This window comes from Pinus tabuliformis, chromosome 6 (assembly GCF_031772625.1).
Source record: "Pinus tabuliformis cultivar Carrire ecotype Pingquan chromosome 6, CPIR1, whole genome shotgun sequence".
In the NCBI taxonomy this organism is placed as follows: domain Eukaryota; kingdom Viridiplantae; phylum Streptophyta; class Pinopsida; order Pinales; family Pinaceae; genus Pinus; species Pinus tabuliformis.
The window spans coordinates 1744931615-1745003703 of record NC_142292.1 but is presented as its reverse complement, the minus strand read 5'-3'; the positions used below and the strand labels follow the sequence as shown (position 1 = coordinate 1745003703).

The 72089-nt window shown below is 36.7% G+C and overlaps 1 long non-coding RNA gene and 1 pseudogene across 1 annotated transcript; one reads left to right on the top strand and one right to left on the bottom strand.

The window, feature by feature from the left end:
• Positions 1-32609: 32609 nt before the first annotated feature.
• LOC149265883 (uncharacterized) lies at positions 32610-38271 on the bottom strand. Its single transcript, XR_016252145.1, has 3 exons — positions 36762-38271; positions 36414-36599; positions 32610-32894 (listed from the first exon to the last, which is right to left on the bottom strand). It is a non-coding gene; the product is annotated as an uncharacterized LOC149265883 (long non-coding RNA).
• LOC149265884 (rac-like GTP-binding protein 5 pseudogene) lies at positions 34094-35446 on the top strand (annotated as a pseudogene).
• Positions 38272-72089: the final 33818 nt, after the last annotated feature.

Below are 72089 nucleotides of genomic sequence, written 5' to 3'. Positions count from 1 at the left end.
AGGTTTCTTTAAACTTGCCTTTGTTTAGTAGAAAATCCTTAATCTCCTCATCGTCTTGAAACACTTGCCAATATCCCTGATTGTCTGGAATGGTTGGACGATGCTTGACATGGATTTCAAATTTATTGCTAGAGTTCATGGGGATCTTCAAGCTGCTCGTTGCCTTGGCAAGAGCATCAGCAATACTATTTTGTATACGAGGCACACATGTCAAGGTGTATTCTAAAAATAACTTCAAGATGTCTAAAATTGCATTACGATAGGCCCGCATCCTAGGATGTTTTGCTTGATACTCACCTATGACCTGTTTTATTACCAACTCGAAGTCTCCATATACCGAAATCCTTTTTGCATTCAGCTTTCTAAGAACCTTTAGGCTAGCAATCAAAGCTTCATACTCAACTTCATTGTTTGAACACTCAAAGGCCAGCTTGTAAGAGTAAACCCTCACGCTGCTAGGCACTTTGTTTGGGGCGGAGAAAGGACTGCGTACCCAAATTCCAATTCCAACACCATCATTTCCTACTTCTCCATCGAAATCCATGGGCCACAAGCCTTCTTCCTCCTCTTGTAAGTGCTAGAAATCTGTTTGTCGTGCCCTGTTTGTTTGTTGTCCATTACTTTCAGCTGACTGCCCAACATTTTCTTGCTTTTCTTGTCTTTCTTTCTTCAAAATTTCTCTGAAATTTTATGTTATTTCTGGAATGTCAGCTGCTTCTACTATCTAGCTATCTATCTCATTTAAACTATCTGAAAACAAAACAAAAGACTCTAAATCTGTATGTACATAGTTAATAGGATGATTTATAGGTTTCTCCTTGCTTGTGATCATATATTTCATTTTTGGTTCCCGATATAACTTCCTCATTTGTCCAAACACCAAGATTGTTGCATAGGAGAAATCCAGCTGTAGTGTCCCTTTCAGTTTCGCTACCCAAGACCTGCAAAGAAGCATGCCAAACCTTGGATGAATATCTGCTACCACCACATCCATCAATACATTTTTCATAGGAAGTTGATCCAAACTCACAACTAAGTCTTTGATGAGTCCTATACATCTTACTCTACTGGAATCGAATGAATAGAGATCATGATATTGTCGGGTGATGTCTAGACCAAGCTTATCCATGATAGCCTTAGGCATGAGATTGTGAGAAGCTCTGGAATCGAACATGGCATTGTGTAACACAAAATCATGCAATCGTAAACTGATATAGAAGGGTGGCACATCGCTATCATGAGACTCACCATTCGATGCTGGTCCAAAAATCATTTCAGGCTGATCATCTTCTACATTGACCATGTTGGACATTGGGTCCAAATTCAACATTTTAGAAATCTGTCCTCTATAACTACTGTTCTTCATTATTTAAGTCAAGGGAATGGATACCTTTAACTTAGAAATCTCGTTCTCTAGGCTAAAAGCGGGAGTATTTTCTACCTCTTTGACTGGGATCTCTTTCCTTTCCTTTTATTTTGATGTGGCTAGTTGTTGTGGTTGTTCTGCTGATTTTCATTCGCTGCTCTCTGGACCAACCACCTCCTTTCCTTTTCTTTGTGTAGCTGACGAATCATTTTTTGTTGTTTCAACCTCCTTCTTTTTCTAAATTGGTTTGGCCGGTACATCTCCGTTTCTAAGTGAATATCGTTGTTGCTGTGTGGATAGAGCATTCATATACCCCCTTTGATATTCTTCTGATTCTTCTTCCAACACACTGTCGCTAGCTAGAATAAAATTAGTGTCTTGGTGTGCAGCTGAATTCACTGCACATTATTCCTCTTCGGTAATGTAAGTAGGCAGCTCATCTGGAGTAAAGAGGTGGTTTTCTTCACCTATTACATTGTTGTCCTCATCTGACTCCGGTCCATGCACAAAATTCTGTTGCAAAGGTGTTTGTATGGCTATTGTGATGTCTGCTCTTGAGTTCGCTGATCTCTTTGTCTTATTCTATACTGTGGCTGCTGCTGGCCACGAAAGTTAGGATTCCTAACTTGTGGCTCTGGCTTGTCAAGTTTTATCCTTTCAAGCATCTGCTCTACCTTTTTGAGAAGTTGATCCATTAAGGAAGATTCTTCTTTCACAGTGGTTTTCTTCCATTTTCTAGTCTTTTAAATAAAAAAATTATTTATTAACTGCAATTTAATAAAAAAAAATAAATAATAATATTAAGATTAATATTAAATAATTAAATAAAAGGAATATAATAAATAAAAGAAATATAAATAAATTAACAATATAAATAAAAATGAAAGTATATTAATTCATTATTTTAATCCATATCTTTTGTTAGTTTAAATTTCTTTAATTGCAATTATTTTAAAACAAATAACATTAGTAGGTATAACATAATTCTCAAGCTAATCCACTTCAACCTTATGACTACATTTGACAATTCATAATTTTATTTAATCAATTATATAAGTTAATGTAGACAATATTCTCTTCTTCTTAAATCAATTCTAAGTAAAGATCTCTCTTACACAACATTTCACATAATTTTAAACATAACATATAATAGAAAATATTGATGAAATGAATTAATTTATTAAATTAATCCAATTTTTATTAACGTAATTGTTCTCCAAGTAAATTTAGTTCAAAACATTCTCAGTTATATTTTAGCTCACATAATATGAATAAACAAAATAAATAATAAAAAACATTCTCAGTTATATTTTAGCTCACATAATATGAATAAACAAAATAAATAATAAAAAACATTAAATTAAATTAGATACACATTGTCTTTTAAATAAAAAATTATATATTAACTAAAATTTAATAAAATAAAATAAATAATAATATTAATAATAATAATAAATAAATAAATAAATGAAATATAATAAATAAAAGAAAAATAAACAAATTTAACAATATAAATAAAAATTAAATTAAATTAACTTATTAACTTAATCCATATATTAGGTTTGTTTAATTTCTTCATTTGCAATTATTGCAAAGTAAATAACATTATTAGGTATAACATAAAAATATTTACATATGAGGCTTTTAAATAAACTTAATTATTAACTTTTTTCAATTTTGAAATTTAAAATAAAATAAATATATAAATATATGTAAACAAATAAAAATAAAATTAAGAAAAAAATAAATAAAAAAAAAATTATTAAAATTAATTAAATTATTGAAATTAAATTGAGTTAATTAATTTATAAATGAAAATCTTCCAGCCGACAGTACAAGCTAAGAGATATCTCTCGATTCTTCTATTAATATCTTAATGTCTTGACTCTCTCTTCTCATAATTCTAATCTCATTGCCCTGATGATGGACTCACCTAGCTAGTCCGAAACGTCGGTTTCCTAAATTGCTCACAGGTTTTCCATTAGCAATAAAAAGACCTAGATTTTGCCAAAATCTCTTTCCCGGACACCAGTAGTCATAATTTTCCATGTTGAATCCAAATCTGCAAGCCATTACTCATTTGGAGCCCTAGAATTTTAGCGTCATGCCAGTGGCGCAGTGCACAGGGAGAAAATCCCTGTTTTTTACCCAAAAAATTACCAAGTGACCAAAATTTCCCCAAAATTTTTGAAATTTTGGCTGGAGGATCTCTATGGGGTGCTATGATGGGCCAAGGAAGCCTCAGCCAAGATTCGAAGCCGATCTTTCTCTTTTGCCCTCTTTGCCCTTCTTGTTGCTTTCCTCAATTTTGCCTTCAAGTTCCTTATCTGGGCCTGTGCACTCATGTTTCGCACCCTGTAACGGAAAGCCATATGTCTCAATAGAGAAAGGTCCTGGTCGGATTTTTCCAGTAGCCTCTCCAAATGCATGTTGACCCTCTCAAGGTTGGCCTCCCAATCCTCATTAATTGCTTGCTCCAAAGATGTGAGCGCAACCCTTCTTCTTTGAGCAGCTTGGCGATGCTCACGAATATTTTGCAGCTCCATGATCGTCTGTTGGTCCTCAAGCTGTTTGTTTCTCTGCTCCAGGTATTTCATGTTCCACTTGGCCCTCTCCAAGTCAAGGGACAAGGACTCAATCACTGACTGCTGCTCCTGGATGATCTTTGTAAGCTCCTCATTTGTTGGTTCTGCATCTGTCTCATCATCCTGGAGGAGAACAAACTCGGTCTCTCGCTCACCCAATGGCCCTTCCTCTTGCACTGGCTCCTCACCCTTACCCTACTCCTATGATGCTGATGTCAGAAGCGAGGCCCCTTCCACCTCGGGTGGAGATAACACTCGCTTTGCTGCTGCAAATAAGGGTCTACTGCCTTTTTGATAGGTGATGTATACTGGTATAGTGGCAGTCTCATGTCGCTCATACTGATGAGATGGGCCCCCTATCTCATGCTCTGCCTCTAAAACCACCTGTGGAGAGCTGAATAAGTCACGGGAGATGTAGTCCTCCCAAGCAATACCCTGCAATCCCAACTGATGGTCCACCAAAATCCGGATAAGGGCAAAGTGATACACACTGTTGAGCTACTGTCGGGGGGTCTTGTGCTTCATGAAATTTCTCATTCTCTCTTTGTTCCCGCAGATGAAAAATGGGAAGTTCATTATCTACACCCTGGTAAAGTGCATGAGCAACCTGATGTGGTATGCATAAAGGCGAGAAAACCTCCCCTCACAACTGAAGTATTTCATGATCAATTTCATGAGCGGGGCATACTCATCTTTCAGAAATCTAAATGGAAAAATTCTCATGAGGTGGCTCAAACAGCTGTCTTTGATGTAAGGCTCATAATGATGCCTCTCTACCTTCTTCTTCTTGTGCCACTGCTCTCCAATGTTTGGTATTCCTGTTGCCACTGATATGGTTTTGGGTGTCAATGTGAAAGTGACCCTAGCCAAGATAGACTGTCCCTCATGTAGGTGAAGTGCAAAAGGACGGGCCAACTCATGATGAACTCTGACATTTGCCACCCTTTGACAAAATTAAAAAAATGCTAAGTGCTGGAAACAAGACATAGCAAGAGGGCATGCCTGCAACTCGGTGAGGGTGTTTGGCTCATCTCTAAGATGTCTGCCACTCTGGTGATGTCTCCTTTGGGCCCTTTCTCTTGAAGCTGTGTCACTGTGGGTCTCCTCCTCATATCCTGATCAAAATTCGGATGCCATTACTGCTATTTGTACCCTCAGTTTTATGCTACCCTTGAATTCCAATGAAGTTGGTAGTTGCTTTGAAAATCTGCCACTAAGGGGACAATAAAAACAAGGAGTATTAGGAGGGGAATGATGAAATGGGAATAGGGGTTAAAGGGAGAGATTTGTCAGGGATTTGGGAGTAGTTTGGGTATAGTGTTGATGGGGTAGGGTTTGAAACACCTTGACAACACTGTCACTGTAGCATAAACCCTAGGATCATGATTTCTTTGTGTCTTCTTTTGTTTGCTTTATAAAAAAATTTGCATTTGATTTATACTCCTAAAACCATGCTACTCCTTTCAAGTTTGATGCAAGAGTGGAGGTAGGTTGCCTACCTTTCAAATTTGATGAGCATCCAAAAATTTTTAGGCAAATTAATTGTTTTCTGGGCTTTATATCTCTGTGCACCGCGCGCAATGCCCAGTGTGTTGCGCACTCTGAGTGCGCCGCACCAGTGGCAGATTTACACAGTGGACGGGCTCTGTGCACTGCGCCCAATGAGTGCGCCGCGCTCCTTGGTGTGTGCGCCGCGCGCTCTGAAATCACCCAAATTTTCTCCTAATCGTTTGACTCTTCAACTCTTTCGACTATGCACCTTTCTCCCACAGCCTTGCTTGCACAATGAGCTGGTCTTATGGTGATTTTGAGTTGACCAAATAGTGGAGGAATAGGGAGAGGGTTTGGTAGTGATTTAGGGTGGGGTTTTAGGAAAAATGATCAAGGGGAGACGGGAAAAATGAGAGGTGAGGGGAAAAAGGTGAGTGGAGTGAAACCTTGGCACTAACAACACAATTTTACAACCCCAGCCATCGTTTTCTTGGTGATTTTCTTATGGTTGACCTTATGCTTTTTGGGTGACATTCAAACATCTCCACAAACACCATATCATTGATAAAATTTGATGAGCAGGTGATGTCGTAAGGCTTACCTCTCGATTTGATAGCCTTCACCAAAATTTGGGGTGGTTTGGCAATGTTTCTCGGCCCATGGTCTGTGTGCGCCGCGCACTAGGTATGCAGCGCGCCTGTGTAATCCTTCAACTATGGGCTGGCTGCGTCTGTGCCACGCCCGGTGAGTGCGCCATGCCTTCTAAAACCTACTTCGACTCACTCAAACGCTCCAATCTCACACTCACACCTTTGCAATGTCTTCTCCAAGTCTTGTAATAGCACAATGCCTTTGATTTGGGCAAAAAAAATTATATATAGCCTTGGAAGAGATGGGTTTAATTTTTTCTTCCTTGAAAACCCACTTTTCTAATGTTGTGTTTTGCACTTTTTCATTGACTTTAGAACACACTGATTTTCACTTTCCCTTTGACATTTTGGCTCAAAGGATGAAATTTTTGGCACATATTTGCAAGGACTGTATGACAGAGCATTTGGCCACGGAAATCATGACTGTATCTAAAAAAGTCAACTAGCGATTTTTGGAAAATTTTGTCATAAATGACCTTGTTTGACTTTTTCTTCAAAAGAAGAGTCGAAGTCTATCCATGTGACGATGAAGCTCTCTGAACCATAGCTGTGTAAGGGCCTCCCTCTGGCCTGCATGGCTTTACTGGACATGTTTCAAAGTCCAAATTGATGAATTCCTAGACCCAAACATAGAAAATGACTTTGTCCTGTAAAGGACTAGACCTTGACTTTCATGGACTTTGGTGATTGTTTACAAAAGACCTGAGCCAGCAGGAGCCAGACATGAAGGGAAATGATTAGCATGACTTTCTCCGTCAGATCATGGCATGCCCCTAGCGAAATGCAGCTGAGTGAATGGAGCGGGACACTTAAAATTGAAATGCACAAAGAGTTTTGATCTCTAACGGAGGGCTGACCAAACCGACTCTAACATACCCCATGATCATTTTTGTAAGATGTATGTCCTATGTGGAAATAAATAAGCATTTAGTTATTAGCTCCTAAACTAAAGCACCTTTTTTTTATTAGGTTCCATGTAACATCCTCTACAAATTGAGGACGAATGGGACGTAATATCCTATCCATCCCCATAGGCTATAGTCCTCCATAAAGGGGGAAAAACTCCAAAATACCCATTGTTGGGAAATTTTTGGGGAAATTGGGCTTAAAAAACCCAAATTTGGGGTTTGGAGTAGGTTTACTCAATCCCTTAAGAATATGAAACCCCTTTGGAAAAATCTATAAATAAAGAAGGATTGAATTCATTTTGGATCACCAAGTGTGGATTAATTCATTTGTTCTTGAGCATTAGGTCTGATATTTTTTTACCCCTTCTATCTCTTGTCAATTTTGGTGGTAAAAGGTTCCAGCCTAGTTGACATTCCCTTATTATCTCTCTGTTTGGGCACAAGGGTCTCTGGCTAGTTAACGAATTCTGTTGGATAATGGTCTCCTGTATTTTTTAGGGCATAAGATTTCTATTAAAGGTGAATGAATCTGGAGGACAGTGCAAGATAGCTTAGCTCTGTTTGGCATACACCTCTCTTGAAGGAAGAAACAAATTTTCTGAGTCCTTAATATCTAGTTCTAGGCAAAGCACTTACCTTAGGCAATGGATTCGTTTCTGGCACCTATAGTAGTGAAACTCTTTGCTTTATTTAGTTTTCACATGCATAGTTAAAAGGAGCACTTCCCTAGTTATTAATCATTAGCCTTAGCTACGGAAGCATGTTTTCATATCTTATATCATATTCAGTAAAGGCATACTTTAATTTTCTTTTCTATTCATGCAAGGAAGGTGCATTAGGATTAGGAGTTAAGAAAGTTGAGACATTTTTGTACATGTTTCCAGTTTCATTGTACCTTCTAGACTAAAGTAAAAGTGAATACTAGTGTTTGAAATTTTTAGTTATTTCCTATTTCGAAGAGTAATAAATAATGATGTGATTTGAGTTTCAAATCTGTGTACTTGCTATTACTTTCTTTAGTGGCATGTGCTTCCCTGTTTAGAAAAAGGGGTTTTTCTACAGTATCTAGCCTCCAAAGCTTCTTCAATGCAAACTAAATATCAAATCATGCCCTCGTACTCCAAAGGATCTAAGGCATCACCCTAGAGAAGCTCCAAAGCAAACCAATGAGCTTTGATAGGCCAACTCCATCCCCATGTAACTATACGAGTGTTGACATCGCTACTACAAAAATTATTCTAAAGTGTTTCATCCTACACCAATTCCTAAGATGGATGCCCAAAGGGGTTCTAGAATGAGGCCCAGCCTTCATTACCACATTTAAGGCTTTGCAAAGGGATTAGTCCCTTTAAACCATACCAATTTTTACACTTTCACAATTTAGCCCTGTTCCTATCAATTTATATTTGGTATTGAAACGTCAATCGTATTTTACCCATTTATTAACTTTAGGAACAATCATAGGTAAGATCTAGCAAAATGTCAACAAATTTGTGGGTTAGGTTGGCATTTCTCCAAATACTATCACACATTTATATATAATAACACATTTTCCTTTTTAGATCTTGATTGGTTGAACAAAAAGGTTTGTTGCCTGTGTAATTTTGTCCCATACCTCCACATCAACACTCATATATAAAAATATTCTTAATTCTTCATTTGTGTGCATAGTAAGGTCTCTTTTGGTTGCTATTTTTGATGGAAAAACCTCTAATAATACACCTTTTACCACAGAGATGTTGTTTTTGGATAGAAATCTCCAGAGTAGTCTTACACCGGACATATAAATAGCTATTTTATATCACAATAATAGGCACTAACATATGAAGATGTGGTAGACCCTAAACTCTGTGCATTGAATCCATTACTTTTTCTTTCATGGTAGATTTCATTCTACATAGTAGATGTGTTATGGCACTTGAGTGTGTTCACATCAAAAATTCTAAGGCCAAACCCAAATTCTCATGTGTCATGGAAATTCAACATATGCCTTGTTCACCTAAGAACTACTTGTAACCCATCTTAGGGTACTCATGTACAATCTCAACTCATCCCACTTAACAAGTTACCAAGGCAAGGCTCATCACATCCAACCTTGGTCTAAAACAATTAAGCAACATAATTTACATCTTGACATGCCATAGCACCTGACATGTCTTAGAATGCCTTTTCACTATGTAGCATGCGTTAACATCCCCTACATTCCTTGGCATGCTTTGAAACTCCCTAGCAAACCATGGCGCTTCTTGGCATGCCTTGGTAGTTTAGCATACCTTGGAATTTCGCAGCATATAACCTTGTCACTCCCTCCTTAACACAACTAGAACTCATTGAAACTCCCTCTCACACACTCTTATTCATTCATTTCCATGCATTTTGACCTAGCGCTTCCTTATGTTTCCCTGACACTCCCTAACACTCCCTAGCTCACCCTAGCACCTGACACATCTTCACCTACCGCCTTAACACTCTAGCATTCCTTGGCACTACATAGTATACCTTGTCACTCTCTCCTTAGCACACCTAGAGATCACTAACACTCTTGGTCACAAACTCTTATTCATTCATTTCCATGCATTTTTACCTAGTTCTCCCTTGTGTTTCCCTAGCACTCCTTATCACTCCTTGACACAAGTTGTTACACCCTAGCACCTATGACATCTTGGCATGTTCTAGCATGCCCTAACATTTCCTAGCATACCTTGTCAATTTGTCCTTATCACACCTGGAACTCACTGGAACTTATAATCAAAAACTCATATTTGTTTATTTCGATTCATTTTGACATAGTTCTCCCTTGTTTTTCCCTGGCACTCCCAGCTAACACTTCCTTGCATGTGTTGGCACATCTTGGCTACATGTCACCCTAGAACTGTAGCATTCCTTAGCATTGTTAAGCATGCCTTGTAACTCCTCCCTAACACAATTGGAACTCACTGACACTCCATGCCACACTCTCTTATTCCTTCATTTCCGTGCATTATGACCTAGTGCTCCCTTGTGTTTCCCTAACACTCCCTAACACTCATTGGCACACCATGGAACTTGTCACATCTTAGTAGGATTTCCTAGCACTCTATCATCTATTGGCACTACTTATCTTACATTTCACTCCCTCCTTAACACACCTATAACTTGTTAACATTGCCTATCACACACGCACATTCATTCATTTACATGTAATTGAAATGAGTCCTCCCTTGTGTTTCCTTGGAAATCCCTAGCATGTGTTGGTGCCACATCCTAGAACCTAGCACACATTGGCATGCCTTAGCACTTGGCATGCCTTGACATGCCTAAAATTCCTTGTAAATTTCTAACATGTGTTAGCACTTCCTGAGATTCCCTGTATACCTTGGCACTCCCCAGTTTTCATGCCCTCATAGATAAACTTACTTTTTTTTTTACTTGGGAAGCCAACCAAGTCATTGAAAAAATAGTGTTGTGCCTAGACCAAAGTCTCCCTTTGTCTAAAATTTATTTTCCATCCTCTTATCGCAATCATAGGATTTCCTCTTACAAGTCCTAATATGAAATTCTCCTAACACACTTTGTCCATGGGACAACTATAATTCACTGACACTCCTTGCCATAATCTCTTATTCATTCATTTCCATGCACTTTGACCTAGTTCTCCCTTGTAATTCCTTGACACTCCCAAACACTCCTTGACATGAATTGAAACTATCTGAAATATGTCAGCATGCCTTTTCATTCCTTGGCATGCGATGGAATATCATGCCCTCATAACTACCCTTATTTTCTTTTAGACTTAGGAACCCAGCCAAGTCCTGCCTCGACTACACCAACTTTACCAAGTTACATTTACTACAACTACATGATGCCTTGTTCCTCTAATGGACTATAAATCATCTTAGACTTCTCATGTCCAATCTTAACTCATCCTACTTAAAAAGTTTCCAAGTCAAGGCTCACATCCAACCATGCCCATAAAACAACTAAGCAACATAGTTTACATCTTCATATGTGATAACATCTGGCACGAATAACAATGCATTGGCACTACATGGCACACATTATCATCCCCTACATTCCTTGGCATGATTTTCCACTCTGTAATAGACCCTACCACTCCCTAACATGCCCTGACCCTCTAGCATGCCTTGACATTACTTAGCATATACCCCTGTTACTCCCTCCTTAACACAATTGGAACTTGCTGACACTCCCTATCACACACTCTTATCTATTCATTTCCATGCAATTTGAACTAGTTCTCCCTTGTGTCCTCATGGCACTTCCTAACACACATTGGCACACCCTAGGACTTGCAACATCTTGCCATGCTGCCCTGGCACTCTAGCATTCCTTGGAACTACCTACCATACCTTATCACTCCCTCCTTAGCACACCTAAAATTCGTTAACAATCCCTATCACACACTCTTATTCATTCATTTCCATGCATTTGAAACTAGTGCTACCTTGTTTATCCCTGACACTCCATAACTCTCCTTGGCATGCATTGGCACACCTTAGCACCTCACACATCTTGTCATGTTTCCCTACCCTCTAGAATGCCTTAGCACTACCTAGGATACCTTGTCACTCCCTCCTTAGCACACCCTGAAATCACAGACACTTCTTGTCACAAACTCTTAATAGTTCATTTGCATGCAATATTTTCACCTAGTGCTCCCTTGTGTTTCCCTAATGCTCCCTAACATTTCCTGGCACTATTTTGCACACCTTGGAACCTAGCATATATTGGCTGCATTTTTCTTTGGTACACTAGAATGAATTAGCGTTGCCTAGAATACCATGTCACTCCCCTCATACCAAACCTGGAACTCATTGACACTCCCTGTCACACACTCTTATTCATTCATTTCGATGCATTTTGACCTAGTGCTCCCTTGTGTTTTCCTAGCACTCACTAGCACTTAGCACACACTAGCACACCTAACTGCAATGAGTTTCACTAACAGTCAATCCAAAACCCCTTCCATAGTCTATCTAGTTACCTATTCCTCACTAAGATATTAGGGTTAAGTTTATTGTATAGTGTTTAATGTGAAAATATTACTAGGTGTTTTTCTCGCATTACTTGGAAGGTGGCTAAGCCACAAGCATGACGGTAAGATTCCTGAATATTGGATTGTAAAAATAACGAACAAATATATGACTATAAGATATTTGGGAAATTGTAGTTCTTTAAAGATATTCATGGTAGTGATTTTCCCATTGCGCTAGACCCGATAACTCGATTGTTAATTAGATGAAGAGAAGTGGTATTTTGATGACATAAATGTCAATTGTACACTTCAACAACATGATGGACGGTTACCTTCTAGCATCGGAATTCAGTTTGTTTTATCTTCATGGTGCAAACCCCACGATGTCCAAGTCTGACACCCTCCTTGCAACAACACCCTTCGAGTAGTCACCCAGTGACTTCCTTGCCTTTGATTTCCCTCTCCTCATCTTGTTCACTCTTAGTTCCTTCTCCCTTACTCTCCTCTCACTGTTCTCTTTTGCTTCCTATTCTCCTTATCCCAATTTCTCTTATCTTTCTACTTCTCATTCCATCCTTCTAGCTAGTTAGGTCTTAGCTAACTAGATTTTCCTTTTCTTGCCATTTGGCCTCCCATTTTCTTCCCATCTCTCATTTTCCCTCTTCCTAGGTCTATTCTAGAATCAACAAGGTGTGAGGGAGGAGAAAAATCCATTCATGTCTAGTAATAGGTTGCAAAATATCTCCCCACCTCATTGACTACATCAAGGCCTGTAAATATTATGCCTACGAGTGTCTGTGAGTCTCTTCTTAGGTCTTCGGTCAAATTATTTTTTCTTTTTCAACTGTATGAGTCGAGCTATATGCTCTTTAACCCCCCCCGTTATTAGAGCTCCTTATACTTGTATCATGCCCCTAGTATAAAGACATATGTATAGGTTATTATGGTATATGTTGAAATTTGGTTATTACCCTCACTTTTAAGTCATTGAGGTTCCATCTAACTCTCCCTAGTTAATACAAGTTTCATTGAGTTAGAAAAATGTGTCGTAAATAATTATAAGTTGTTACCTTAAGGAAGGACCATTCGTTGAAGCGTCATCAATGGAGATTGGGTCGATGGTTAGGGTTTTGATTCAGTTAGACACTATTCACTATTATATTTGTGGGCATAGAGTAATTATGATCTTACCCATGTACACAAGGATAATTGAGAAGTGTTTCCCATAATCATGCAAATGGAACTTCAACATGTACATTAGGGTAACCACAAAAAATTTATCATATTTACAAAATGAAAGGTGATAGGAAAATATTTACATTATATACGTGAATGTACTAAGATTAGGACCATTAGCATCATATCTACATATTTACCACAAGACGAGGGTCATTACAACCCCTTAAAAATATCCATAAGGCCTTCCTCTTTTTCAGCTCCTTGACCACAAGGGTTTAATTGAAAAACCCATAGTTCCTTTAAATATTTGTAGATTGAGGCAGCCACTTCAATCCCTTTAACTTAAAGATAATAAAATATTTGCAATTTGTTACAATAATAAGTCCATTATGCACACTCCTCATCTTAGAGTTGGGTAGAGAGGGAGAATACTTGATTGATGCCAACCTTGTAAATGAAAAACTTTGCCTACTCATTGGTTGGACTCTCCACGACTAGTTGACACCACTAACGTAGACCAAAAGTCCAAGATACCCATAATATGTACCCTACACCCAAGGGCTTAGACCACACCTCCATAAAATGTACCTTCAACTTTAGATGTCCCAAAATAGTGATATCCTAACCCTAGCCTATTTGTTATATTTTTGTAACTTTCTCCTTAACTAGAATTTTTTTTTTAACTATTTAATCCACTTCCCATATACTCTCTCTTGTTTGCACCCACCTAGTATACAAGAACACTTATGTTTTTAATACAACCAAGTTAAGAGGGCATGCCTCTTTCTTACACTTAAATGTTTTCAATACAATCAAGTTAAGAGCACATGTTTCCTTTTCAAATTCCAAAAGTATAACATGTCTCTCTCTATAAAATAACTACAAAATTATTGCATAAAAAATGTAATCTTAAAATTAAATTAAAATTAGACTATTATTATTATGATAAATACACCAAATATGGAAAAACTATTTTCAAACAAAACCATATAAAAAAGTGTTAGTTTATCAAATATAACTACAAACTTATTAAGCGAGCCTAGATCCATCTTAACGCAGATCTATCAAGCGCGGAGAGGGATCCATTCTCTTGATGTGAAAACCTCTTTTTTGGCGCTTGATAGATCTAGGTTAAGATGGATCTGGGCTGGTCATATAATACTATATGAAATATATATTTGTATCTATGTGTCTCTTTCTTATTCCCTCTCTCTACCTCACCCCACAAACATACACACTCTCTCTCTCGATATATATATATATCTCTCTCCCTCCTTCTTCCTCTCTCCCTCTCTCTCTTCCCTCTATCTCTCCTCTCTCCATTTCTCCCTTATCACTCCCTCTCTCTCTACCTTTCTCCCTTTACATCCTTCTTCTTCCTTCCCTCTCTCTCCTCTCTCTTAGAACTCTCCCTTTCTCTCTCACCTCCCTCTATCCCCCCCATCACTCTCTCTCCCCCCCCATCTTCGTGCCTCCCTCTCTCTCTCTTTCCCTTCTCTCCCTATCTTTATCCCCACCTATTCTCTCTATTCCATCCTCTCTTCTCTCCCTCACTCTCTATCCATCTCTCCTTTGTCACTCCATCTCTCTCTCCACCTCCATATCCCTATGCCTTAGTTCTTTCCTCCCTCCCTCTCCCCCTCCAACTCCATATCTCTCTCTCCCGCTCTCTTGTTCTCTCTCTCCCCTCTCTCTCTTCCTGCCTCCTCTCTATCTCCTCCCATCACTCTCTCTCTCCATCTTTGTCACTATCTCCTTCCCCCTCTCTTCCCTTCACTTTGCTTGCTATCATCACTTGGATCCTTAGTTAAGATAGATCTATGTTGGTTCTTACTAATATTTGTATTATATAAATTTCACATCTTTAAATACAAAATTATTCTCATTTTTAATTTTATTAAAACCTTAATTTAATTTATATGGGAATAATTTTAGTAGTTGTGAGGATAAAGGGTTTATATATATCTCGAAACTAATTACAACCCTTTTCCTATTAGCTTAAAATAAAAAATGTTATAAAATTAAGTTAAATTAAATTAAACTATTTTTATTGGGAAATAAGTTATGGTTTTTGGGCATGTGGTATTGATAAGGCATGGTATTGGCCCATGGTATTGTAACAAATCCTATTTACAAATTAATAATATCCATGGTAAAGTGGGGTTAATAATATCCATGGTAAAGTAGGGGTGAATATTGATGGTTAAGAATCTTGTCATATCGTTATAAAATATTTAGATTGTGAAATAAGAGATGATTTCTTGGAATGTGGTATTGATAAGCCATGGTATTAGCCCATGCTATTGTAACAAAGCCTATTCACAAGTTCATAATATCAATGACAAAGCGGGCGTGAATATCCATGATTAAGAATCCTGTCATAATCTTATAAAATATTTTGATTTTGAAATAAGTTATGTTTTTTGGCCATGTGATATTGATAAGCCATGGTATTGTAACAAAGTCTATTTCAAGTTAATCATATCCATGGTAAAGTGAGAATGAATATCCATGGTTAAGAATATTTTCATATTTTTATAAAATATTTTGATTGTGAAATAAGTTATGTTTTTAGAGCATGTGGTATTGATAAGCCATATTATTGGCACATTGTATTATAACAAAACCAATTTTTTACAAGTTAATAATATCCACTGTAAATTGGGGGGTGATTATCCATGGTTAAGAATCTTGTCATATTGTTATAAAATATTTTGGTTGTGAAAAAAGTTATGTTTTTTGGGGTTGAGGTAATGATAAGCCATGGTATTGGCTCATGTTATTGTAACAAAACCTATTCACAAGTTAACAACAAAATCAAAATATAACAAATTGAATTTTATTAGTTTTATTATTAATTGAGCCAACATTTAGATTTTTTCACTCATCCCCATACTTTGACTTTTATTATTATTATTACTATTATTCTTTAACTAAGCCCATATTTAGAATTGTTTACATACTTACATTACACCTACACATCTACTCTATACTCTATAAATATTGTATTTATTGTTTTTTAGGGAGGGAAACTTTAACGTTTTTGAAAAAAATCATCCTTAATTTTGATGTAACAAAGCCCTCCCAATTCCAATCTTCATTTACGTTCTAAAACAAGTAGTATATTTTCACTTTTCATAGGGCATAGTAAAAACGAGTAGATATTTTCACTTTTCACAGGGCGAGAGGGAAAACGAGATTGAAGAGAGTTGTGAATTAAATTTTCACTTTTCATAAAGCGGAGGGAGGGAAAACGAGTAGCATATTTTCACTTTTCACAGAGCGGGAGGGAAAACAAGATTGAAGAGAGTTGTGAATTAAGTTTTTACCAGTAGCAGATTGATATCGAACCCCACCATTGGATCTTCAATCCATTAATGGCATCCAGGTATGTTTCATTACGAGATTGAAGAGAATTGTGAATTAAGGTTTTACTAGTAGAAAATTAATATCGAACCCCACCATTGGATCTTCAATCCATTAATGGTGCCCAGGTATGTTTCATTTCTAACCTCGCTAAATTTCCACCCCACTTTTAGTCTTCTTCCACACAGGGAGGAGTAAACACAACTGAGATCTCTGGTTCAAAATTCACTTTTTTTTCATCCTTGCTTTTAAGTTTACGAGTAGCATATTTTCAGTTTTCACAGGGCCAAAGGGAAAACGAGATTGAAGAGAGTTGTGAATTAAGGTTCTACCAGTGGTAGACTAATATCGAACCCCACCATTGGATCTTCAATCCATTAATGGCACCCAATTATGTTTCATTTCTAACCTCACTACATTTCCACCCCACTTTTAGTCTTCTTCCACACAAGGAGGAGTACACACACCTCATATCTATGGTTCAAAATTCACTATTTTTTTCATCCTTACTTTTAAGATTACGAGTAGCATATTTTCACTTTTCACAGGGTGGGAGAGAAAACGAGATTGAAGAGAGTTTTGAATTAAGGTTTTACCAATGGCAGACTAATATCGAACCCCACCATTGGATCTTCAATCCATTAATGGAGCATAGGTATGTTTCATTTCTAACCTCATTGCATTTCCACCCCACTTTTAGTCTTCTTCCACACAAGGAGGAGTACACACACCTCAGATCTAGTTCAAAATTCACTATCTTTTCATCCTTTCTTTTAAGTTTATGTTTTAGTCTCTGAGCTGCACTTTGTTACTGTTTGCAGGGATGGAATTGGAATTTGATAACTTTGGGAAGCCATTTATTATAATAAAGAAGCAGGTGCAGAAGACCCAAATGAAAGGCTCAGATGTTCAAAATTTCTAACATTGTGGTCACCAGGGCTATTATGAGAATATTGTGCACCTCACTGGACTCCAATGGAATAAAATGATGCTCTAGAACCCCTGTGGTGATGTCACCATCAATAATCTCCTATTCTTTTTATTCATTCTCTATTTCTAGATCAATGAAACCGCCCTTAAATTATAAAAATTAGTAGAATTTTTTTAAAACTTGTATGATTCATAACTAAAAATTACTTAAATTTTCTGTAAAGACTGAAATAAACCATTAAATTATGAAAATTAGTAGAATTTACTTTAAAACTTATATGATTCATAAATAAAAATTACTTAAATTTTCTGTAAATATTGAAATAAGCCAATACTCTGTTATCTACTCACTCTTTCTCACAAAATATAAGTTCCACCAAGCTAGATGCTCTACATATGTCGATGCCTTCCTACTAAAGCTCTTAAAATTGGTGAATGCGTTCAAATGTTGTTTGGATCATTGGATGTCTAATGTGCATTCAGGGCATTTCAGCTCCTAGATTTGTATGTTCCATATTCCATCATGTTGGTTCCATTTATAGGTGCATGTCGGTTTTCGTTGTGGGTAGTTCTCCTATTTTATAGGAGCTATATTTTTTGGACCTGCACGTCAAATAAAGCTACATGGTATTGGTCCATTCATGTAATATACCTAATAGCTTCTATGCACTTTGAGGATGTGGTACTTTAGTTTACCACCCAAATTTACACAAAAACTAAACCCAAATTCACACAAATTTATGAAGTAAATTGTTTTTGTTATTAACTATTTACGATTGACAGGCATGAAACTATAGATTTATGCAACCTAAATACACACAACCATTCCATTAATCACAAATCCATAAATCACAAATGCGGCTAACACAAGCATTTAGAGAGGAAACCTAAAAATTAATTCAACAATGAAATAAACTATATAAAATTAGTAATAATTCAGTACAATTCATATATACATTTAGGAGTACTTATCTATCTAGAATTGTTCAAAAATTAGTTGTAGAAGAGTGAAGTAAGATCACAACCATATAACCGAAGTTCAATCATAGTTCATATTTTACTCGATCACTCGCTTCATCATTGACATTAGCACTATTTCACTTGATCACAAGATCCATTATTAGTAAGATCTTTGTTTGACAATAGACCACACATAAGGGTATGCAAGCGTATTGTCTTACTGTCCATAAGCATACCTCAAATATAATCTCTTCATGAGTATAATTGATGGCCTTTACTATATTGGAGCTAAGCAATTGCTAAATTGAAGATTAATTTTTGCAAAGGATAGTGAGTAATTTCACTGCCTTTTTTTTTATAAATCTTCCTCCCAGACCTGTCCCTTAAATATAATCTCTTCATGAGTATAATTGATGGCCTTTATTATATTGGAGCTAAGAAGTTGCTAAATTGAAGATTAATTTTTGGAAAGGATAGTGAGTAATTTCACTACCTTCTTTTAATAAATATTCCTCTGTGACCTGTAGTTGTTCCTGTATGATAGGTACAGACAAAAAAACATGATGCACTTCTTGTCTTCACATTATTATTTGTCAAGTCTATGCTTCGAAAAAGACATGATAGCTATTTTGACGATTAAAAAAAAAAACACACTTAGTACTTGTTGAATAAACTGAAGAAGTGCCTTGGTGGTGCTATGCACAAACTTATGGGTAAGAACAAGAAAGTGAAAGAGAGTTGTAAAATTGGTTAGAACATATATTTTCTACTAATCACTAGATCCATAACTAATGATCCCATAGTGTTAGTAGATAATTATTCCTTCAAATAATGGTCCTCATATGTCTCGATTTATTTTTGTTTTATTCCACCTTCCATGGCACTGACCTGTAATGTGGAAGAAATTTTCTGATGAAGGCTATTAAATTAACCCACCAACTTCATAGGGCTCCAATTGACGTTCTTATGTCCAGCTTCTAATTTCTAATATTTAACCTCTCTCACAATGGTGTATATATATATATATATATATATATATATTGATGGGTCTTTTCAGACTATGTATATAAACAACGGATCTTTCACTAGATAGACAATGGAGTTAATAGTCTGAAGTTTTCTATCACTTTTTTATTTTAAAAGGGAGTCCTCTAGTTCTTCTCTCATGGTTCCTTGTTGCCCTTCATGTTCACTTCCATCATTTACTTTGGCTATAATTTTTCTCAGTTGGGCTATTTCTATGGTTTCAGTGTTGTAGTAATTGTTCTCAACATTTCCGTAATGTTTTCATTTCTTCAATACATGCTTATCCAATTCACGTACACTCCTTCACATACCATGCTTTTTCTCTTTTCACAACTGGCTTCTGGACATCATGTTACCAATTCTCATCCTAGAGTTGCTTCTCCCCACTGAATCTCCTTTGTTGTATTCGCAACAAAGGAGGGAGAAAAAAATATACTTTGTTGGATTTGCCTCACTGCAGGTTCTTCCTGCTTGAATACCAATTGATGGGTGCTAGAAAATGAAAAACCTATACAAATGCACACCAATATCTTGTAGGAATATAAAAAATAAAGTTTACTACCCATCTCAGTGGATGGTGTCAATCACAATCAATGTACTTCACTAAATAGAGTCCAAACAATTCCACATGACCATTTTATCATTAAACTTGTATTATAAAATTCAAGTAAATTAGTGAAGTAATAGTGATGCTACTCAATTACATTCACTCTATAGTAGAAATTGATCCTCGTGCATAAGAGTAAGAAAGTATAAATAAAAATAAATACATTGTTTCTCACAGAACAATGGGTTGCACTGATTCTTGTTTAGGCAGAGATTCAATGCTAGTTCTATTTCCAGGAGTTTACCCTTCTTGCTACTCGATGATTATTCCTTAACAATCTCCTTCATTTTCAATGGAGTGATCTTCCTCAATTTCCCAGTGATATGCCTCAACTGATCCAAGGATCTTCTTTCCCAATGATTGTGCTCAATTACAATTGTGGAGAATACAAAAGCCCTCTATAGTAACATAATCAGACATGAGTACCAAATACACGACATTTCCATTCCCATGAAGAGCTTTGGAAGAAATTTCCCCTTCCACTAGAGCTATAATTTGGCTCCGCTTCAGAGATATGCTGAGGGAATAACCAACATCCAACTTTTGCTTTCCTAGCCTTGTATTTTCCATGGCGATGGCCTTGTTGGACTAACCACGATATCTCTGAGTGGTTTTCCACCAGCTGTACAAAGATGGCTTTAGGGTCTCGCTGGCTTCTAAGGACTAAACAAAATATGCCACAATGGAATGCTGAGCAGGGCTGAATCTTCCATACCAAATCAGATGAACATCCACAATAGGACTACTAGTGAGCAGGGGACCATTGTGATAAGTTAAAACAAGGGGTTTCTATTTAATTAATATGGAGGAACACAGATCAATCAGAAGAAGAAGACATATAATAAACTTAAACCCTCCCATTCCAAAAATTAGATAAACCCTACAAACCCTAGTGCTGTTGGGTTTTGCCTAATAAACAAGAAACACCTAATTTTTTTCTCCCTCCTTTGTTGGATTTGCCTCACTGCGGGTTCTTCCTTCTTTAATACTAATTGATGGGTGTTGTAAAACACAAAACCTACACAAATGTATACTAATCTGCTGTAGGTAGATAAGAAATAAAATTTACTACTCATCTCAGTGGATGGTGTCAATCACAATCAATGTACATCACTAAACAGAAGCCAAACAATTCCACATGAGGATTTTATCACTAAATTTGTATTATAATATTCAAGTAAATCAGTGAAATAACAGTGATTCTACTCAATTACATTCACTTTGCAACATAAATTGATCCTCATGCACAGGATTAAGAAAGGGTGAATAAAAATAAATACTCTATTTCTCATACAACAATGGGTTGCACGATTTCTTGTTTAGGAACACATTACATGCTAGTTCTCTTACTAGGAATTTACCTTCTTGTTTCTCAGTGATTATTCCTTAACAATCTCCTTCATTTTCGGTGGAGTGATCTTCCTCAATTGCCCAGGATATGCCTCAACTGCTCCAAGGATATTCTTTCCCAATTATTGTGCTAATTGCATTTGTAGAAGTCATTGCCTTCTTCTCGACAGAGTCTGTTGCTTCTCTTAATTTGTTTTCCTCAATGAATTCTTTCAGTTTAGCCTAGTGATTTCTGGTCTATGTTAAAATTTCTTTCTCAATGCTCTCATCCTTTGCAATGAATGTCTTAATTATTGCTGGAGTTGATTTTGGTTTCACCATACAACAAGATGTTTTTGGAAATAGCAAGATCTGTGATGCCATGCCATTACACCATGTTGTATTTCAGTTAATTCAACATCTCTTTGTTTTTTTCTTATTTCTCCAGTAGTAGCAATCTGTCATCTCAACTCATCTTATTTTTATTGTGGTTCTAGTGTAATGGGTGAATAAACTAAGTACATTGTATCTTGCCTTTCCTGCCAACTATTTATAGAAATGTCATGTTCAAAGTGGGAGTCAGTGAAACTAAGAGTGATCTCCTGTGGGCTCATGTAAGTCTCACAAGAAAAAATTGATGATTAAACATGAACGAGATGTTGGAATTTAAACATGTTTTTAGTGATGCAAGAACACTAATGGACTGGGGATGCTCCTACATCACTCATTCCAATGTCCAACAGATAGCCTTTGCTTCAAAATATCTGTTGAAGCTACAATTTATTTATCATGTGGCACCATTTGGTGTAGTTATAACAAATTGAGTAGACAAGTAGATGGATAGATTCAATAGAGAAGTGGATCCAAGCCTGAGATTCCAATGGTAGTTTTCTTGATTTCAATGATAGGAATTGGATTTGGAACATGACCCTAATGTTTTTAACTTCTTTCAACTTTTCCATTCGATAACATGTTTATGCCCTTGTTTGAATGCTAGAATTTAGTTATTTTCCCAATAACTATTTGGAGTAGTTTATGTTCTATTTGCAGCAATAATATTTATTTATCAGGGTTCTTTGAATTTATTGGTTCATGTTTAAAGGCATACACATTTCAGTTCCCCTGGGTCTAGTTCATTTTATTTCATCCTTTTATTCTATCAATCCTTGTGTTTGTTGGTGATTTACAATTTGGTGATATCAGTTTCTAGCTGCAACACCTTTGTTAGATTTCTTAAAAATATTTACTTGCCTTTATCTTACTATCTTTCCTACAAAGCATGCTTATTTATTTGCATACGTAGGGTTGAACTTTAAGCAGTTGGTTTTGGATTTGAAGGACGATTTTCTTATATGATTTGGTTCTGTTTGTCAGGTATATCAACCTTCAAAAGAAGAAGTAATGGGATTTCTTGATCCATATGTAAATATAGTTTTCTTATATTGTAATGAGGCTGGTGATGGTGATATTTTATTATTGTGTTATCGCTATGATTCAACATATCATAAATATTGTATTGGCCTTGGAAGGGCTATCCCTGAAGGAGATTGGTATTGTCAAGGCTATCAAACATCTACGCCTAGATAGTTCAGCACACATGATGAAGATGTAGAGGATTTTGTGCTTGATTTTGAAAATGGCGATGAAGCTTAGGAATCATAGGATTTGCGGAAGATGCTCCAGTTGGGATAGTTGTAAAAAGAATAAAATTAGAGCTCAATTTATCACCACCTTCTTCTTCTTCTGCTGCTCCTCTTGTAGAGACAAGGACAACTCGTGTAAGAACAATTCACAAAAGGATTTTGCGACAAATCAATCCAAATCCATCTCCTATATTTCCAGATGTAGAAAGGGCTTCACTTAGGAAAACTGAAGTATCTGGGACTACATCCAAAGTATCCATTGTACGGGGAAAAACTCTCTTAGGTCAACACATACTTCAAGAGCGTGTACAAGCTTTACATGACAATTGGTCTGTACCAAGAAAAGGCTTTTAGCAATCTTCACCTAGCTCTTCCCTTGACAATTTAGGGCCAGAGATGGGACTGATGAAATTGTACAACCCACACACAATAGCAGGTCACTTCTCTTTTGTGAATCAAATCAGTGATGTAATTTAGCCCCTGTTTTAGAGATGGAAAATTATACAGTTAAATCTGATGTTGATCAGGAATGGGTAATGATGGAACGTACTATAACATCAAGAGAAGATAATATAGGTCTGGCTAATTCTCATCAATATGGAATACATTAGTAGGGATCATCTTTTGGTCATAAAAAAATGATTTATAGGAATTGATGGGCAATGCAAGGTCATGTGTTGTGAGCAGAAGGATCTTAACCGCTCATGTATGATCAAGAACTAGCTATAGTCAAGATAGACACATTCTTGCAACTACTAACTATTTGGAAAATACAAAAAGGATAACATAGGAGATCTCATGTAGGTATGTTGGAAATAATAGGTTGCCACCACGTAGTGTTTCTAATGAGATATTGGGTATAAGATTATTTGAAATAAGTAACAGTTTACATCATCAGCGAAACAATGGCACTTCATTTAGTAAACCTGATGAAAATGAAGTCTGCAAAGTTGAAGGTGCAAAGGAGAAGGTTATCTCCATAGTAAAATCTCACATGAAGCATCTATAATTTTCCTTCTTTTATGGTTTCTCTCTATAGAGTTGATTTTATTGGGTGTACACTATATGCATCTCAAAATTTCTCTTTAGGAAATCCTATTTTTATTATTTCCAATAAAAACTCTATAGGGAATCCCAATGGACGTTCCCCCACATTCATGGATGGTATCCCTGGTAAACCCATTGGAATTGACTAGTACACCTCACCCAAGGAATTTCAAATAGGGAACTTGCCAGCACAAGACTAGCCAAATACCCAGTAACATTAATGACATTCGGTTGGGCTAACCCCTTGGGCTCAATAAATCGTAATCAACTACATTATTTTCCATATTAACATTTTGTTAGAGTAACCATAACAATCCAAGCCTGTTCCTATTTTTATTTTGGTTTTTAATTCCTTTTTTGGTGTGGTGACAACTTTATATGAGTGTATAGATGTTTATTTTTGTTAGAGTATATGTTGAAAAGTAGAAGTTGTCTTACATTCTACGTTGTCTGTTATGTATTAATGGAGTTCAATTTCATTAGTTGTGACCAAAGAACTGTGTCACGCATGTATACAAGGATTCTTGTATCACTATTTATAAACTGAACATTGTCCTTAAACAAGAAAAGTAGATCCTTAATGCTACATGTTTGCATCTCAAGGAACTTCCAATCCTAATAAACGAGGTGAAATTTAAGTGTTTCTAGAATCCAAATCTCAGGGTTTGTGAATTCACTCATATATGGTCCTAGAAAAGTGAAGTGAAATTTAATTATTTCCAAATCTTAAGTTCTGTGAATTCACTCATATTTGGTGCTGGAATCTTTTGAGCAAACGGGGAGAATTACTTTTAGTTGCATTCAAATTTTCCAAAAATAATACTAAATTTCTCTTTGACTAAAATTCTCGCTGAAATGGCTTCGGGATTGAAAATTTTGTAAATATTTTTAGGGAAAACCCCCAAATACTTTTTCTAGATTAGAGTTTTATAACACTAGGCACTAAAACAATCTTCTATTTTTTGTTGCAAAGGTCTAATAGAGTCTTCCCAAAAACTGATCAGAAAATTAGGTAGATGTGCTCGACGGACTAAATAATTTTGAATGAATAATCACTTAACATAAATGATATATTAGGTTGCACAAATATATAACTTAAATGAAGAAGAAATCTCAATGAGATTGACATATTCTTAATTGAGTTGAATGAGGCCAGGAATCACTTTGACTAGAGGGTGTTGAAAATGGCATAATTTTTTTCTGGTCGGATAGATTTAGAACTAAAAATCAGCAGTTTTCTTGCTTGCATAACTTGGGAAGATTTTTGTATCTCAAGTCTCAACCTTATTGAATAGTATGATTTATTCCTTGCAATGTTGAGGTATGTTGTGATACCACTTGCTAGTAACCTAAACACTTTGGATGAAATTTTAGTTGTGAATTTTACTTGCAAAAGATATAAGTGAAAATATAGATTAATTGTCCCTTGTGTAGAATTTCCTTGAAATTCTGCTACTGCTTGAATGAATAAATCTGAAACTAATTGTTGCACGAAGACAAAAAATATCTCTACCAATTTGTAGTGGAATAGAACAAAAATAAAACATAGTCACACTATAGAAAAAAAAAAAAAAAAAAAAAAACACACAAATCTATTGAACCCAACCGGGAAAACCCTCTACTAGCTATAAAATTTAAAATACTATCCATATTAGACTTTGAGACACCTTCTTCAAGACCAGGTTCATCAATGCTTATTGCTTCCATATTCATTCTCATAAGCATTAGGGTTATTTTCCATCAAATCAGAGTAGCTAAAAGGTGTCTCTTTCATTTCAGAAAGCAGATCAAGATCAAATTCATCCAAGAATCCCCTAGAAGGCTCATCAGTAGAAAGAAGAAAGGTCTTTTTTTATTTTATTTCATCACATGCATCCATCATAATCACTGATTTATCTTCATTTCTTTCACATTCATTTTCAATGTTAGATGCAAAAGGTAATTTAGTATGATATAATCCTTAGGTAACTAACCTCAGACATATTTTTGGTTAATCTTATGTTGTTTGACGTTTATTGAGTTTGAGTTTTATCATGAAACTACTAGAAGCGTACTAGCATGGGAGATTTGATTATATTGATAACAATGTTATAGTTTGATCTATTCCTTGGAAGGAACTTATAGTTGATGGTCAAAATTTCACATTCCTTTGATTTTTTTTATCTTCACATATAACAAATATCTTTATATTATAGCCTCTAGCTAGATATATACAGTAACTTCCACTCAGAAGTTGAATGCCATCATTTTGGAGCTTGAGCTTACTCAAATTACCTTTGTTTGAGTTGAAAATGTCATTTGGTCTCATTATATTGTCTATTGCAGAGAATGAATCCAATTTACCATTGTTGCAGTTAAAAATGTAATTAGATCTTGCTATATCATATTTTGTAGAGAATGAATCCAATTTCTCATAGTCCATTTTCTTGAGGTATAAAAAATCTAATTTAATTCATTAAACTTACTTTTCATATTCTATTTGATGATTGTGATTCCGCGGGCCACATCTGCATTGGAAAAGGGGTATATTTAATGAAGTGTAGAAGGAGAGGGAAGCTTCAGTTATGTCCTTTCAAACTTTCTAAGGTATGTAATAAATTTTTTAAAAAAATATCCATAGAATGTTGTGCTTTAACTTTTTCTTTTTGATAATGGATTATTTATGTGATCTCCCCTCTCTTACACACAACCAGAGTCCAGACATACATGGTTTTTTGGGATCCACAGATTTACGCTAGTCATTTATCTAGAAATTTGCACTGTAGAAGATCAAGCATTTACAGTTGAATATTTCCTTGCCACTAAATTAGAGTTGAAGAGTTGGACTCCTATTTGTGAGGCATATACCTCACTTTTAAACCAATTTATTGTTGTCTCTATATAGACCTTCCATGGGAGGGAAAAGAGTGATCACTACCATTGCTTAATTTTTCTGTAGACCAAGTAAAGATTCCAAATGTGTATAAATTAGTGGCTCCTTGGAGAATCCCAAGGGTGGCGCTATTGTAGCAACAAGAAATTCATTTATTTTGAGTTCTTCATTAGTGCATTGATAGTATATTGTTTATTCCATACAATACCTCAAGAGTGCATGATCAAATTATAGTTAAAACTATCATAATATTTTGACTTACCCTCTTTTAGAGGGAAATTAGAGTGTGTGTCAAGCTTGCACATCATAATTGTATCATGCAAAGTTTACCTAGGACAAGTTTTGTGGATCTGAGTAGAAAGATACCTGTTGGAATTCAACGGGAAACAATACTACAAAGTGGGAAAGAGGTTTCACAGTTAACCTGGATTTCACATTACCGTTGGAGTCGGTTTGTTGGCACTACAAGAAAAAAGGACATTAGTGAGGGGTGAAAAATGTCACCATAAGCTCATTGGTGACGGTCAAAAGAGCATTCGTCACCAAAAACTGAACGTCACCAAAAGTGGTGTCACCAAAAGAATAGGTGTTGTAGTGACATACAAAGTCCGTCACCAATAATGATTTATAATGATGGATAGCAACCATCGCCATTTCTTATGAGAAATGGTGACGGACCATAGCCTTTGTCACCAAAAATTGAACATCACCAAAGGTGGCATTGCCAAAAGTATAGGTATTGTAGTGACATTCAAATTTCGTCACCAATAATGATTTATAATGACGGATAGTGACCATCACCATTGCATATGAGAAATGGTGATGGAAAATAGCCTTGGTCACCAAAAACTAAATGTCACCAAAGATGGCGTCGCCAAAACTATAGGTGTTATGGTGACATTCAAGGTCCATCACGAATATTGATTATAATGACGGATAGTGACCGTCACCATTTCATATGAACAACAATTATTTATTGTGATGGATATTTAATGGCCATCACTATTGGTGCATATATATGGTGATGTTCGTTGACCATCACCAAAATCCGCATTTCCAGAGGTATAGGTGTTGTGGTGACATTCAAGGTCCATCACGAATAATCACTATAATAATGATGGACAATGACCGTCACCATTTCATATCAACAACAATGATTTATGGTTACGAATATTTGAGGGTCATCACTATTGATGCGTATATATGATGGCGTTCGTTGGCCGTCACCATTTCATATTTTTGGTGAGGGTCAAAAATGTCACCAGACCTCATTGGTGATGGTCAAAAAAGCCTCCGTTACCAAAAATTGATCATCGCCATTCCATATGGATGTAAGGGCACGATGGAATCAAACCACCAACCTTGTACTTGTAAAGCAGATGCTCTTCCATTGAGCTAGCACCCTTTAAAGAATTATACTTTTAAAAATTAGACCTTGAAACTTCATAAATTGTAAGTTCTACAACTTTCAATAAATTAAAGTCTCGACAATATTTTACTAAACAAGCAAAGTAGCATCTAAGTTGCAGGTCCCTACCTAATGTTTATTGAAGTTACGAAAAGTGTGTAGAGGGAAAAATAGTTATGTATAAGAGAATCAATATGCTTAGTTGAATACTCAATTAGAAGTGAAACTATGAAGACATTTATAACCTATAAATGACCTATAACTAGCAAATGCACCAAATATTTCAAAGGAAATGTCATAAGTGGATATCATATGGAAGAAGAGGAGGGAGGGACTTGGAACCCTTGTACATCCTGGGATGCCTTAGCACTTGGCACATCTTAGCTTGTTTGAAATGTCTTCATACTATCTAGCACATCTTAACATGTCCTAGCATTCCCTAACACACCTTGGCAGTCATGACCTGACAACTAGCATTGCATTTTTCCATGACTTGGGAACCTTACATTCACTAGAACACCTTGGCACTCCCTAGTTGTCATGCCCTCTGTTATCCTCCATAATGTCCCAGGCTAATGAGGAGATCGATAGAGGTAACCACAAACCAAACTTTTAGTGTGGTAGCTATCCCTACCAAACCAGAGAGGGCTCTCTCTATGAAAGCACAACCAAGAGATGGCTGGAATTTAAAGGATTTTAGTCTAGATAGCTAGGCTCAAGTGGGTTTGTGGAAAATTTAGGGACTTGGAACTCTGTCCACCAGTGTCTTATTTGGCAGGGACTTTGTCAAGGAGGCAGAGACTTGGAGCTCTATCTAGGATAAAGCACCTAACATGCATGACAGAAGCTCCATAGAATAGAGTACATCCTACCTAGAAGAGTGTCCCCTGCTCAAAATATAGAACCCTTCTCTGCTGTGCATTTTCTTTAAAGGTAAATCTGTGCATAAAATAGTACTAAGAAAAACACCTAAATTAAGAAAAGTTAGCATCTAAGTCAAATTATAAAAGTATACTAAATATGGCTCTATATAAGTTTGGGAAACACTAGACAAGCGTGCTTGCATACAACAACCATAAGATACCTAAAATCAATGCGCTTCTTTCATCGTTGTTATACCCTCATAGAAAAACTGGAATCTATAACATGTACCCCAAGGTTGTATCCATATGTTGAAGGTGTAGATTGAAAGGATCTACTGAGATGAAGTATTATTGAAGGATAAACACCTTCAAAACAACAGATAAAGTCTACTGTGAATTCAACCCACTTGCACACAGACCAAGGTTTCTACTGGGTACACTTCTTCGTTGAATGGAAACTGTAATGTATTGTAGTGTTGTTAAAGAAAAAACACCTTTAGCGTGACACGGATAAAACTCTAACATATATTATCACTTTGGCCTCAGTTCTAGATGATCTCATCAATATAGGTAACAACTTTGATAATTGAAAAACCAAAAGGTGAGTTGCATAGATCATTTGAAATGATAGATTTGGGCATATATTATTATTGTTTAGGAGTGTTAGTATAGAAAATTCAAGGTAGCATGTTGCATCTTTATGTCATAGCAAGGGGATACGAAGAAATACATAAAATATTAAATAACATGGTATAAGTCGATTGCAGGCTCTTTTGAAACGTGAATGGAATTCTCCTTGTGCAAGTTCTAATCTAGTGGGTATAACTTTAATTAAGAAACTGATAGTTATTGGGTTGGAATTGTCTCACAATTCATGAAAAGTCTCAAATTTTTTCACTAGAAAGAGGAACAAACATGTTTGCAATAGATTCAATCTCCCTTTAGAGTTGTGGAGGAATTCAAAATTTTTGGAAGGGTCAGTAATGCTATAGGTCAATTTTATCTCCTTGGAGAAAACTTTCAGTTTCAAATATAAGAGAGTGGTTAAAATGCTGGCAGAAACTGATCTTCATGAAAATATTGATATTGCCTACAGATACTGAGATTTCCCAAGGAAAATGGATTTTAAACTAGAAGTTTGACTTCTAAATAATGAAAATTCCCATTTCATTGGGTTAGCTCTCACACAATTATGTGGGAAGATTGTAGAGAGAGAGAAAAGTATGAATGGTGGTGTCTACAGATTCTAATTTGGAGGCTAGTTTGAAGTCTGGACAAGGTAGAAGAAAAAGGGCAGGAAAATCTCAAGATTGTTGATTCAGATGTTGTTCCAACTTCCAGCTTTGGAAGGTGATAAGTGTTAGTCTAAGGTATGTGGTCCTAAGGTGGTTGAAGGAACACATGATTTTCATGTGACTTTTCAAGGTAGGTCCCCTTTTATCAATTCCTCATGCTATCAAACAGTACTAAAATAATCCCCTTCCATTATTGGGTGTTCCAAAATTGTTTGTAACGTTAGGGAAGGTTTAGGGGACTTTAAGGCCCCCCACTAGAATTTGGGTCCATCTTTTGCTTCAAGAAATTGTGGCATTCTCTTCATGACAGTTATCCATTATTTAGACCATGCAATCCGGTATTCAAAAGCTTCATCAATTGATATAGGGATTCGTTCTTTGTCCTATTTGGGTGGTCAGCCAATTAAAGAGACCTCACAAATAAAGGTGACGAGATGTTCAAATCATCTTACCATCCAAGATCAAAGAAATAATGTTGTGGGTGATTTTGGGGTCTCGAAGGGGGTTTAGCACTTGATCAGGATCACCACCAAGTCTCCATTGCAAGAAACTCTAATAACTCTAAAGAAAAATCATGGTTTCAAAAAAATAGGAGGGAAAGGGCACAATTGATAATCAGTGGGGCCCTTGCAGTAAGAAAAACTCCATTTCTAAATGATTTTTCAGTCATTTCTTTGAAGTTCAGAAGTTGATTGATGTAGAACCAATTAAATCGGCACCTACCTGGAGAAATAAGTAAAAAGGCGAAAAGGGAATTTCAAATAGGCTAGATAAATACTTTGTTGCTACTTAGTTGATGTTAGATTCAGAAAGTGAGATGATTCATAAATTGTTTAGGGAAGCTTGCCCTATATTGCTACAAATTGAATCAAAGAGTAAGAAGCCGCCAGCCCCCTTTAAGTTTAATCACTTACTGGATAAATAAAAAGGATTCCAAGGCTCTGGTCATCAAGAATTGAAGACATTACGATAGTAACAGTGAGGACAAAGACATGAAGCATTTCATAGACAATCTGAAAAGGGTAAAAGGTGAAGCTGCAGATTGAGCTCAAAGCTTTGTTCAAAAAGATTTAAAGGATGTCGAAAAATGAATTAAAAACCTCTGATAATAATAAAGCAGGGGTGTTTTTGAAAGATGAAATCAATCCTCTCAAAGAGCTAGAAGGGAAAACAAACCACCTTTCCAAAGAGGAAAAAGAAACTAAGCTAAAAAGGAGAACCATCTTGTTCTCTGAAAGTGACAGGAATACTAAAATTTTTCACAAGTACACAAGTCATACAAAAAACATTAATATTATTTGGAAAAACAATAAGCTAGATAGCTCTAGGGGTAATAAGTCTTTTCAACAAATAGTTGAAGTGAGAAAGAAACATTTTAAAAGTCTAATGGAAGCAAATATTTATGAGAGAAAGTGACAAGAATACTAAACTTTTTCACAAGTACGCAAGTCATACAAGAAACATTAACATTATTTGGGAAAACAATAACCCAAATAGCTCTAGGGTTAATAAGTCTTTTAAGGAGATAGTTGAAGTGAGAAAGAAACATTTTAAAAGTCTAATGGCAACAAATATTTGTGAAATCATGAAAATTATCAGGCTATTTCCCAGCATTATCAGTGATGAAATGAACATAGACTTGGAGGCAGAGGTGTCCAAAGAGGAGATAAAAGTAGTTTTAAACTCCAAAAAACTAAAAATCGTATACCCAATGGATGGACAGTTGAATTTCTGAAGAAGAATTTATGCTCCTTTATAATAGGCAAATATATGTTGTTGTCTAAATAACTCTGCATTTTTTTTAATTGTTTCATTTTCCATGACAGGAAGTTCATCAATAATGTTATGATGTTTGTTTGAAATCTCAGTCAACAAAGTAGTTCTACAACTGTAGTTGCATCTTCAATTTGAAATGACCAGAAATATTGATATGGATCAGACATCCTGAAGTTGGACAGACTACACATTTGATAAGGAATAAAAGATCTTTTTCCAAGTGCAGGTTTATATTAAGCTGACAAGTAGTGTTTAATGAACCAATGTCTTTCAAATCTCCTTCACAGGAGAGAGACTTATCTCTGGATGAAAAACATTAAGTGAATTTCACTATGAAGAGGATAGCTCTTTTCATTTGGACTTACCTCATGAGAGTAATCATCCAGGGAAGCAAAATTCTTTTACTTACTCCATTAGCTAGATTTGGAGGCAATTCTTCAAACTCCAAGGATTCTTCTCATTATTGTCATGCACACTGATACCGTTGACATTCTTTGGAACATATTATTAGCTCTTTTCCTTCCATAATTCTGGATGCTTTTACTACCAAATGTGATGCTTCCACACTCTTATGATTGTACCAGATTTTTGTCTTCAAAATCTGCATGATACAGTTACCTGTAGGCTCTCTTAGCATTGCAAATCAACATATTTTTCTTCAATTAGAAGCTCTTAGAAAAAGCAGGTGAAAGGACTGCAAATCTAGTTCCAATTCCACTTCAAAATAACAAGTGAAAAACCCCTAAAAATGGTTTCATAAGACGCAAATAAATCCTCAAAATTATGCATCCTTATCACTAAATTGCTGGAAATGATTCCTCATTTGCAAAGGGATAACAACTCCTCTTTGGATATTGCTTCTAAGATCTGGATCACTTGTGAATGATACCTCATGCAAAATATTTTTGGAACTTTTATAACTGAAATGAAGATTCACTGACTTTATTGCTACACATTTTCATCCTTGGAGAAGAATGTTCCAAGCACTTGTAACCATTGGATCTACATGCCATAGTGTACCAGAGTGTGCAGGAGCATCTTTGTCATTCATAGAAACAAAGACCTTAGTGTACATCCAATTCCCATCAATGAAGATAACAAATTTGAGTCCTAGATGTGTTTTTTTTTTTATTTTCAAAATTTTGCAATATCCTCCTTTGATCATACACTTCTAGCACTCCCAACAACATAACACCCATGCATCTTTGCAAACTAACCAACAAGTTGTCCAACTACTCCAGAAGTTGCAGAGATGAAAACCTTTTTCTCTTGTTTCTCTTGAACCAGAAGTGATTTTTTTTATACAAGTGTGTCTAAGAGAAGTTTTGAAATTTAGGGCTTAGAAGGTTCAGCTACAACACCAGTCATGGTGCCCCTCCAGTTGTCCATGGCCTCGTCCCTGCCATAATAATGGAAAAAAAAATTGAAACCACACACAGGCACAAAATAGAAACAATAAGAATGATAACTCCTTTTAGATTCAAAACACTTTTATGTTCGTGAGAATAGCATGGTGATTTTGGGGTCTAGAAGGGGGTTTAGCACTTGATCAGGATCACCACCAAGTCTCTTACAATGGCCTTTAACTATCAAAATTGTTTTTGTTTTTGTTTTTGTTTGTTTGTTTTCCTTTTTTTTCTTTTTTTTTTCTTTTTTTTTCTTTTTTTCTTCTGTAGGAACTTGGTGGGCCTCGCAGTGTGTGAGAAGAGTGATCATATCATAGATTATTTGGTTTTTGTGAGTACAGATCCCAACTATGATGTTCTGGATTGAGATGTTTATTTGTTTCTTTTCAAAATGTGCTCCATTTTCTAATGGTTAATCTCTCTGGGACATCCTTTTAAATATTAATTTGAGAAACAATTTTCTTTCTAGTTTGTAATCGCTCTAGGTGCTTTAAAACTTTTGACTGTCTATTATGTGATGTTAGCTAATCTAAGTAACCTTTGTGAATTTAGCCACTGGATAGGAATGTTCTAGCGAGCATAGTTATTTCTTTTGAAGAGTCAGAGCAACCATGAGTACTGCCCAATTTATTAAGTGCGTGACTGTGGGGGATGGTGTTTTGGGAAAAATTTGCATGCTTATTTCCTACACAAGCAAGACATTTCGAACGGACTATGTACCAACAATGTTTGATAACTTCAATGCAAATGTAGTGGTGGATGGAGGTACAACGAATCTTGGCCTCTGGGACACAACGGGACAAGAGGATTACAATAGGATTAGGTCCCTGAGTTATAGAGGTGCAACTGTCTTCCTCTTGGCTTTCTGCTTGATCAACAAGGCCAATTATAATTTTTTTTCCAAAAAGTGGATTCCAGAATTGAGACACTACACACCATCTGTGCCTATCATTTTGGCAGGGACAAAATTAGATTTACGAAAAGACAAATAGTTTTTTACTGATCATCCCGGAGCAGCCCCAATCTCGACAGCGCAAGGTGAAGATTTGAAGAGGCAAATCGGGGCTACAACATACATTGAACGCAGTTCTAAAACACAACAGAATGTTAAGGTTGTTTTTGATGTCGTAATCAAAGTGGTTCTTCAACCACCAAAGCAAAAGAAACACACAAACAAGAAAATAACAGGATGTATTTTTTGAGGGCATTATCTATATTTAGCATCTGAAGAACTTTACCGTGCATTATTTAATCAAAGGATGGCATATTTCCCAAGTATTTATGATTTGTTACTCTATGTTCAATATGTTGAATTTATTGTAAAGTCAGATGCTCTAGCAAAAGGTCCTGGTTTTTTCATTTTATATCATTGCCTGTGTGGTTATGGAGGACTGTTTTGAAATATGAAAGGTCTTGATTTTTTTCATTTTATATCATTGCCTGTTGTGGTTATGGAGGACTATTTTGAAATGTAAATGAAAGTTGGTTCTTGCAGAGTCTTTGGAGGAACTGAAGCAACAATTTGAGCCAGCTGCTTGACAATAGAAAGAGAAACTTGTTGTAAATAATAAGCTCCAGGAAACACAAGGAAGATGCATGGGCCAAGGTTTCATCACTTCAGTTGGAATTGGCTACTGCAATTTGAGATCTAGAACTTGAGAGGCAACAGTTGCAATGTGCTCGGGAGCATTATGTTATTTGTGAAACAAACTACAAGCATTTCATTCTACTTGAAGAGATTGTTGCATTGCAACAAAAGTAGTAGGAACTGTTGCAAGGGATGTCCATAATTCTAGAGGATGGCAACCTTGAAACTCATAGAATTCAAAGGGAAGAAGAAAATTTTGATCTAGCAAAGACGAAAGTATGAGAAACTGATTGTGCTAATGATTTTGGTGGTGTTGAAAAGTGCAAAATGAATAAAACAAAAAATGGAGACACGCACAAGGCCAGGGAAAATGGTGACATAGAGGGAGAAGACTGCGCAAACATACTATGCTTCATGAGAAATCATATTTGCACTAAGCAGGTGCTTGCAACTGAATTAGAGGCAACACAGTTGCCTGAAAGTAAAAAAGGAGATCATCAAAATTCAAGTGTCAACCAACAAGCATGTCAATGCCAGGATAATTTGGTAAATAATGGCCCTAATTGTGATTGTGTTACTAGGATTTGTCTATCAGACTTCGTCACTTGTCAACTCTATTAGTTCTGTTCTTCAAAAAAACCTGATGTAATTATGAGTGATTCAGAAGAAGAAATGGAAGATGGCCTGAACCTTGGTTCACAAGCTACCACAGGGGTTGGTGGTTTAGATAATCATGTTCAAGGTGCATTAACAACACTGAATACACCTAAAACTTTACCAGAGGGCAATGGATTTCCATCCATTTATAATAATTTGTCCATGTATCCCATGCCCTTAAGAAAAGAGAGCTCCAAATCATGTTCAAGGCATGGAGGTGCTCTGCGCTTTGCCCTGTCAGAAAGACATGTAATTTTTTATTATTGAGTTTGGCTATATTGTCTCAATGTGCAAGATTTACTTTACTATATAAAATATCATAGAGTATTTGGTTATTCCACTCCTTGCAAAATATCTACAGAATTCTTTTTATGTAATTTCTACTTATAATTCATAGGTTTTTAAAGTAAAGTCTACTTATTTTCATAACTTAATGGGTTTCACCGATCCAAAAATAGACAACAATTGAATGGAATAGGAGCTTACTAAGGGTGATATCACCGTTGGGGCTCTGGAGCATGGGGCCGAGTGAGGTGCAGAGGATTCTCACGATGGCCCTCACAGATGCAATGTTGGCCTTCTAAGCATCTAAGTCTCTCATTCGGATTTTTTGCACTTGCTCTTTCAATATGATAAATGGCCTCTCAAACTCATCAAATGCCAATGCCATCCCTACAAACAGTAACAAAATGCAGCACAAAGATTAAAACCTAAACATACAAGTGTGGATGCAAAAAAACAGTGGAAGTTGAACCAGAGACATGAGGTATGTGTACTCTCTGTGTCAGAGACTGAAAATGGGGGAAATGCAGTGAAGTTAAATATGAAACATACCTTGTCATAGTCAACGGACTGAATATCAGATGGGGTTCGATACTGGGTTTGCTACTTGTAAAATCCTCATCCATAAATCTCTTCAATCTAGTTATCGCTCCTGCCTGTGACCTCTTGAATCTAGTTTTCACTCCCTCCCATTCAAAAGTGAACAGACACTACCTATTCTAGAACATTAAATGAATATTGGGGTTGGGAGGGGTTTCGTAAAGAAAAATTAACGCTTAATTTTTTTAAATATGCCAAAATTTTCCTCCATAACTCAGGTAAGAGCATAATGAAGGGGAGGTTTTCCCAACAGGCAGCAAGCGGCATCCATAAGGTAGGCCTACTCCTTCATAGACGGTTCTCCAGGGGATTTTAGTTTTATTCTCTGAGGCATTTTAGATCTTGTATGCCTTTACCTTTCACTCTGCCTTGACCTCTGCGACATAAACCGTTGGATTTCTTATATTCTCTTTTTGGGCTTACTCCACTAAGGAAAGGTGAAGTAGCCAAGGAAAGAAATATCCCGACTACTTCAATCAGAACTGTAGCAACCACTTGGTCAATAGGATGCGCTTCAAAGAAATATCCCGACTACTTCAATCAGAACTGTAGCTTCCACTTGGTCAATAGGATGCACTTCAAAGAAATATCTCGACTGCTTCAATTGGAACTGTAGCTTCCACTTGGTCAATAGGATGCGCTTCCACGCGGTTAGCTGGATCTACATACATTATTTTATGTTCACTTAAATACAAAGCAACAAAGCAACAGAGCAGAAAGGCTTGTCAGGGAGGTGTGCCGAGACCCCATTTCTTTATCATTTGACCTGCGTTGTACAACAAAAAAACCCTTGTTTAGACTTATTGAAAAATATAAACCCTTGTTTAAATTTGTTCTATAAAAATTGCCACAAAGAATTTTACTGAGAATACAGCAAAGCCCTGATAGAAAAACCTTATACAAATTTCCACAAAACCCTTACAAAAAATTATTCAAAATACCTTTTTGATGGAGGGATCCAGCCATTCATACCACCGAGCTTTGCATTGTTTCGTTGATTTCCGAACGAGCAGAGAAGAAATACGTGCCCATTGATTTTTCCCATATTTCATAACAGCTGCTTTCAGAATTTCATCTTCGGTGTTTTTCCAAACACCTCCCTTTATCATAATCCTCATCTTGCCGCAATTTTATTTGGAACCCTACCTAGGAATAATATTTATATATTCACTAACTCGGCTCTGAGCAGAGTTTCCCGATCAATAATATACTCACTGTAAATATGCAAAGTTTGATCCCAAAACAACCCCAACAGAATCCGATGTCTTTGCGGAAATTCCTTTGCTTTGCTTCGGCAGACACTGTGTCTACCTCCTATAACATGGAATCCCTAGTAGCTTTGCAATAGACAAAGGCATGAAAAGATTCAATCCAGAAAGTTAATCTCTATACAAATGTACTGAGGGAAACTGAGGGAAACGCACCGTAAAATGGTACATAGATACTGAAAAAGGAAATAGTAGCAAATTGTTGACACCTAATCCGAAACGGATGAGGTGAAGCCGGACAGTCATCTAGAAGATGAACTGATCCGTTTCTTTTGTATATAAATAATTGTTATCTAATGTGAAATATCAAGTTGTCTTGCGTTCATCAATAGCTGGAGTTACCCTGGCCTGACATGGTATCAGAGCCAAAGGTCTCGAGTTCGAATCACACCCGGCTCACGCTGGGGGGGAGATTGTTGGGCATTGGATAATCCAGCGCTCCCCGTGTGTTTCGTGACATGGACTAACCGCCTCTCAAGGATCCGTTAACTCTGGCGATGCGTCCGTTTACTAACACCTGCGGGTTTTGGTGTAATGGCAATCGTGATCTCAACAAGTGGTATCAGAGCTCAGGTCCCAGTGCCTTAAATTAGCTGTAACTCCTGCCTCTGCCTCTGCGCTCCCTGGCCTCCTCTGTCGCTGCCCCTCTCTGCGCTGCCTCTGACATACCTGCTCTGGCATGGTCTGTCCCGGGTCTGACCTGAAACATCTCAGTCCCAACGCATCTGTACATCCCATTCATTCTGAAACAGACCAAGCATTCCAGGAATACTGGCAGCTTGTAACGGCCTCGGCTTTACTGCCTTTGGTGTATTGACAAACACCAAGTTTGTTTCGTGCAATTTCCAGGGCGACGCCGGAAGAACCCGTGGTTTCCAAACGTTCGGGTTTGCTGTTCAAGAAAAGGCTTGGAAAGAAAAACATATTGCGGAATATGGTACTGGAGATCACTTTCAACACATGAACTCCGGGCTGCTCCATATAAATACTGAACTGCGGTATTGGCTGCATTTGAAGACTATCGTTTTTTATAAAAGACTGTTTGATTGTTATAAAGAACTGCGTTGAGTTTGAAGACTATCATTTTTTTGTTATAAACAGTCATAGCTATTATATGCGCACTTGTATTGAAGCCTGACTTGAGGACTGACGTGATAGCTGATATATAAGCATTTTTTGAAGACTGACGTGATAAGAACAGCGGCTACCATGGCGTAATGACAAGGCCGAGAACTGTGTTTGTGTGAAGACAAGGCCGACACCTGTGTTCCACCTCTGGACAGCGGCTACCATGGCGTAAATGACAAGGCCGAGAACTGTGTTCCACCTCTTCTGCTTGTTGACTCCTCTTGCGGCGAATCGAACTCGCAATCTCCTCATGATAGAAGCCTGGTTCTTCGCTTGGGCATTCTGCGCAGCTAAAAACCGGCTACAACTCGGATCATCATCCTTCCTACTCCCAAAAGTAGCACCGCATTCTGATGCAGTCAGAAACTGTGTTGGTATCATTTTTTTATTGGCCTGTTGGTATTGAGAACGGAATCCCGCGTTCATTCCAGACATCTGTGGCAACGAAGAGCGCCCTCTCTTTTAAATTGTGATATATTGTTGTGATATATTGATGCGCCCTTGATTTTTTGTTCAGATAGTGATATATATTGAAGATACAGCGCTTCTCTTTTTTTTTTCTCTGTTGAATACTGAGTTTGAAAACTGAGTTGTTATATTGACACCGGTTTGAGTAGTGCATAGCCATCCGTTTTTGTGCTGGAGGTTTGAATATACGTGCTCGGTTGGTATCGGTCTCTATCTAAGGTTTAATTTTCACATTTCGCAGTTTTCAAAAAGCAGTCAGAGTGATATATATATCAGAATCATTATATCAGTCAGAGTATCAAAGCTTATGTAGTATTGCAGTGATTTTCAAAGCATATGCAGTATTGCAGTGATTTGAGCGCCCTTGGTTTTTTTGTTGAGATATTGATATATATATAATGCATAAGGCAATCATATTGAGCAGTGATATATATGCTGATGGAATGTTAAGAGAAAAATAAAATGCATAAGGCTATCATATAAGAATTTTTTTTTTCTCTCAACAGAAGTGTCTTTGGCAGAGATATTTTTTTTTCAGAAGGATTTTGTTTACAGAAGTTTTTGGCAGAGATATTTTGTTACAGTATGCATTCAATAGAAAGAAGAAGATACATCAGAGGCAGGGGGGGCAGACACCCTCAAGAAGAAAAGGCAGACTTACATTGCATTCGCTGCAAACAAAAAGGATCTCATGATGCTTCTACATGCAAGCTACCATGGGAAAAGATTGAGCAGAGAAGAAATCAGCAGAAAGGTAAAACTGATGACTCAGACAAAGGTAAAACGCCTGAATACGCTCACTATATTGAGGCACAATGTAACATTGGAGTAAATGAAGACTTGTTTAATGCTTCACTTGCTTCTTCGAAAAATGACTGGTTGCTTGATTCAGGAGCAACCTGTCATATGACTCATAGGAGAGATTTCTTTGAAGATTTCACTAACAATGTTGATGGAGCAGTATACTTTGCAGATCAGTCAAAAATCAAGCCATCAGGGCTTGGCACAATCAGGCTTAAACTGCCTGGTCTTCCAGACTTTCTTCTGGATCATGTTCTATATCTCCCACAGCTGAAGAGAAACTTGCTGTCCCTGGTCCACATCCGCCAGCAAGGTCACTCCATTCACATGTTTGATGGCAAGCTTGAGGTAAGAAAGGCATCTGACCACTCACTTGTCATGAGGGGTATAGAAGAAGAAAGGCTCCTTAAACTGCAAGGAACCTCTGCTCATGCACAGCATTTTTCATATATTTCTCATCATGATGAAGGTACACTTCCATCAAGTTTATTATGGCATGCTAGATTTGGACATTTAAACTATGATAGTCTCCGCTTGTTGAAGAAAAATGGTGTTGCTGGTTTGCCTACAATTCCTAGAAAACATAAACAATGTGATGCTTGCATTCTAGGAAAGCATAGCAAACAGTCTTTTCATGATTCACATTCAAGAGCACATAGGAAGCTTGAACTTATTCATTCAGATTTATGTGGTCCAATGCCTGTTCCTTCTGCAAATGGAAATAAGTATATCATGACATTTATTGATGATTACACCAGAATGTGTTGGGTTTACTTATTAAAGAACAAATCTGATGCTTTTCAAACATTCAAGAATTTTCATAAGTGGATTGAAAATGATGCACAATCTCATATTGGGTCTATTCGCACTGATAATGGAAAAGAATATACATCAAATGAATTTGAACAATATCTTCGCCAACATGGGATTAAACATCAAACAACTGTGCCTTATAATCCTCAACAGAATGGTGTAGCTGAAAGAATGAACAGAACAATTTTGAATATGGTACGATCCATGCTTTTCTTCAAAAATGTAAAGACAATGTTTTGGGCTGATGCTGTTCTATGTGCTGCATATATAAAGAATAGATGTCCATCTAGTGCTATAAGAAACAAGACTCCTTATGAATTGTGGTATGGACATGTTCCTTCGGTAAAACATCTCAGGATATTTGGTTCCACCTGTTATGCTTTAATACCAAAGGTACATAGAAACAAACTTGGTGCTAGAAGTCGTAAGTGTATCTTCCTGGGGTATTCAAACACATCTAAAGCATACCGCCTTTATGATGAAGTAAATAAAAAGTTTGTTTTATCTAGAGATGTCATTTTTCTTGAATCATCCAAATATGACAGTGTTGTTGAGCGGCAACTTGATCGCTTGGATAGATTCACAAAACCGAAATCATTCCAAGAGTTTGATAATCAGATTCCACATCTTGAAGGGGGGATTCCTATACTAGATCAACATGTGGAATCTCCTTCTGAAGAACAATCTCCCCTGCATGACACTCCAACAACGGATGATGCTTTAAGTGATGTAATTGATAGAATTGGGAGACTCAATCTTGATTCAGACCCAACTCAATCAACAGAACAGCCTGGACCATCTCAGAAAGGTCCCCCAAAGTGGCTGACAAAGACACTTGAAAGTGTTCATCCTGATGAAATTGGAAAAACAGGAACCCGAAATTCAAATCGACAAGATGGAGGTGATGTAGATAACTCTAATTCACCTGTTGATATGGATGTTACTTATGATTGTGAATTGAACTTGTCTACAGATTTTGAACCAACTTCCTTCAAAGAAGCTGCTTCTTATGATGAATGGAAAGAAGCGATGCAGAAGGAGTATGATGCCCTCATAAAGAATGGCACTTGGAAGCTGGTTGATCCTCCATTTGGAACCAAACCAATTGGCTGCAAGTGGGTCTACAAGAACAAGTACAAAGCTGATGGCTCACTTGACAAGCACAAAGCTAGGCTTGTGGCAAAAGGTTTTGCACAGAAAGAAGGGGTCGATTACGAGGAAACTTTTGCTCCCACAGCAAAATGGGCCACCATCCGGACACTCTTTGCACTAGCTGCTCAGAACGGTTGGAAAGTCCATCAAATGGATGTAAAAACTGCATTCTTGAATGGAGATCTAAAAGAGAATGTTTTTATGTCCCAGCCTGAAGGATTTGCTGTGAAAGGACATGAACACAAAGTATGCAAACTTGTGAAGTCCTTGTATGGCCTCAAACAAGCACCACGAGCCTGGTATGAAAAACTAACTGAGCATCTTCTGAAACTCAACTTCAAACATTTTGATCTTGATGATGCAACTTTATTTGTCAAGAAAGTTGGCAAAACAGTTGTATATCTTGTGGTATATGTAGATGATCTTTTAATGACAGGGAACAATGAAAGCTATATTGCATCCATAAAGAAAGAATTAGGAAAAAATTTTGAAATGACTGATTTGGGCTATGTGCATTACTATCTTGGCATTGAAGTAACCCAACATCCAAAGTCCATATTTCTTTCTCAAAAGAAATACATTGGAGATTTGTTATACAGATTTGGCATGACAGAGTGCAATCCCCTTTCTACTCCAATGGAACAAAACTTGAAGCTCACATCTACTGAAGGAAAGGAATTTGAGGATGCAACAAGGTATAGACAGCTTGTAGGAAGTCTCATCTACCTCACTACTACCAGACCAGACATTTCATTTGTTGTTGGAATCCTCTCCAGGTTTATGCAAAAGCCTTGTGAGGGACATTGGTCTGCTGCAAAAAGAGTTCTAAGGTACTTGAAGGGAACTCAAGACCTTGGAATCAAGTATACACAGGTGGACGACTTCAACTTGATTGGATACTCTGATTCAGACTTCGATGGAGACAAAGAAACTGGGGTATCTACTTCAGGATATGCTATGAGTCTTGGATCAGGAGCTGTCTCCTGGAGATCACGCAAACAATCAGTACCAGCGGATTCCACAACAGAAGCAGAATACGTGGCAGCAGCTGAAGCAACGAAAGAAATTGTGTGGCTCAGGAAAATTCTTGAAGATTTGCAAGTAAAACAAATACAATCTACTCCACTCATGATTGATAACACATCTGCAATAAAGTTGGCCAAAAATCCAAAGTTCCATGATCGTACTAAGCACATCAATACTAAATATCATCTGATCCGACATCATGTTGAGGCCAAAACAATCCATCTCCGTCATTGTTCCACAAACGAACAAATTGCAGACATCTTCACCAAAGCGCTTGGAAGAGAAAAGCTTGAAAGATTCAGAACGATGCTTCGACTCACCAACATCCCTTCAGATTAAGGGGGGGAATGTTGACACCTAATCCGAAACGGATGAGGTGAAGCCGGACAGTCATCTAGAAGATGAACTGATCCGTTTCTTTTGTATATAAATAATTGTTATCTAATGTGAAATATCAAGTTGTCTTGCGTTCATCAATAGCTGGAGTTACCCTGGCCTGACACAAATAAACATCAAGATAGCTCCGAAACTGTCACGTATGAAAAAAAATATTAAACCAATGTAAAGCTCAGAAGCTCCACAATAGAAACACTAAGTATAGATATATGCTGCTCTATATAGTTAGGTCACAAGTTCTGTCTGCTTACATTATTTTATTTTCACTTTCACAGTTAGTTTTTAGTTTTATTTGATAAACTGGCGCCCATTTTCACTTTTATACTTAAGTTTTAGTTTCATTTGATAAAATAGCGCCCATTTTCACTTTCGCGCTAAATTTTTAGTTTCATTTGATAAATTAGTGCCCATTTTCACTTGCATAGTAATTTTTTTCATTTCATTTGATAAACTCGCGCCCTCATGCATGTTTTTTGGTTGGGTTTGAAAGATCATCCTAACAATAATCTAATTTTAATATTATCATTTTTATGTAACGATTTTGTTGTTAAAGTGAAAGATCATCCTAACAATAATCTAATTTTAAGATTATCGCTTTTATGTAACGATTTTGTTGTTAAAGTTTATGGAGGTAGATGTATTGTATTTTTGGAAAATTTGAATGTTATTTTGTTATTAAAATTTATGGAGGTAGATATATAGTATTTTTGGAATTTGAATGTTATTAGAAGAAAACAAGTTCTTTGTATTGAAAACATTTAAGTGTAAGAAGGAAACATGTGCTCTTAATTTGTTTGTATTGAAAATATTTAAGTGTTCTTGCATATTAGGTGGGTGCAAACAAAAGAGAGTCTATAGTAAAGATTTAATAATTAAAAACATGTGTTAGTTTCTTAAAAGTTATATGACAAATTTGGAAGGAGTAGGGTATGTACCCTTCTTTAGGTTAAATATATTCAAATTTTTGTGTGAATGGGTTTGTAAGACCTAATGTTTTTATCTTGAGAAAATGGAGTCCTCTCCAAGTCACTCGCATAGTTTAGGTTGTCATAAGAAAAGTAGATGTTTTTCCTTAAGATGTAAACATTTCATTTTAAGCAGTGTGATAATGTGGTTTCAACGAGGCATTAAAAGATGGAATGAGCATGCAAGTTTGGGATGCTAGTGTTATGTTCTACTTGAGGCATGGGTGCACATCCAAAAAGACTCTAACAAGGGTTGAAGAGGTGGAATAGTTAGAGGGGTTGGGGGGTTTTGGTCTCACTTAGAGGTGTAGACAAGCACGTTATGCACCATGAGAAGTTGTGAAGCTAACTTAAGACATTTGACAAGTTGTGGGAAGGCAACTTGGTAGTGGTACTAAGTGAACATTCCTTAATTGAAGTTGATACCCTCTCCTTGCACTACCACTTTGCAAGGTGAAGAAGAAATGTGAAATATATGTGCAACCCACTAAAGAAGTTGGCAAGGTTGTTGCAACATATATAGGTGGTTTTTTCGTGTTGCAAAAGGAGGTGTTGGAACTTGGAAGGTGACCATTCAAGTAGATTTATCATGGAGTGTTAAGGAGGTGCAAGGATTTGATAAGGAGTGAATTACACAAATCTAAAAAAATAGGCCATATTGGGTTAGGATATTACTATTTTTGGACATCCAAAGTTGAAGGTGCACTTTATGAAGGTGTAGTCTAAGCACTTGGAGGTGGGTCACGTCTTACAAGTATATTGGACTTTTGGTGTGTGTTAGTGGTGTTAGTACATTATGTTTGATGAGCACTAGCCAGAATGTGTTCCATGAAGGAAAAAAACCCATGAGTTTGAGATGGCTTGACCATTTTGCATTGTGAGGTGTCTTATGCCCTAGTTTTGAGGAGACAGTTTGAACCATCTTAGAGGGTGATGGATTGTACCATGGACTTAGGTCCACTTGCATGGGTTGAGGTGTAAATGTACTCCGTGAGTTGAGGAAAATGATTCCAATGTTTATCTATATAGAGTGTTTATGATATAAGATTAATGATTTTTTTGTTTGGGAATGGAAGAGGAAGATAAGAAAGAAGAGGCATTGAAGTTTGTTGTAAATTAATCAAAATAAAGGAAAAATATCTCCTTTTAGTAGGATTATTCAAGTTGCCTCTTCAATAGGACTAAATTTTAGTTGGAGCTAGGGAGTTAGCCTCTCAAAGGCATTGATTGTGTACTCTAAAATTCCAATACCTAACATATCTAGAATGGTCAATTAGATAGATTTGTCTTGGGCAAAGGTTGCAAAGGCTAAGGTGCAAATATCCCCTTTTTAATGTGGGTTTTAAACCTTCCTTTTGAGAATGCTAAAAGCAAGGTCATGAACTTGAAAGGAGGTCCTTGGTTTTACCAAAACCAAATGCCAATTCTTAATCCATGGTGTGATTCTTTCTATTTGAGTTTGGCCTTGAATGTTGAGATCTATCTTTGGGTCCAAATATCACTATGTTGTTTCACTTACTCGTTGAGAAGGTATTAAGGGCTATAAAGGATAAGACAATTATTTTCCAATACCCTTCCCTTGAAACCCTGTAAAGAGATGATGTGCCCCATTTTTTTATCGTAATATTTCAACCACAAGCTCTTCCTATGAGGGCACCTTTGAAGGGAGGGTTTGTAAAGGAAGTGGAATCATGTTGAGTCAAGGGAAGGGCATAGATTGTAGGTGTCTCTAGAGATATTGACAAAGGTAAAGGGGAATGAAGTTTACCTCCTATTGCAATACCTTCTATTCCACCATTCGAGGTGCTAAAGGGAATTGACTTTAAGGTTCATAGGTGAAAGCTCATGAAGATCTTAAAAATGAGAAGGTAGGTGTGATTTAGCATAGGATTGATTCTTCAATGGTTGACTTTTTGGGTGAGATTTCCCAGTAAATGGAAAAAATTGAAGCCCTACCACTTATAGATTAAGTAGATTATGAGAAAATGTTTCCTAAGATTCAAAGAGTCTCTCCATATTTTGTCCATGATATCCATGGCAACTATGTTCAAGTGTCGATAACTTGTGTTAAGATATCATCTTTGATTCAGGGCACCTATACTTCTTCAACTAGTGGTAATTAATATGTGCAAACTAATTAGCTAACATATGTGCTAACTGATCAGATCATAGACACACAAATCAAGAAAACTCACCAGTAGAAGATTCAATTGTATCGGATTGTCAAAGCTGGCCAACTCTTGCACCAAGGCAAGTGGCTCACCAGGGAATAATTTCAACAGAAGTTTTCCCATCTCATGGAGGCACTCAATGTAATGGGGACCATTTCTTCCTAAGGGGGGAGGAATGATCCAGGTGAATATTGGTGGCCACCCACCTATTCCGCTTGGACCCCCACCATTGTTTCTTTCAGTTTTTCAGTTTTCTTACTTGTAGAACAAGTTACTATCTTTAGCAATTTTTCACGTCCTGAATTTTCGGAGCCATTTTGAGGCCCTAAACGACATTTTTTTAAAATGGGAAAACATGAATCATGAGGGAGTGACATGACATGCTAGGCAGCGCTAAGTTAGGCTAGAGTGTCAAGGTGACATGTGTCCAAGATCTGTTAGGTGCCAAGGTGTGCCAACATGTGCTAGGAAGTGTTGGGGAGTGTCAAGGAAACAAAAGGGAGAACTAAGTCAATTAATGAATGGAAATTAATGAATAAGAGTTTATGACAAGAAGTGTCAGTGAGCTATAGGTGTTCTAACTTAGAAACGAGGGAGTGACAAGGTATTTTGGGTAGTGCTAAGGCATGGTAGAGTCTAAAGCAACATGCCAAGATGTGTCAGGTGCTATGGTGTGCCAATGAATATCAAGGAGTATTATGGAGTGTCAAGGAAACAAAAGGGAGTGTTAGTTTCAAATGCATGGAAATGAATGAATAAGAGTGTGTGATAGGGAGTGCCAGTGAGTTATAGGTGTGCTAAGGAGGGAGTGAAAAGGTATGTTAGGTAGTGCTAAGGAATGCTAGAGTGCCAGGGCAACATGGCAAGATTGTGCCAAATGCCAAAGTGTGGCAATGTGTGCCAGGGAGTGTTAGGGAGTGTCCCCTTGGATTTCTTTGAGGTTGAGTGAGCTAGAGACTTTTCGTATGGTTGTTTGGATAGCCAAATGTGTTTTTCCCCATGAAGTTAGTGAGGTTCAACAAAAAAAATAGGAGAGGCTTTTAGTAACCGCATAGTTGATGAGGTGGTTAAACTAAACTATCCACCATGAAAGGGCACCACCATGAGAGCAGTTATGGTTGAGAGCTATGTAAACACCAATTCCTTCCTACCTACTATTATGGTTCATTATGCGAACCCCTCCTTCCTTGTAAATAGTTAGCATGATAGTTACTCCAGCAAATCCCTCTCATTTCACATTTTTCCAGAGTGTCAAAACCTAATTTTGAGTGCTTCAATGAGGAAATCCCACATTGGCGATATCAAATGGGAAAACTGGAATTTCTAGGGGTTTCCATAATAGTGGCAGGATGCCCTCGATTGAGAGGCTCAACAAAACCTGCATCGAGACGTTGAACTTTCCCCATCCAACTATGATGGTCCACAACCAAAACGTGAACCCATCCTTCCTTCCTTACTTCCAGCTGTAGGGTTTCAGTCGGTCAAGTGTTATATGGAGGGAGGTTGAAGGCTTGTCAGAGCCATTAAAGGTGTCCTATTGATTTATGAGGGTTTCACCCCGTGTTAAGGTGTGTATCTATGTAAGAGGAGGGTTTCAAACCCGTTCAGTGTGTCTAATGTGCCATGTGATATTATTCTTTTTCATAGTCTCCACATCAAAGGAAATATACATCATTGGTAAGTATCTCCTTGGCCTATGAATAATAAACCCATACCATATATGTTAGGGATGAGTGTAGTCCTCCTATGTGTGTGTGGATGTTGGTCTAAACTTTTGTGATAGGCAGAGATAGAGCTTGCCCGATATCTACGTTTTACTCGTCTTCCATTAAGGGACAACAATAAGCTTCTATGGCATAAAAGAAGCTAAGCACCAACAAGGGGTGCAAACAAGTTCATCCAACATATATCATTAGCCAATTGGGATGATGTTACCACTACTAGTTGATTAGATTCAACCAAGAATTCCTTCCTCCTAGCTAAGGTTCGCAATGCAAACCTCTTCTCATCCTTACAACTATGATGAAAATAATCCATCAGTGGGACTATATCATCTTATCTTAAATCAAAACCCTTATCATTTGGCATTTTGCAATAGCCAAAATCTATTTTCGATGTATCTGATGACCATTATTTTTCTTCATCGAGGATAAAAAAAGAAGATTCTTTTTATTTAGTTAGAATGGAATTTCCTAAAATTGATCTCTGGGGATATCCCATAATCAACAAGAGAAATTCCAAATATATGTGATATAGACAACCTATTTGAGGTGTCCTTGATGAGATGAGTAAGTGTCATCCCGTAGTAGAGCTATTAGTAGTGTCCCAAGATGAGCCCTACTATATTATAACAAATTTTCTCCTCATGAGATAAATATGTGTTGTTGTTGGGCGTTACACATCCAGCATGCATAAGTCATGTGCAATCAAGAGGTAGGTGATCTCCTTAGCGCACCCGCATCATCAAAAAGACCTACCTTTGTTTGTTTCAATGTGTAGAACCAACAGTCGCAGAAGAAGACAAAACAAATGACATGTGCCCAATAAATTTGTATTTTCTAGGTTCTTTTAAATGAGTAAATTTTAGGGCTTTGGTCCAATAATAATATAGAAAATTCTCATTTCAATCTTTAAAAATATAAAAATATAAAAATTATCATTTCTAGAACTTTTTGAAATTCGACTTGGTGGACCTCCAACTTGGCATGGTTGACCTCAAGTTGGAGAAAGGGAGACTTTGGGTTGGGCACAATATTGTTTTGCTAATGAATTGGTTGGGTTCCCAAGTCGCAAAAAAAGTAAGGTTATCTGTGAGGGTGTTAGTGTTAGTCAGTTCAGCCTGTCACCAGTGATCAAATATGCTCTTACAAGGTGTTGTTAGGGTGTCAAGTCAAATTTTTGTCATTTCAGTGAGTCTTCAAATAAAAATTTGGTCACTAGCTAGTGTGTCTAGGGTTATTTCCACTCTCTCAAGAATTTCATATGTTGGTCACTTTCATCACTCAGTTGAGTCTACCATCATGAAAACATCATTAATATCACTTCAGTCACATCATCATTGATCTGAATTGGATCCTAAAGAACTCTCTAAGTTTTCATAACTCTATAAAATTCATGCCAAAGTTTCAAAGACTTACAAAGGTCGAGCTTATCAGAAATACCCTCAGAACAGTTGTAATTTGTGAGCGGTGCTGAGCAACGAGGACCCTCAGTCAAGCACGCAGACCATTGGCCCATCGTAACACACGCTGCCACGAAACAGTAAAACGGGAGGTCTTTTTTGAGAAACATGGGAGGTCTCTGATATGTGATTAGCGACAAGTCGCTAATCACATATCTTCGAGCAAACCCCTCAGAGAAGAAAAATCCCCGAGTGACCTGGACCCGAAAATTCAAAACTGTATGGAATTCGCCAATTCTATCAGAGGTGGGTCCCACACAAAAAACGACAAGATATCGGAAGGGCTTTGAGCGGTAAGTGGTTTCAACCGAGTCCCGCCCGATGCCACACACTGGGTGCCACGCGTCCGGTGGAAGAGAGAGAAAACCACTCACATCAGACGAGTAAATGTCATGCAACTTACCCGCCCGATATGGACAAAGACCATAGGATCTGGAGACTCCAGATCGACGGTGGACATACGATCCAATGGATGACCGGATTCAACGGGTTAAACAGGCCGAGTTGTATAAAGTTGAAGTCCGGCATGAACGATGAGTTGGCAGAAGAATCATGTTCGTGATCAATCTAGGAGTTAAATGGAAATAACGACCATTCAAACATTTCCAAGAGAACTGACACTCAGTTTGTTATGAAACAAGTGGCCATCTCCCTGTGAAGCGTTACACAGTGATGATGACGTAGAACAGGGGAATTTAAACAGATAGAAGCAGAAGAACCAGAATGCCAGGAAGCGGAAACAAAAATTCAAAAAGCAGATTGGCTTTCAAGCCACGAACCGACAGAGACAAAGTAAACAATGAGAAAAGCGAGTAAGAAAGCTAAGAGCAGAAAACAGAGAAAGTAAGTCGAGCTGACCTACAAAGCAAAGGCAGCATCGAGACAGAGCTAGAGAGAGTTAGAGAGCCTGTGTACTCTAGAGAAAGCTTGAGAGGTTCAAGCGAACTCCCCGGCATAGGCTTGTCATGTATGAGTCTCATATTGGGCTCATACTACTGTGACCAACAAAGGTTGAGTTTCAGTAAGGAGAGTCGGTGTACTCCAGAGACTTGGGGGATCCAAGTCCAGTCCTACTAATTTATATCTGTCGAGTGAGACTCAAATTGAGCTCACTATTGTAAAAACTCTGCTTTGAAAACATAATAGAGAGGCCACCACTGAAGGCTAGACCAGGAGACGTAGCCCAGGAGAATTGGTTGAACTCCTTATTAGACTTGTTGTATTTACATGTTTTCCTATTGTGTTTTCTCTAATTGCTTTAGTGTCTATGTATTTCCCAATCTTATCGATCTGTTGCACAAAGTAACATAGGCACATCCATGCACATGAGTCTGTAATACCTTCAATTCTTTGTCCTGGATAAATTCCAAATCAAGTGATATCAGAGCTCTAGGTTACTAAGGTTAGACAATCTTGTGTTGGATTTTGTTGTTGAATGCTAACTATATCAAAGCTTAAATTAGGAGAAGGAGAGTTGGTTGAAACTAACCCAAAAATTGGAAGAGTCTACCCTAAGAGGAAAATGTCAGAAGAAAACCCCTTGGAATTAGACTCCTAGTTCATGGATGGTTTCCTGACCATGAAAGCCATGGTAGAAGAATTGTATATGGAATTTAAGAAAGGTAAAGAAGAAGATTCAACAAACTCCAAACAAGATAAAGGAGTGGAAGAATCTCTCCTCCATGACCATTCTAAAGGAAAAGGGAAAGAATAAAAGTTTCCCACACCTCCTAATAGCCCTAAAAATAAAAATAAAACATCTTTGATTAAGTCAGATGTCAAATTTGATTTTCCGGTATATGATGGAGAGTTGAATGCAGAGAATAAGGATAATTGGATTAGACAGATTGATCTTTATTGTAGAGTGCAGAGCATTGATTTAGACAAGAGTAAGATTCAGCTGGCTAGCCTACGCCTTAGAGGCACAGCCTTGGTATGGTGGGAAGGCAGGACACAAGCTGACATGAAGAAGCATGATAAAATTCTTTCTGTCTGGAGTGAATTTTTTTATGCAAAAAGGAAATTCTATCCACTAGCCTATATGCAGCAAGCCATGATGAGCTGGAAAACTCTTCGCCAATTAAAAGGGCAAAGTGTAGAAGGTTACACCCAAGAATTTAGGAAAAGAGCTTTGATTCTAGGAATTTCTTTGGACTCACCTGAAACTCTGCTGAAGTATATAGGTGGTCTACACAACTACTTAAGGCACATTATTATCATGTTTAATCCCACTAGCATAGATGACGTATCTGCTCAGACCACACATCTAGAGGGTAGAGGCAAGAATGTGAACCCTGAGGTTGGGGGATCATCAAAACCCACTGCAAGCAAAAGAAAGGAAAAGAGAAAACAAAAATGGAAAGAGAGGAAGACAAATGTTGTATAAAAGACCAAGCCTTCATGAACTCACTGCAAGAAGGATGGACATGATGATGAACACTGTTGGATCCTGCATCCGAAGCTGAGACCCAAGAAGTTCGATGGCAAAAAGAAGAAGATTGTTGCAGCTATTCAAAATGATTTGGGGTCAGACTCAGGAGATGAAACAATAATCGCAGCCACAAATATAAAAGGTAAAAAGTCTGAAGCATCTGCTAGTAATTCTACACAATCTACTGATAATGAAGAAAATGAGAGGAAAATACATGAGCTTTTTCATATTCGAGTTATTTCCAAGCATCAAAAGATTGATACTTTGTTTGATAGTAGCTCACAAGTAAATTTATTTTCTAAAGAAATTGTAAAGAAGTTGGGATTACTAACCACACCTCACAAGAAGCCATATCCATTAGGTTGGTTATGTGATAAAGCAAAGCTACAAGTGACTAGATAATGTAAACTTAAGTTTTCTTTTGGGTAAGCATTTGTGGATGAGGTTGAGTTAGATATACTTCCTTTGGATATATGTGGAATTGTTTTAGGAAGTTCTTACTTGTATGATATGAAAGCTATTTTATATAGAGCTGAGAAAAAGTATCAGCTCGTTAAAGATGGAATTGAATATATTGTAAGAACTCATAAACTCAAGAATAATTATACTCTCGTAAACTCAGGGCAGATGAAAAGAATTGTAAATTCATGTAAAAAAATTTTACTGATGGTTGTAAAGGAAAATAAACCTGAAAAAACCAATATATTTGAGGGCTGTAATGCTAAATAACAAGCTGATTTAGAAAAAGTTGTTTCAGAATATGATATACTATTTCAAGAACCTAAAGTTCTGCCACCCAAAAAGGAAATAGTACATGATATTAATTTGCAGCAAGATGCTCCATTACCTAACATCGGAATGTACATGTTGTCCACTTTAGAGAATGCAGAAATCAAGAAGCAGGTACAGGAGTTGCTCGAGAAAGGGTTTATAAGACCTAGCACATCACCATGTGGGTCTCCAATTGTCTTGGTGAGAAAGAAAGAAGGCTCATGGGGAATGTCCATTGATTACCGAGCATTGAATAAGATAATGATAAAAAATCATTGTCCTCTTCCTTGCATAGATGATCTATTAGATCAGTTAAACGAAGTTGTTTATTTTTCCAAGTTGGACTTGCATAGTGGTTATCATCAAGTCAAAGTTGCCGAGAAAGATGCATGGAAGACTGTATTCAGGTGCAGGTGATCATTGACCTTATATGATAGTATTTAGGTGCTTTTTAAGGATGACATGGCAACTTAAAAATAGGCTAGGACTACTAAAAATAATAGAGCCCTTGTAAGAACAAAAAGGTCGCATTGTGTAGGTTTTAACCCCGTGCAGAAATTACCTGCATACGAATTCTAAATCACAAAAAAATAAACAATGCGAGAGCATACACATAAAACACATATACATAGAGATTTTCCCCTGGATCCCAAAACCGGGACTACCAGCTTGATTTTTCATTATATTCCTTTCAATGTTACAATACATATTTATACATGTCGAAGCATCCAATACCATGGACCGAAAAACCATCGCATCCAAAACCATGGACCGAAATCCATAGGTAGGTTCACCCAACCTAATATAGGGTCCAAAAAAAATTTTCCCGGGGCACTGCCTCGGACCCCGTAGAGGGGGGCTACCCGCCCCCCTCAAACCCCCTGGACAGGGGGGGCTGCCGCCCCCCCTGTGACCCCCCCGCTGCACAATCGACGCAACAAAGGGGGGGCTCCGCCCCCCCTCTAACCCCTCGGTTCACTACATGGGTTAGTCGTGGAAAGAATATAACACAACCCAACACATTGTTTATAGAATTAAAGGGCTAGAGCAGCATGCTTTAGAATCCATAATCTAGAACCATAGAGATAATATCAACGATGACCTTAATGTGGTCATAAACCAGCTCCTTAAGCCAGTGAAAAGGATAATCATGTGAAATAAGGAAGGTCGCAGTAGAAAGGAGGATGTTTGGATCAGTCAACTTAGACAGTAGTGGACTGTTGTTTCCCTAACCAAACCAATCTTATACAATAATATGATTTGTCCTCTATGAACAAACTGCTCAGATTACAGGATTGAATGGATCTAAGAGAAGTGATGCCTAATCTTCATATTGGCAAGTTATTTTATATCATTTTACTCTCTCTCTCTTTCTCTATTGAACATTTGATGATAATAATAAGAAGATTTGATCAAGGGTTTCCCCATCTTGGGGTTTTTCCCTGGCTTGAGACATATTCTCATGTCTTTCTGTCTTGGCTTGTCTTTTGCATCTATCATTTATGTTATTTTGTCAGTTACTGTTATATAATGTCTAATGTGATTGGTAAATGGATTAATGGGCATATGGTTGAATGAAGTATCTAACCTAAGCAAAGAACATGTTAACTGAAAATTAACATGATATTGGAGCTTAGGTGAGGTAAAGCCCAATCTTAAAGAGATCACAATCACTAAATAATTTCATTGATACCTCCAGCTCTCTGTGGCAAATCAAATCATAGTTCAAATCTTGGTTATTTCTCAAGGCCTTCTTCAAGCCCTAATCAATAGACATGGGCACCAATCCTAAATATATTCAACTATCATGGGAAAAGTTTAGAAGACAACAAGGTATGTTCTTGTACTTTATAATAGTCCTACTCATCAAGCTTAAGACTGTATCATCATCATAAGCTTATGGAAATATATTTTCTATGATCCATGGAGGTAAATTCAATCCTCTACAGATCTCGGTTTGAAATACTACTCTCATCTCTAGAGGACTAATCAAGTGTAGGAGATATCTATCTAAGATATATTGAATACTTCAGGTAACAAGTATAGGCTTTCATTCATTCTATCATTACTTTGAAGCTGAGATTCTTTCCTAAGAAGTTATATTCCTGGACATCGATTAAGAGTACCAAATCCTAGACCAAAACATATTTCAAAAAGGTCCCGGAATCTAAAATTCCTCCATCAAATTCTGAGCATGATCACCATGATCATTGATTAGTATCAATTGTTCAACACCTATTCTCTCTATCATTTCCTCTGTTTTTTTTTAGGATACTTCGCTTCGAATATAGAAATTTTTTGCGATAGGGTCAAGTCACTATGATGCCTTGCTTGAAGGATCGAATCATCTAACTTACTGTGGGAATACGACCGAGGGATTGCGTGAAAAAAATCTAAAGAAGGATCATATTGATCTCAAGAGACATATTATGGTTATGTTGGAGGTATCCCTAAAACAAGGTTATCGATAATATGAGCATTGGAAGGTTTCATTAGTCAACACTTGGCACTCAATGGTCATTTTACACAATATATTGGCCTCCTTGAAGGTAATTGTTGCAGTGAAATTATAGTATATTAATTTGGTGAAAGTTGCAGTAACTATGCAGACTTGGTTATTATTATTTGGAAGGCTCATATATGAACCTTGTGGCATATTGAACTTGCTCGCTGACTGAAGCATGATATCCTTGCTATTAACATAACTCTGTGGCCTCCTTCAAAGAGAACTGATTCATTATACCATCCTACAACTCGCAAGTGGATTGGCTATTAACTTTAGATATATGTGAGCATGAAAGATTAAATAATTCATCTTTGTCAAGATTCTGACAGAGGTAAACTATAGCAGCAAGACCAAGATGACTCTATCTGATGGAAAACAATAACATAAATGAGACTAAATGAACACGGTCCACATAAAAATGGTTTTAAAATTTTATTGTTGAATATCTTACAATTGTGATAATTATCATCAACACATGTATCTATTGTCCTTTGATAACACTACAATTTGATAACATAAAATCAATACAACTGAAACACAAACAAAAAATTTACTACATGTAGAATTGCTTGCCAAGACTCTCATCAGATTTGTAGTCATGCATTTGTGCATTTTGCTGTGACACTCACTATTTCCAAACCAAGGGAAACATGGACAAAGATAAAAATAACTTGGCGAAGTTGAAGGCTCTATTTTCCTTATTAACATGTTCCTTTGACAAGGATATTGGTCATCTATAGTTCTTTCGGAACTGAGCACTAGATGTTAATTGGATGAATGCACAAGGTCAGATTCATGATACTTCTGTATCTCCCTTAGCTACTCAAATGAAAGATCTCTCCAGGCAGTTCCAGATGATCATTACCTCTCATGTGTTCAAAGAAATTAATAGGACAACATATACTCTCTCAAAGGAAGGACTACAGTTATAGGAGAACTAAGTTCTAGAGAAGGAATTCATTGGTGCTCATTTATCTTATTTAAGAGAAAAGAATAATAGGTTCCACAACATGGAGACATTGCTTCAGAGCATTCATATCAAAATACAGTTGTTTAACATTTTTAATTTGCATTAAGCAGAGAAAGGTAATTTTATTGATGTCCAACAAATGACAATAAAATATGCCAATGAGACTAGAATGTACAATCAGTAATTATCAATCTGTAGGGGTGTCCTAGGCTACCATGAAAGCATAAAGAGAAACTTGTTTATTTTTGTTAGGGTGCACGTGTGCAAAAGTTTTAATTATAAATTTTGTTGCTCTTTATAGACAACTTCCACACAAGTCTCCCTAAGATCCCACTTTTATCAATAAATGATACCCACATTTAGTGAAAAACCACTAGTGGAGTTTTAAGGGCTCCTAGTCATTAGGGAAGTTGATTATTAGGATTACTTGTGACATCCTATGTATTTTTAAAATGCCAATACACCATATAAAATTATTATGTAGTTTATAAACTCCAATACAAAATCAATATTACTAGGAGTCATCAAGGCCAGCAAATATATCTTCAACCATATAGTTGGCCTTGATGACTCCTAGTTATATAGTTTCCTTCACTAAATGTATATGTAAGATGAATTCCACTCACATACAAATATATGCTTCTAAGAAATAGCTTGCAGGTTATTAAGGATCATTTAAGAGGTAATGTCTAAATCATGCAAGTTAATTTTGTGTGCAAGTGTTGTAAAATTTAAATATACCTGGCTCTGGTGTGAAGTGCTCTATTAACATTTTCCTAAAGGCAAATATCATCATGTACCTCATGGGGAGTGCTATGTTTACTTTGTCCTAAAGGTGGATAACATTGACTAGAAGTGGTGAGGTGTACTCATCTGGACAATTGAAAAAATTTATTTTGTTTATTGTCGTGTCTTGAGACTCCACTTCTCAACATACCACAAACACCTGAAACAGTGTTGGTGGAAAGGCATGACACCATGGAAATGGTTGTATCACACCTGGTAATGAGCTTGTATGAACTTGAAGCTTCTGGAATTCCTGGAAATTATTTTTATTGATGTTGTTTCCTACCCTTCCCTTTCTTCTTAGAACACTAAGAAGCATAATGGACATCCATACTTAAAGCTTCTACAATTATTGCAAACTATTTTACTATTGTTATTGCTTACCCTTCCCCTACTTCTCAAGATACTGAGAAGCATATTGGCCATGCTTCTTGCACTTGATATGGATCAAATTATTCTTCTACTAGTTAGAAGAGCTTGAATATTCCTTCTTCTTCTAACCCTTCACAAATCCTATTTTATTTCCTCCTTTCCTCACCCTCCCAATGAGGGCTAACTCTAGTACATCCTCATCGCTAGCTAAAACCATCTCCAATCTCATTTCCTCCTTGATAAATGCATCCCACAAACTTTCAATTGAGAGTAGCCTCTCACAAGCACATACTAATTGTACAAAATGGTGCCAAGATGGACCAAATCCATTCAAACGTATCCAAATTATTCCATTCTATTCTAACTTCTCATCAAGTGTAGCTCATTGATCTCTCAACTCTTGATCTTTATCAAATAGATAACTACTGTAGTAGTGTTGCTCATGCAAGTAATGAATGATTTGTTCATTAAGAGCATTCTCTTAGACATGTTCTTGCTCCAATACAATGTAATCAAGGTAATATGCATTTCCCTATCAATCATTTTCTCTACAATGAAAGGGGTTAGATGATTCTTCACCAAATCCAAAACTATTCATTCTAGTTTGACCAATTTCTAATCATGCTCAACCAACTCCTTGGTATATGTTAAAAGTAAAATCTCCTTCTCCACGAGGTACCACAATTAAACCTCTTCCAAGAGATGTTACATCCTAAACTATAATAGAGTTGGAAGTACCCTCCAACATTGAAAATCCTAAAGACCCTAACTACTTGTGATTGTAACTCTTTAAACAAACATGGAAACATATCGAGAACTAAGAATCAAACGTGCAACCTCTTATAGGTGGAGGTTGCCTTTCACAAACATGCAAAATAACACTCCAATCCTTGGATCAACTGGGAAATCACACCCCATGGGCCACAACCTTTAACTAGTCAAAATTTGCTTCACTTGCTGAAACTCGGGCATCCCACCCTTGAAACCCTTTAGCAACTCCTTCTAACAAGTTGCAATCCTATCCGTGCACAACTTCCTATTAATTTCAGTGAAAGTGCTCTGATACCATGTAAGCTAGACAATAGTAAGTAAATTTTGCACTAAAAGAATATTCCTAAGATCCTAGGTAATTTAAAGCCCTTGATGGGTATACTAGAATCTACAAAAACACACTGCAGAAAAATAATAAGAGCATGTACACAAATCTGAACTCTTAATCACATCTATCTTCTATTGAATGCAAAGCAAAGAAAATACAATGCAATACCTCAAAACCAAAATCTTGCTAACCAACACGGAAGTGTTCACTACATCTCCTTTATAGAATAGGAAGATGAGAAAAGATACAAAGTATCTAGTCACATGCATGAAGCACTCAAGGTGACTCAATCAAATGCTAGCCCAAGTTTAATCATCTTGTACCCTTTCTACATGGATAAGTGTGCCAGGTAAGTGCATCCCAATAGGAAGACAAACAGAAGCATGCATCCCCTTCCCTGAGAATTGTGTTCCCTACCTAGACTGGAACCTTATCATGCAAAAGCACTCTGATTATATAGGGTTTTGTGCCCTCCAAATATTAGATCATGCATGCAAAACTAAACTGAACCAAATCTGAACTACAAACTCAACTGAACTAAAGAAAAAATGGAATGTCTTAATCTTAAACAACATGCAAACTGAAATTAATAGAGGGTAGCAAAACTGGAAATATACAATCTACTCTCTTACATAACAACACCTCCCTCGTACTATAATGTGCACAGGAACCGTGACAAACTACTACCATTATTACTATTGTATGGACCTGCAAAAAGTACACCCCTTACTACTTTTTTACCCGCCAATTAAGTGCACCCTTGTATTGTGGAGAAGATTGTAAGAGTTAAACAAGGTAGAAAATCTAACAAAGGATATGAACCAAGTGGTTAGAACAATATTACCACGGTGATAAATTAAATCCTTAAAAGAGTGACTAGCATGGGAAGACACAGAGTTAGTCAAACACAATAAAAATCTTTGCCATAGATAAGAAAATTTTAAGAAAATTCATGTCAATGGGAAAATAAATTGTTTCAAACCCCAAGATTGAAAGGAAGTTGACTTAATGTACAACAAAATGTCAGTATTGTGTTACATTGCCTCTGTATTTACTCAGAGGTGTTGATTTTATGTTATATAATTCTTAAATCCTTGTTCAACCTACAATGGATCTCTAGCTTTTTTGTTGTTAAAGTTGCGGGCCTATTTTAACAAAGCCATAGGCTTTGATCATGATAAAATGTAGTTAAAGGGTTTTTTCTAGATTTATATATTTTTCATAGTTTAGTTTCAATTATGCATTTTTCCATACCAAGTAAGAAATAAAACAAACCATTAGTAGACAAAGAACATATCAATCAGAGCTAAACATGTAAAATAGAACGGATAAAGGATATACAAATGCAAAATGGAAAGTTTTAACTCAGAAACTGAACAGACAGTGTGGTGTTAATAGTACCTATATAGAAAAATTTGATATCAGAAATAAAGACACACCAAGTCCATCGAATGCCTCTTTTCAAGAGCCCTCAGTAAGAGTTTGCCAAAATCCCTTTGATTTCCCAAATGCCCTAGTTTACATCCGAGCAAAAGCTGTGTCAAGTGGCTTACATCCGAGCAGAAGTTGTGTCAAGTGGTTTTCCAAACAAAATAAACCACCACATAACATAGTGTTTATGTATAAATTTGAGCAAGAAATGTACAAGTCAAAATACCAAAATTTGGCTAGAAAATCCAAATCACTAGTACAAAGCAGGAAGAAAAGGAGTTGTACCTATATTATCACAATTGTGCAAGCTCTAGTTGCAGCAACTATAGCCAAATTTTCCTTTGTTCCTATATTTCAAGTAAAATATCTTAGACTAATACTATAATAGTATTGGTTAAATTTCTAATGTATAATTACTTGATGAAAATTGAATAAGCTAAACTAATGGTAAATAATATCACAAGTAATTATTTGTAGATCAAAAAGGTTTTTCAACATGGTATCAAAGAAGTGAGATCAAGCAATGGAGTGTGTCTTGGTGTAATGATATTGCATCAAAAAAATCTGTGTATTTTCCCTGGAACTATTTTATCTATAGATCTGAGAATTCAAGCGTGCATTATGTAAAGATGTATTAGCTCTAGCACCATTAATATACACAACCACTTTTGAACTTTTGTTTTATCTTATTCTGGAACAGGTGTAAGGAGGTGGCAATTATCATTCTCCATAGTCAATTTGAAGGGAGTCGTAGCATCAGATGTGTGGAAAAGTAAATATTAATTCATGACAATTTGCAATCCCAAGGACATGGTTTTATGCAGTCTCCTCTACTCCGATTTATTTTGAGCACCAAAGATATCAAAAACTAAAGGTAAAGGCAAGGGGCATTGCAATAATATTACTCTATATTCGAAGAGTTGTCACATAATTTCTAGACATGCATTGGAATATGTACATATATATGGCAAAGATAGACATACTATGCATGCCCAAGAATGTCATATCCATACAGATCAAGCCATAATAAACCCAAAAACATGAAAGAGAAAGACCCCCAAACATGCAAAAACAGACCCACAAAATGCTTACCCATATAATAGATGATAAGTTAAGAAATAAACTCACAAACTGGATCAACAACATATATCCATATTGTATCAACCCTCAGGAACAAAACTCAGTCAAGGGTAGATCCAACTCACTAGTTGCAGGCATCCTCCAGACCCGTTCCTTTGAGCAGACAAAACTTGGAGGCGGCTCGCAAGTGCAAGCATGCTTTAAGCATTCAATTTTTGTGGTTTTACCAACACCATTAGGACTACCAATAAACTTCAATGGCTTGTAGAAGTTAATGACAAGGATATTTTCTAGGATTTCCTCTATCCCATTGATGGTATCATCGTGATTTTATCAGTTCAAGTAGAGCCAAAGAGTCCAAGCAAAAGCCATTATCATTGACCCATATTATCATATTATGAAGAAGGGAACAATATTATCATTGACCCATTTTTTTGCAACTGGCTGGCTCGCTGAGAGACCAGCAATATCTTCATTCCTAACCATCACAGAGACCTTAATACTGGTGTTAGAGAGCGCCTTGAGGATGACTGGATTGGTATTGTATACTTTAACCCTGCCAATCTTCAATCTCTGGATCAAGTCAATATATTCTTGTATCGAGGGCGGGTTGTCACCAAACTGCCCATAAGAAACACCAATGGTGTAATCCTTTTCATCTGTGCAACAATGACAAAAAGAAAATGATAAAACATTGAAAAACTAGTGAAAATCATGTAGGATCTGTATATAATCAAATACATAGGAATGCTAGTATAAGACATAAAAAGGCTTGGAATTTCATTGGAATGGTTGAAAACAATCGAAATACTATGGGGCCAAATGTGAGCTCAATCCATCAAATTTTCAAAAAAGGGAAGCACAATGAATATTAGAAGAAACATGTAGATTTTTTTTTTCAAATTAAATAAACACATTATTTCATTTTTCCAAAAGTATCTTAAAACATCTTGGCACAAAAATCTCAAAAGAAACTACAGCGGATAATCCTCACTACCTTCCAAGAACAAGATCCAAATGGTAGCCAGACAATTTACAATGTAAAATCAAGTTATTTTACCAGGTAGACTTACCTAGTGTAGGACCTTTTCAAGAGAAACCTAATCAACACAGTAGGGACATTCAGAGACAAAACATTGGAAAACCATTGAGATTTAATTGTATAGACTATTGGTTGAAATAAGGGAAACCCCATATGAAAATATACTCTAATACCAACAAGAAAAGATAAGGGAACCAGAAGCAAAAATATGTTATTATTGATAGATTATTTATTGCGGTTATTTAGGGTTGTTTCGCTGAATAATTATTGTTTTTCTCATTTAGATTCAAATTTTAACAAGTGATATGATGAGCTATAATGCCTTGATAAATATCTTTGTCATGGCTTTATGCTTATGCATATTGTTGTATTAGCTTCCAGATTTGTGAACTCTGAAATGATTACACTTGGTTGGTCTGTACCAACAACTTCACTCTGACCCTCATACTCAGAAAAAGATCGATTTCTTTCCTCTGGAAAAAATGTCAGTACCATAAGGAACCCAACCCATGGAATGTTAATACCAACAGGAAAAAGATAAGGAACCCATGGAATTTTCATCCAAATTTCTTTTGACAAAGGATTTATCCCAAGAAAAAAAATCAATGGCTGTTAGAAGCCCATAAGCAAGAAAAAACATTATTGTATCCCTTGAAATTGCTTCAATACGCAACTTATGAAAATAAGCGAAACCAAAGTGATATTAAAAGAAAATATATACATGAATGACTACTTACAGGCATGAATTATGACTCCAAGAATGGCCAACAGAAGCCAGAAAACCGTCGGTCCTGGAGTTTGCATTGTATCAGTACTTCCCATTACATGAATAATTTGTAGTACCCAAAGCAGAATTTGTTAATTTAAAGAGCCGAATGAGGAATTTGTTGTCACGTATGAATACCTTTCATGTAGATACTCTAATCCAATACAGTTATTGGGAGACCTAAGTACACCCATCGGTTAAATACAAAAAGTGTAGAAATGGCCCATCAAATGAAAGAAAATATATACATGAATGACTACTTACAGGCATGAATTATGACTCCAAGAATGACCAACAAAATCCAGAAAACCGTTCGTCCTGGAGTTTTCATTGTATCAGTACTTCCCATTACATGAATAATTTGTAGTACCCAAAGAAGAATTTCTTAATTTAAAGAACCGAATGCAAAATTTGTTGTCACGTATGAATGCCTTTCACATAGATACTCTAATCCAATACAGTTATATGGGAGACCTGAGTACACCCATCGGTTAAATACAAAAAGTGTAGCAATGGCCCATCAAACGAAAGAAAATATATACATGAATGACCACTTGCAGGCATGAATTATGATTCCAAAACCAAGAATTGTTAATAGAAGCCAGAAAACTATTGTCCTGGAGTTTGCATTGTATCAGTACTTCCAATTACATGAATAATTTGCAGTACCCAAAGCAGATTTGTTAATTTTAAGAACCGAATGCTGAATTTTTCATGTACGAATGCCTTTCACGTAGATACTCTAATCCAATACAGTTATATGGGAGACCTAAGTACACCCATCGGTTAAATACAAAAATCTTAGCAATGGCCCATCAAATGATAAGAGTCCTACTTATTTTCATAATTTAAGGTTTTTCACCATCTAAAAATAGAGAATGAATAAATGAAACAGGAACATACTAGTTGTGACATCACCGTCGAGGCTCACTGAGATCATTCGGGTTTTCTGCTCTTGCTACTTTATTATGATAAATGGTTTCTCAAGCTCATCAAATGTCAACACCCTCCCTACAAACAGTAACAAAATGCAGTATAGGGATTAAAGCCTAAAAATACAAGTGTGAAGAAACAAAACATTGGATTTTGAACCAGAGACCTGAGGTGTGTGTACTCCTCTCCTCTCTGTGTGGAAAACTATAAATGCGGTGAATCTCCTCTCCACTAAAAATGCAATGAAATTGAAAATGAAACATACCTTGGCGCAGTCAATGGAGTGAAGATCAGTTGGTGGGGTTAGATAACCCTAATTCGCAACTCTCTTAAATCTCTTTTTCGCTTCGTCCTTGTGAAAAGTGAACATATACTACATGTTCTAGAGCTTAAACAAAGATGGGGCTAGGAGGGATTTTCAAATATGCTAAAATTTACCCTCCTGAAAAACAATAATTACATTATTTTATTTTATAAATATAGTAATTTATTTTATAAATACATTATATTATTTACACTTAAATACATTATACATTATTTTATTTTATAAATATATTATTTTATTTTATAAATACATTATATTATTTTCACTTAAATACATTATACATTATTTTATTTTCTCTTGGATAGTATGTTTTTAGTTGTATTTGAGAAACTAACGCTCTTGGGAAGTTTTTTTGTTGTGTTTGAAAACATTTTTTTGCATATTTGGCATATTTATTACAATAATAATAATAACAATTTAATTTTAAGATTATTGTTTTTATGCAAGTTTATGGAGGTGGACTGACTCTACTTTTTGGAATTTGAATGTGAGACCTCTCAGAAGGAATCATGTGCTCTTAACTTGCTTGTATTGAAAATATTTAAGTGTTTTTGCATATTAAGTGGGTGCAAACAAAAGAGAGTATATAGTAAGTCGATTTAATAATTAAAAGCAAGTGTTACTTTCTTAAAAGTCATATGACAAATTTGGAAGGAGTAGGGTATGTACCCTAGGTTAAATATATTCAAATTATTGTGTGAATGGGTTTAGAAGACCCTATGTTTCTATCTTGATAAAATGGAGTCCTCTCCGAGCCACTCATATAGTTTAGGTTTTCATAAGCAAATCAGGTGCTTTGCCTTAAGATGTAAACATTTAATTTTAAATAGTGTGATGATGTGGTTTCCATGAGGCATTAAAATATGGAATGAGCATGCACATTTGGGATGCTAGTGTTATGTTCTACTCGAGGCATGGGTGCATGTCCAAGAAGACTCTAACAAGGGTTAAAGAGATGGAATAGTTAGAGAGGTTGGGGGATTATGGTCTCACTTAGAGGTGTAGAAAAGCAAAGTTATGCACCATGAGAAGTTGTGAAGCTAACTTTAGACATTTGACAAGTTGTAGAAAGGCAACTTTGCATTCATACTAAGTGAACATTCTTTGATCAAAGTTCATAGCCTCACCTTGCGCTACCACTTTGCAAAATGAAGAAGAAATGTGAAATATATGTGTAACCCACTAAAGAGGTTGGCAAGGTTATTGCAACATATATAGGTAGGTTTTTCATGTTGTAGAAGGAGCTATTGGAACTTGGAAGGTGACCATTGGAGTATATTTCTCATGGGGTGTTAAGGAGGCACAAGGATTTGATAAGGATTGAATTACACAAATCTAACAAATAGGCCATATTAGATTAAAATAGTATTTTTTTTTTGGACATCCAAAGTTGAAGGTGCATTTTCTGGAGGTGTAGTCTAAGTGCTTGGGTGTGGGCCACATCTTATGGTTATCTTGGACTTTTTGTGTGTGTTAGTGGTGTTAATGCATTGTGTTTGATTAACACTAGCTAGAATATGTTCCATGAAAGGAAAAAGCGCACGAGTTTTAGATGGCTTAACCATTTCACATTGTAAGGTGTGTTATGCCCTAGTTTTGAAGAGACAATTAGAACCATCGTAGAGTATGATGGGTTGTACCATGGACTTAGGTCCACCTGCATGGGTTGAGGTGTAAAGGTACCCCGTGAGTTGAGGAAAATGATTCTAATGCTTACCTATATAGAGTGCTTATGATCTAAGATTAATGATTTTTTGTTGGGGAATGGAAGAGGAAGATAAGAAAGGAGAGGCACTAAAGTTTGTTGTAAATAAATGAAAAGGAAGGAAAAATGTCTCCTATTAGCAGGGATTTTCAAGTTTCCTATTCAATAGGACTAAATTTTAGTTAGATCTAGGGAGTTGGCCTCAAAAGAAATGATTGGGTACTCTATAAATCCAAGACCTAACATATCCAAGATAGTCCATTAAATAGATTCATCTTGGGAAAAGGTTGCAAAGGCTAAGGTTAAAATATCCCCTTTTTAATGTGGGTTTTAAACCTTCCATTTGAGAATGCTAAAAACAAGGTCATTTTCTTGAAAGGAAGTCCTTTATTCTACCAAAACCTAATTCCAATGCTTAATCCATGGTGTGATTCTTTCTATTTGAGTTTGGCCTTGAATGTTGAGATCTATCTTTCGGTCCAGTTATCAATTTGTTGTTTCACTTATGTGTTGAGAAGGTCTTAAGGGCTATAGAGGATAAGACAATTATTTTCCAATACCCATCCCTTGAAACCCTGTAAAGAGATAGTGTGCCCCATTTTTTTCATAATATTTCAACCACAAGCTCTTCCTATGAGGATTCCCTTGAAGGGAGGGTTTGTAAAAGAAGTGGAAAAAAAAAAATCATGTTGAGTCAGAGGAGGGGTATAGATTACAGGTGTCTCTAAAGGTCTTGATAAAGGTAAAGGGGATGGAGTTTTTCTTCTATTGCAATGCCTTCTATTCCACCATTCAAGGTGCTAAATGGAACTAACTTTAAGGGTCATAGGTGAAATCTCACAAAGATCTTAAAAATGAGAAGGTAGGTGCGATTTAGCATAGGATTGATTCTTCAATGGTTGACTTTTTGGGTGAGATTTCCCAGTAAATGGAAACAATTGAAGCCCTACTACCTATAGATTAAGTAGATTATGAGAAAATGTTTCCTAAGATTCAAAGAGTCTCTCCATATTTTGTCCATGAGATCCATGGAAACTATGTTCAAGTGTCGATAACTCGTGTTAAGATATCATCCTTGATTCAAGGCACATATACCTCTTCAACTAGTGGTGGAGAGTCTAACTAATGAGTAGGCAAGGCTGGTCATTTACGAGGTTGGAATCAATCAAGAATTCTCCCTCTCTGCCAAACTCTACAATAAGCAGTGTGCATAATGGATTTATTATTGTAAAAAATTACAAATATTGGATTATCTTGAAGTTCGAGTGCTTGAAGCGATTGCCTCAACCTACAAATCTTTAAAGGAACTATGTTTTTTTCAATTAGACCCTTCTGGTCAAGGAACTGCAAAAGAGTAAGGCCTTATCGTTATTTTTAAGGGGTTGGCCTAGCCTCACCTATGTACTAACTTATTTTGTCAAATGACAAATGAAACTTTGGTTATTGTTGCAAGAAACTAAATTTCTCTCTTCTCACTTGTTTATAATGTATATTATTGATCCCAACAAATTAGATCATGTGATAAGAAACCTCTACTTGAAGGTTTTGGAGAAATTGTTCAATATTGTAAAAGTTTACAATGTTTATCTTTCACTAACTTTCTCATGAACAAGGCCTTTCAAAGTATTCTAAACAAATACCTGGAACAATCAATGTGAATATTATCCCTATTTATTGACATTCATGGAGGAATGTTATTATTGATAACAAAAATAGATCACACTTAGTAAGTAGATTTGAGATATCTGAATGGATTGAGACTGCGATCTACCAATGAAAGCCTAAGATTATAGAGAAACCAATGAACACTAAAACACTAATGAAAGCTGAAGTCATGTTCTGATTAGGTTTGCAAGGGAAGCTACAAAAAGAGGTTACCCTGTGGATTAAGGTTTTAATGGTGGAAGAGGGCTTGTTGGTGTTCTAGAACCCAAGCATGGCAGTGTAAACACCTAGTACCGGGGGAAGGACCTAAAGGGAAGGATTCTACTAAGCGAGGAACTATGTGAATGTCATGAGGATGGATGCAAATGACTTTTGAAAGGCCATGGATCTAAGGAGAGCAAAGGAGAGCACGTATGGTGTAGAAATGGCTAAGGTCCATGCAAGTGATTAAAAGGCAATAGAAGGAATTGCACCAAGCAGGAGTCGTGTTAAGAGATCCGGAAGAGGGATAAAGTATGGAAGGAAGTTTAGTGGGAAGGGAAAAGATGGTCGCAACCAAAGTGGGTCTGGAAGGTGATAGGGACCCACCCCCGCCAATGGAAATGGGGATAATTGGCAGTGGGGTGGATATGAAATCAATACTATACGTTGCACCACAATATGTTGGATCAATTGGAAATGCAGTGAGGTATGATATTTCCCTATCTTTAATGCTATAAATTTAATAAATTCATTTATCAACAAGATTGATGCAACGGTTATTGAAGAACATAAAGTACCTCTACAAAATGTCGCATTACATGCGACACCGCCAATATGGTCGGGAGTTCACTGCAACTACCTCTGTGAATGGGAGAAGATCAAAATAGCCATGGAAGTAAGATTCATACAAGTGGGGGAGTACGCTCAAGATTCGTCAAATATAGGGGGGACTCTAACCTTCGACAACATTTGCAAAATTGTAAGGAGAGATGGAATTGGGAAGCAGTTCCAAAGGATTTATGGGTGCATGATTTTATACACACCCCAATAACCTTTCCAAAATCTTGGTATGTACAAGAAGAAATAAGGAAACATAATGGAGATTGGGACAATTTGGTTGATTAGTTTGTCAGTAGCTTTTGATTTTTAGACCGCAAAAAGAGGTTGACTGAGGTGTTGTAGGCTGTCAATCGGGTTATTCTCACCTCAAGTCAGCTAGTGGAGGGGTGCATAGATCATAATAATTTACAACATATCTACGAGTCCAAATATCATGAAGCAATAGCCTGTGGGAAGGTGGACAAAGACTTGGATAAAGATGATCTGGAGGAATTACGACATCTGTCATTCCATGAAACTGAAGAGGAAAGGGATATCAAGGATGGACATGTCAACGATGATCCACATTTACTCCCATTGAAGTTGTGGAAACATAACATCAGGACCGATGACAAACCCAAGCTAGCCTCAATTGGAGATTTTTAGGATAAGTAGACTACAAAGGAAATTTTCAACCTCCTGAGAGAATATGAAGACTTTTTCCCTTCATCAGTCACAAAAATGAAGGGGATCAAGGGAGATATAGGGGAGATGAAAATCATGGTAGAACCATTTGCAAAGCCAGTAAAGCATCGACCATATCCACTGAACCCAAGGGTTAAGGAGAATGTAAAAAAAAAAAAATAGACAAGATGCTAGAAGTAAAGCTTATATTTCTGGTGGATGAGGTGGAGTGGGTAAGTCTGATTGTGATATGAAAAAAAAATACATTATAGAGATAAGAGTTTATGTGGACTACTGCAGTATGAATAATGCTTGTGTGCATGATCATTTTCCTACACCATTTACTGATAAAGTTCTAGATAATGTAGCTGGGAATGAAGCCTCCTCTTTTACAGATGGATTCTTTAGTTATCACCAAGTTAGGATCGCAGAAGAGGATAAGAAGAAAACTACATTTGCCATGAAATGGGGATCCTATTCCTATAATGTTATGCCATTTGGTCTCAAGAATACACCTGCGGCGTTGTCAAGAATTGTGATTTCTGCCTTTAGATATTATGTCCACATGTTCCTAGAAGTCTATTTGGATGACTGGACAATCTATAGTATGTTGAAGAAACACTCCAGCTTTCTCAGAATCATGTTCAATTGATATATATGACTACAGATCTCGCTAAATTTGAAGAAGTACTGCATATTTGTAGTCCCTTTTGGCACACCTTTGGGCCACATAGCATGCAAAGAAGGAGTATGTGTAGATATTTCTAAGGTTGCAGTGATCATGAATATGGACCCACCCACACCTATAAAATAGCTCAAATCCACCTTCGGACATACCAGGTACTATAAGACATTTATCCGCAACTCCACCTCGATTACTGCACTAATGGAAAAGATATTGAGGAATGTTGGATGATTCGTGTGGTCAGAAGAATGTGATGGTGCACTCAACATACTGAAAGAAAAACTAGTAATTACATTGATCTTGGTCTACCCCAACCGGAACAAACAATTCCATGTCCACATTTATGGATCAGGTGTTGCTCTGGGTGTTGTTCTGGCTCAGTCGGGAGAAGGCAGCCTCAACCACCCGATTTATTTTACCAGTAAAAAATTGTCCACAATAGAAAGTAACTATACTACAACTGAGAGGGAGGCATTTGTGATGGTATATTCACTCCAAAATTTCATAAACTATTTACTAGGAGGCCCATTCAAGTTTTCATTAACAATTCCGCTTTGAAATATTTATTGAACAAGCCTATCCAATTTGCTACTCCAATCCTATTACAGAACACAGAAATGATCGCTCAAAGCCTTGGCCCTCTTTTGATGGTGCCTCTCAAGGTGAGCCCTACTAGAAGGGGTAGGAAACATCTTACATACCAGTTAGTCTCATGTAATCAGATTTAAGGAAGGCATTAGTAAATGGTTCAACAACAAGTTTGAGCTGATGGCACTAAAGCTTATCTAAACTCTGGCAGCAGAATATGGGGTTCCAGAATTTCTAATATTTGACAATTCTCAACGTGCTATAAAATGACTCAATATGTAGTATACTCTACAAATATCTGCCGTCACTAATGAGGAAATTCTTGGTATTGTTGAGGGGCTTACCCAAGTTGTCGTTGCTCACATTTTCAAATAAAGAAGTAAAGGGGCAGATCTCCTATCAAAAGGTCTCAAGCTTTAGCCTAGGGAATGGATTCTTTAAGGAGATTTGAATGGGCTGCACACTGAATATTCCCACTTTCCTTTCCTTTGATCAATGGACTCTTGGATTCTTTTTTATTTCTCATAGTTGAATGTAAATTTTTTTTATGAGAGGATTGTTCAATTTTTTTGGATCAGAACTATACACCAGCCTACCTAGAGGTATGCAACAATAGAAAGAAGAAAAATATGCATAATTTTTTAGTGGTAACATCTAGAGATGAATAGTTCTAGTATTTTAGAATAATATCCATGAACAAAAATATAACCTTTTCCTGGTAAACAAAGGGCACAGGAAAGACCATGATTAAGGAGAATTTCTCTAAGAAGTACAGGAACATAAGCGAAAAGAGTTATGATCTTTTTCCTCAATAGATACCAACAACACCAGTAATAGATAATAGGAGGCCATCAAATCCAAAAACAGGCATATTGAATGCATACCTCTTGTTCCATCCCTGAACGCCTTGGCAACATGCAATGGAGTTTTATTCAATCCATCTCGGTTGACATTTTCACCCTAACGCCTTCAACAACACCGTCACAACAACCACGATGGTGGGGTTCAAATCCAATCCCTCATATTCGTCTTTGCTTGCATCTGGGTATGGTTTTAGATTGATATCGATTGCAAGAGTCGTTTAACCGCGCTCCCACTCCCACTCCCACTCCCGCATTGGCAGAGGAAATTTCATCCCCCAAATGGATAGAAAAACGTTTTGGGTTATGGAAATCCAAGGTAGAGAGGACTGTAAAACAAGCAAGGTAGAGATATGGCCCACCTACAATGGTCTTCTCATCTCTTGAACCTAGATAGTGTAAGAGAAATAA